Genomic DNA, 72,089 nt, shown 5'->3' with positions numbered 1-72,089 from the left:
GATGCTTGAGGCGTCACAAGCGACCTCAAATACTTTGTTGAACTTGGGTAGGTGCAAGGCAGGGGCCTGCATCATGAGGAGCTTAACCTCCTCAAAACCCTCTTCTGGTGTGGGAGTCCCCTCAAAGGGCTCACGAACGATGAGATCTGTGATAAGACCTCCATTGAACCCCAGCACAAATTGCGAGTGGAATGTAGCTAGGCCCATGAAACTTCGTAAGTCATGTAAGTTAGCCGGTTGCGGCCAAGTAGTGATGAATGTGACCTTCTCGGGGTCGGCTGAGACTCCATGGGCTGACACAATGGAACCTAGGAAGGAAAACTCACTCATGAAGAAGATGCACTTCTTGGGATGGGCGTAGAGCTTCTCTCGATGTAGGGCAACATGTACATCTTGGAGATGCTGCACATGGTACTAACAAGAACCACTGAAGATGAGTGATAGACCAAAAATGTGTCATGTAATCATACATATTTTTAAAGTCATTTGGGGATCATTTCACTTGCATTTTCTCTAATTTTATAAGAATTTTGAATATTATGCACTAGATAGAGCAAGTGATTAAAATTGCATTTTAATGTCATTTTTATGCATGTTCTACAAACTCAAGAATTTAATAGTAAAAATATGTTTAAAACAGTTCCTAATGCTCTATTTAGTATGCATCTATGCTATTGCGGTGAAGAAAATGAAGTTGGAGAAAATAAATAGAAAAAATAAACAGAGAAAATTAATGAAATGAAGAAGAAAGAAATCTATACTACTATAATAGGAATACATAGGCGCTTTTGGCCTCTGATTGGCGTACAAAAGAGTGAGAGAGAAGAGAGAGAGCCCCCTCCCCGCTGCCGCCCCACCCTCCTCCATCGGCCTCCCGTGCCCCCTCCTTGCCACGGCCCTGGCCCTCTCCATGCAGCTCGCTTCCTCCCCACTATCACCCCCTTCCCCGTCGCGCACGCCCCCCCCTCCCCGCTGCCGCTCGAGCCGGGCAGTGGTCTAGCCGCTCGAGCCGGCGGAGCCGCCCCAGGGAAGCGGGGAGGGGGGGCAGTCATCAGCGAGAGCGAATGACAGGGTGGCGGGCAGGGGGGAGGGGGAGTGGACGATGAGGAAGGGGCGCCGACGGCCAGGGGAGGAGGGCGGGGCGGCTAGGAGGGGGTGCGAGCAGCCAGGGGAGGAGGGTGGGGTGGTAGCGAGGAGGGGGCGTGGGCAGCCAGGGGAGGGGCGGGGCGATGGCTGGGAGGGGGCACGGGCAGCCTGGGGAGGGGCCACGGGTGGCGGGGAGGGGGCGCGGGCGACGGGGGGCGGGGCGAGCCATCGGCTGGGAGGGGGGGCGGGCGGGCGGTCGGGGGCAAAGCGGTGACAGGGAGGGGGCGCGGACGATGGGGGCCAGAGCGACGACGGGGAGGGGCCACGGGCGGCTTGTGGAGGGGCAGGTTGCAGCGTGAGCACATAACCGCACTACACAGACCTGTGTGCGGTGTGCGGTGCAGTGTCCAAATATTCTGTGTGCGGTGCGGTGTGCAATGCGTGAAATTGATGTACCCTTCTGGATGCTGATTGGCTGACAAAAGAGTGAGAGATCCCCCTCCTTTCCGCCACCCCGCCTTCCTCCCCCGGCCTCCTGCGCCCCGCACAAAGGCACAAAATTTGCATCGCACCCTGGACAATGGCACAAAAAATTATCTAAAGCGAGCATTGCGAGCAGGCCCCACTATATTTATATATATAATATGTTTTTTTTGGCCGGCTAAGGAGCCAACCAGGCATGTAGAGCCCAAGCCAGCGGAAGGACAGTGAGAGTAGGGTTCAAGCCAGCCCACAGCCGACAAGGGCAGTGCTTGACAAGCACACACCCAGCTGACCGCAAGGACTACAGGCCCGCAGGCAAGAGGAGAATGCACTCAAGAGATATTGGTTTTAATTTAGTAGAGAGTATATTTTGACATTAATATAGCGCTGTCTTTTAAATATCTTCTATATAGGATTCAAAATCCCACTATTGTATTGTCCTAGTGGATCAGGCCACTTAATAGTGTGATTGTGGCCCAACGTGCCATCATCTAAAGAAAAAAAGAAAGAAATCCCGCGCGAAGCTCGTGTCTTTTCGGGCTCATTTAAAAGACGAACGTGGTCTCGTCCGTATGACCTTCTTTAAGAAGATTGAACGGTGAGATCTGGCTGTCTTATTTAACTATTTGTATTTCTTTTTTTTAGACTTCTGATTGGTTTGAGCGCTGACATAGAATGTGGGACCCACGGCGAATGAATTAGAAGCAGACAGAGCGGGCGAGGTGCTGACGTGGGCAACTGACGGGGTAGGAGCGGGCTACACCGTTCAGTTTGGGTCCAGGGTGATTTAATCGCAGCTGTTGGACCCAGATGAACCCCATCGAACGACCAAGGGAAGTTTGGTCCAACTCCACCCCTAGCCATCGACATCGCCGGTCAGAGATAGTTTACGGCCGATGGGGGGGACTGTTGGGCGATCCAATGGCCCAGAAGGAACCCTAGGGCTGTCCCCCCTACATTGGGTATCCCTGGAGGTCTCTCCCAAGCTGTTTAGGGCCCCAAATACCTCCAATTCGAGCATCTTTTCAACGTAACTCTGAATCCAGTTTTTGAAATAAAAATCGAAGGAGGGGCTTCCTTCTCTTATTTATTTTCTTTCGGTTATCTCGGTCGACGGTAGTGATAATGCCGCGACCTGAACGGAGAATGTAGCAAGAGGGAAAGATGGAGTTCAAAGAACTTACCTGAAGGACGACCAGTCAAACCAAGGTCAGAAGCTGTTGGCGACCACAAGAAGCCATCAAAATCTGGTAAGTAATCCACTATCATTTACTTTCATATACATTTCTTGGAAAACCTTGAAACATCTTGAGTTTTAAGAGAATTTTTTCACTACGACTTCTGTTGAGCATTTCATCGAACACATCATGTATTCGATGAATATATTTTGATTTCCACAAGTTTTACTTTATCAAATTTATATAAATTTCAAAATACATCATATATTCGATTTTTATTGGGCATTCTGTTGAACACCTCACAAGACTTCGAGAGAAATACACTCTTATCCCTGATTTCGTTCTATAAAACTACATAAATATAATATATATATAAAAAATCACATCTCTCTTTGGTATTCGACTCCCTTTTGTTCAACTAAATCAACCAATTAACTCCGAAAATCCAGTATAAAATATATAAAAAATTATAAAAACATATTAACCTATTTCTATTAACTATAAAATAAATATTACAACTATATTACCCTTTTATTTAGACCATTTCTTAGGAATTTGGTCGAGCACCTCAAAGGTGTTCGATTAAATTGCCCCTTTAACTTCCTAAGTCTACCCTTAAAAATCAATAAAATACACATAAAATATTAAAACATATAAAACATCTTAAATTATATATAGTACTTATATAATAAATATTTTATCTATATAAGCAGTTTTCTATAAGTATATGTGATCTTTCATTAACATAACTATCCTTTACTCCTTCTCACTTAGTACATTACAATTACTTAATACTCTCTCCTTATATATATATTTATATTCTTAGTCCATAAATATATTCTTAGAAAGTAGAGGACATATATATCCTCTACTTACTAATTTCTTATCTCTTCTTATACTTACTATCTTTAGTATTATTGTTATTATATCTTAATAACTGACAACTTAATTATCGAATCATCCCTAAAGGACAGTCCTTGTGGAGTCTACCTTAATCTACCCTATACATATCTAAGTTTAAAAATTAAAATTTTATTTGATTGAAGCAAAAATAATAATGACGACACATTCACACCCCATTTTTGCTTTGTCAAATTGACGCCGTTGTCGGGGACTGGCGTCCCTAAGGTTTATTTGATTCTTGAGCTGTCTTATCATCTTTATGATTTCTAATATTTTCTATTTTCTTGGGCCTAACATTAAACGAAAATAATTTTCATCTTTATTATATGAAGTAATTAGGAGAAATTTGAGGTGACATATTTTGTCTCTTAATTAAGATTATTTTAATCGAAATAAATACTCATATAGTCGCTGCTAACCAATGGCGGCAACAACCATGCCCAAACTGTCAGCCGTCAACCTGACGTCCATGTCATTGGAAGCCTCGCGGAATTCCCAAGTCTTAGTTGTCGTGACTTAGTGGTCATTGGTGTCCTTTGACGACCTGATTGTACTTGTAGCTTGGCACCCCTTGGTCTGGAAACTTAACATTTGGGTCAAATTGATCCTTAGTTGGTTAATGTATATGTTGATATAATTATTAATAAGGTTGACCGATTATTGTTATTGGGCCACTCACGTTATTAACTAGAATGATACATGGCTTAGCGGGTCACACACATAAGATCATAAGGGCATTGGTGAATATATTTTACTTAGTGGGGTTTTTGTGAAAAACTTAATGGTTCTCTTAAGGGCATTTATTTCAAGAATGGTTCTCTTTTGGTCACCCCGTCATCAAAGAAACCAACCCCACCCCCAAATTGGGCAGGGCTAGTGAAGTGAGATAAAAGAATATAATTCTCTGGATATATGACTCTATAATCAAAAAGTGTCACATTTGTATCTTAGTGGGGTGGGTCCACATCTATCATATGAAGGTTACTCCTTTAGCGACTATGATGCTTGATCTCTTTCACCAACTTTTCTCCTAACGAGGAAGTTACAAAATGACGTGCGTGGCACACCCAGCTTGTTTCGAAAGAACAGGTAAGCATCGGTGATGACGTAGTCCCGATGCTTGTGGGACAGTCCTCACTGGATCTCCGTAATGATGGGCCTGAAATCAGGGCAGCTAGCATATCCCTCCTGACTCTGCTCTTAGCTCATAATATCAAAATGGGAACCCAGCATGGGGCAAAAGATGAAGCAAATGAGGTTGAATAAAAACAAACTAGGATTCTTAAAAAATAATAAAAATCTCATTATTTTGAGCCTTTTTTTGGTCCTTCGATTTTACTTGATGCTGAGGACCTCAATTTGGGCAAAAGATGAAGGACATAAGATTGAGTAGAAACAAACTAGGATTCTTATAAAGTAAAAAACCTCATTATTTTGAGTTGTTTTTTGGTCCTTGAATTTTACTTAATGCTGAGGACCTCAATTTTTTGGAACATTGAATAAAAAATAAACTATGCTCACTCTAAGTTAACTAAGAATATATAGTAATACATAGGGTTTGACATTTTGGACCAAGGACCGGCCAGACCGTACCGAACCAGGACCGCGAGTCCACCATTTTAGGGTGTACTGGGGTCCGATGGTCAAACCAGACTGAGACCGGATTTAAAAAAAAGGTATTGTGTTCCCCTCTCCCCCACCCCTGCCTGGTCGTGTCCCCCCCTCCCTTTGGCTCCCTCACTTTCTCTCTTTCTCTGTCTCTCTCTTTCTCTCTCATGCTCTTTCTCGCAAGCTCTCTCTCCCGCTCTCTCTCTCTCTTGCACGCTCTCTCTCTCTCCGCCGTTCTCTCTCTCTCTCTCTCTCTCGCACACACACACTCTCTCTCCCATTCTCTCTCTTGCACACTCTCTCTATCTGTGTCTCTCTCTCACGCTCTCTCTCATTCTATCTATCTCTCTCTCCTGTTCTCGCTTTCACGTTCTCTCTCCCGTTCTCTCTCTCTCTCCTGCTCTCTCCCATTCTCTCTCTCCCGGCCTGTGTTCTGTTCTCTCTCTCTCTCTCCTGCTCTCTCTCTCTTTGTTAAAGACATGTGGCCTAACGAGGGCACTGAGGTGGTTCCTCCACTACCACCCCTGCCTTAACTGCCAACAACACTGCCATCACCTGTGTCGTTGCTACCCGCCACCAAGAGTCGCCGCCATCACCCACCATAATGATTACCCACATATCACATCAGCAGACTTCATTTGAACTCCTCATTTTCAATCCTATAAGCTACGGGACATCCATCCCTATAAATCTCCACCACCATATACATGTTGGACACATAGAAGAACATGACATCAAGTTCCACAATTGTTTTTCATCTTCTTTCATTTCTCTCTTCAAGTTCTAACATGGTATCAGAGCACACCAATCGAGCCTTGAAGGCGCCTCCTCAGATGAAGGAGTTATTCAGCGTCAAAGGCGAGGAAGAATTCGATCGACAGAGAAAGCCCCAGTGCTCCATGTTTCACAAGTCAGGATCAAGCTCACCCGGAAAAACTATCCGGTGTGGAAGCGCTATGTGCAGGACACCGTCATAGCCCAAGGGCTTGGTAAGCATCTGACCCACGAAAGACCCTCTTCTAAACCCATGATTCCAGAATGCACCGTTCATGAGCACACATTGAAATTTGTCTTGCTTCAAGGATTTGGTCAGAAATATCAGGCATTTAGAATCAGCGTAAACACACATTCTAGCTTTCTTTCGTTTGATGCTATTATTGCCATGCTTCGGGCTGAAGAAAATCTATCAACATTTGGTGATGACGAGGAAGCGGAAGACCAGCCTCCACCTGAAGCAAATAAAACTCACACTGAACAGCCTCCACGCCACAACCAAGGACCAAGGACGAGGCAATCATGGTCATGGTCGACATGGGGGTAATCAGTCCACTAAGACAGGTCCTCGGTGCCAAATCTATGGGAAGATCAGTCACCGTGCTTGAGTGATGAATATCATTAGAAACCATGTGGTGGATTAGAGAAGGTGACATGATGGACATATGAAATTGAGAAAGAGGAAATATTGGGTGGATTCTAAGTGAATCTGGCAAGTTTTTTCTTCATGTTTTGGGTGGATTAAAGGGAGGAAATCATATGCCCTTAGGACTTGGAGAAATTCCTACCTTCTATCTAATATTACACATATTAAGAGGGGGCACCAAGTAGGATCAAATCACTAACATGGTGGTGCAGTGGGGTTCCACCCTTTGTGCTTGTAGTGTTTTGATCCTTTGATTTTATTATTCCCTACACCAGATTATATATCCTAACCACTTGAAAATTGGCTCCCACATTTTCTAAAGTCGTGTTTTGTCTATTGAAACTCAATGCATCCTATAAATGCATTTCAAATCGTGTACAAAAAGTGTTACCAAAAGTGGGGTTATGATTTGTTATATACGTCAGGAAACATATATACCCCTTTCTAATATTCATAAATCTTTTAAGTAATGTAAAATATGAAAATATCCTGCCTACTTAAACATGCAATGTCCTTAAGAGTTCCAAATTGCAAACTGGGGCTAAATGTGGAAAGATCATTTTTAGAATGATTTCAGATGTTCAGATTTCAAATTGGGGTTGATATGTCACTTAATAGGTGGAGCTAATTGATGTACGGCTAGCATTTGGCTTGGAGAAGATCAAGCTAATTCTTGAGTTTCCTTTTAATTATTCCTACAAGATAATAACACACACAAGCAACAGAAACATGAAGGCCAAAGAAGAACATTAGCGCAAGCTATTTTAAACAAAAAATGGAACTATAAACAGTTCCAAAAAGCAGCACAACCTAAAGAAGAAACAATTTTTTTTATTTAATGTAATGTATGAACTTTCTAGACATGGATCATGTAGTCTATTGGGTTTCTCCAAATTATAATCTCCTTTTAATGTATTTAAAACAGTAAAAAGAACAAGAGTATGATGGAAGGTACGGTACACCGTAACTCCTACAACGAAAATACAACAAAAACTACGACAAATAGCTAAAATAAAAAAACATAATGGACGAAATAAAGTTACCACAGGAAGCATGCTAATACAATGTATTCAATGCCCCTTTAGAAAAAAATGTATTCCACTGTTGGTTTGGTACATCTCTTGGTCCATATTACTATCAAATTTATCATTCACAAAATTTTGAAGTTTGCCAACTCAACAAACAGGAAATTATTCTGAAAATGTTACCTTTCCTATCCATGAAATGATCATTCCAACATGTAAAGTATTTCTTCTCTACTGCCAATTTATTTGGCACGTTTCTGATGGAAATTAAACACTTAAAGAAACTTCCCTATCAAGAAACTTCCCTATCAAGAAAACAATCAGGTTAGTTTGTTAAGAAGATTTGTTTAAAACTGGTTCTGTCCTTGATCATTGAGATCCTTAAAAGGCTGCATGAAGATACAAAAACTGAAATCGTTGACCATTTTCATGGGTTAATTTACATCAAATTCTTCAGCTTGATTAAAAAATAAACATTTTCAACATCAACAAACAAAATTTGAATAGCAGAAATAATTTGATTCGTTTTTTCCATATAAATTTTGATTCCCCAAAAGTTTTTCACCATGCTTCCAAAAAATTATCAAGTCCAGAATATTCGTCCATGTCACTCATACAATCCACAAGACTGACTTTAATTCTGAATTGATGAGCATAGGGGAAGATAACATGGGGGCTGGAAATCTTTTTGTGGGTCATCTGTATTAACTGATCCACCAACCTTATGTTTACCTTATCCTGAAATTTATCATTAGATTTTATCAACAAATTCTAGAATATTAGGGTAATGAATTTTGGCACAAGTTTTCGGAACTCTTTCATTATGCAAAGATTTCATAGTGAGCTATATGGGGATTTTGCAAGCTATTTCAAGCCAGCTGACTTGATTGAGTAGGTCAAACAATAGTTTTTCCCTGTGGGCCGTCCATTGGAATTCAATTCATCCTTCTCTACGACTTGTAAAGAGTCAAAAGAATACCCTACTAGCAAGAAAAAAACCGGTAAAAAACTAGACCTCTATGCCCAGATGACTATCTCACATCTCCATAGAATTCCATGATAAGAGATTCTACTCATTCATATTAGTAAAATTCTCAATCTGGAAGTCCTCTTAACCAAAAAAATCCTTCCCGTTACCCCTGGTCTATTCATCTGACTTGAATCCATCCTTCTACATTATTTCTCAAAGATTAAATCCTTTAAATAAGCTTCTTCTTGTTTCGTACACAATCATGCACATAGAGAGCGAGAGAGAGATAGAGAAATAGAGAGAGAGAGATATGGATAAATAGAGAGAGATGGAGGAATAGAGAGAGAAATGTAGAAAGAAAGAGATATATATATATATATATCTATATGGAGGAATAGAGAGAGATAGAGAAAGAAAGAGAAAGAGATGGAGAAAGAAAGAGAAAGAGAAGGAGGAATGGAGAGAGAGATGGAGAAAGAAAGAGAAAGAGATGAAGAAATATAGAAAGAGAGGGGAAATAGAGAGATGGATAAATAGAGAGAGAGATGGAGAAAGAAAGAGAGAGAGATAGAGAAAGAAAGAGAAAGAGATGGAGGAATGGAGAGAGAGATGGAGAAATATAGAAAGAGAGGGGAAATAGAGAGATGGATAAATAGAGAGAGAGATGGAGAAAGAAAGAGAGAGAGATAGAGAAAGAAAGAGAAAGAGATGGAGGAATGGAGAGAGCGATGGAGAAATATAGAAAGAGAGGGGAAATAGAGAGAGATGGATAAATAGAGAGAGAGATGGAGAAAGAAAGTGAGAGAGATAGAGAAAGAAAGAGAAAGAGATGGAGGAATGGAGAGAGAGATGGAGAAAGAGAAAGATATGGAGGAATGGAGAGAGAGATGGAGAAAGAAAGAGAAAGAGATGGAGGAATGGAGAGAGAGATGGAGAAAGAAAGAGAAAGAGATGGAGGAATGGAGAGAGAGATGGATAAATAGAGAGAGAGAAATGGAGAAAGAAAGAGAGAGAGAGATGGAGAAAGAAAGAGAAAGAGTTGGAGGAATAGAGAGAGAGATGGAGAAAGAAAGAGAAAGAGATGGAGGAATGGAGAGAGAGATGGAGAAAGAAAGAGAAAGAGATGGAGGAATGGAGAGAGAGATGGAGAAAGAAAGAGAAAGAGATGGAGGAATGGAGAGAGAGATGGAGAAAGAAAGAGAAAGAGATGGAGTAATGGAGAGAGAGATGGAGAAAGAAAGAGAAAGAGATGGAGGAATGGAGAGAGAGATGGAGAAAGAAAGAGAAAGAGATGGAGGAATGGAGAGAGAGATGGAGAAAGAAAGAGAAAGAGATGGAGGAATGGAGAGAGAGATGGAGAAAGAAAGAGAAAGAGATGGAGGAATAGAGAGAGAGAGATGGAGAAATATAGAAAGAGAGGGGAAATAGAGAGAGATGGATAAATAGAGAGAGAGAGATGGACAAAGAAAGAGAGAGAGATAGAGAAAGAAAGAGAAAGAGATGGAGGAATGGAAAGAGAGAGATGGAGAAAGAAAGAGAAACAGATGGAGGAATAGAGAGAGATAAAGAAATAGAGAGAGATGGAGAAATAGAGAGAGAGAGAAGAGAGAGAGAATGGAGAAGTATATAGAGAGAAAGAGATGGAGAAATAGAGAGAGAGATAATGGAGAAATATATAGAGAGAAAGAGATGGAGAAATAGAAAGAGATATGGAGAAATTGAGGGAGAAAGAATGGAGCAATGGAGAGAGAGAAAGAGATGGAGAAATAGAGATAGAGAGAGATGGAGATATAGAGAGAGAGATGGAGAAATAGAGAGAGACAGATGGAGAAATGTAGAGAGAGATGGAGAAATAGAGATAGAAATGAATAAATAGAGAGAGAGAGTTGGAGAAATAGAGAGAGATGGAGAAATAGAGAGAAAGATGGAGAAAGAAACAGAGAGGGATGGGGAAAGAAAGAGAGACAGATATATGGAAAAATAAAGAGAGAGAGATATATGGAGAAATAAAGAGAGAGAGAAAAAAAGAGAGAGACAGAAAGAGAGAAGAGATGGATAAAGAAAGAGAGAGAGATGGAGAAATAAAGAGAGAGAGAAAAAGAGAAAGAGATGGAGAGAGAGATAGAGAAAGAGAGAGAGAGAGAGAGAGAGAGAGAGAGAGAGAGAGAGAGAGAGAGAGAGAGAGAGAGAAAGAGAAGGAGAAAGAGAGAGATAGAGAAAATAAAGAGAGAGATGGAGAAAGAAAGAGAGGGAGATGGAGAAAGAGAGAGATAGAGAAAATAAAGAGAGAGATGGAGAAAGAAAGAGAGGGAGATGGAGAAAGAGAGAGATAGAGAAAATAAAGAGAGAGATAGAGAAAGAAAGAGAGAGAGATGGAGAAAGAGAGAGATAGAGAAAATAAAGAGAGAGATGGAGAAAGAAAGAGAGGGAGATGGAGAAAGAGAGAGATAGAGAAAATAAAGAGAGAGATAGAGAAAGAAAGAGAGAGAGATGGAGAAAGAGAGAGATAGAGAAAATAAAGAGAGAGATGGAGAAAGAAAGAGAGAGAGATGGAGAAAAAGAGAGAGATGGAGAAAGAAAGAGACAGAGATGGAGAAAGAGAGAGATAGAGAAGTAAAGAGAGAGATGGAGAAATAAAGAGAGAGAGAGAGATGGAGAAAGAAAGAGAGAGAGAGAAAGAGAGATTGAGAAATAAAGAGAGAGATGGAGAAAGAAAGAGACAGAGATGGAGAAAGAGAGAGATAGAGAAGTAAAGAGAGAGATGGAGAAATAAAGAGAGAGAGAGAGAGAGATGGAGAAAGAAAGAGAGAGAGAGAAAGAGAGATTGAGAAATAAAGAGAAAGATGGAGAAAGAAAGAGAGAGAGAGAGAGAAACAGAGAGAGATGAAGTAAAGAGAGAGATGGAGAAATAAAGAGAGAGAAAGAGAGAGATGGAGAAATAAAGAGAGAGAGAGAGATGGAGAAAGAAAGAGAGAGAGAGAAAGAGAGATTGAGAAATAAAGAGAGAGATGGAGAAAGAAAGAGAGAGAGAGAGAGAAACAGAGAGAGATGAAGTAAAGAGAGAGATGGAGAAATAAAGAGAGAAAAAAAGAGAGAGATGGAGAAAGAAAGAGAGCGAGAAATGGAGAAAGTGAGAGATAGAGAGATGGAGAAATAAAGCGAGAGAGATGGAGAGAGAGAGATGGAGAAAGAGAGAGAGAGAGAGATGGAGAGAGAGATGGAGAAAGAGAGAGATGGAGAAAGAAAGAGAGAGAGAGAGATGGAGAAAGAAAGAGAGAGAGATATATATGGAGAAAGAAAGAGATAGAGAGAGATGGAGAAAGAGATACAGAGAGATGGAGAAAGAAAGAGAGAGAGAGAGAGATATGGAGAAAGAAAGAGATAGAGAGAGATGGAGAAAGAAAGAGAGAGAGAGGGATATGGAGAAAGAAAGAGATAGAGAGAGATGGAGAAAGAAAGAGAGAGAGAGATATGGAGAAAGAAAGAGATAGAGAGAGATGGAGAAAGAAAGAGAGAGAGAGATATGGAGAAAGAAAGAGAGAGAGAGAGATATGGAGAAAGAAAGAGATAGAGAGAGATGGAGAAAGAAAGAGCGAGAGAGATATGGAGAAAGAAAGAGATAGAGAGAGATGGAGCAAGAAAGAGAGAGAGAGAGAGAGATGGAGGAATAGAGAGAGAGATAGAGAAATAGAGAAATAGAGAAATAGAGAAATAGAGAGAGAGAGAGAGAGAGAGAGAGAGAGAGAGAGAGAGAGAGAGAAACTGGTAAAAAACAACGTCCCTATGCCCAGATTCTACCTCAAACTTACATATTATTCAACGATACGAGATACTTTCATTCATTTCAATACCGTAATAGATCCAGAATTTCTCTCCACCAGAAAATCCCGGTCATTCTCCGTGGGCTGTTCCTGCAAATTCCTCTCATCCTCCGCCTTATATAACTACGTTTCTCCTCTCGCTCTTCTCCCACAATACAGACACTCATGTACAATAAGAGAGAGAGCGAGAGAGCGAAAGAGAGAGAGAGATGAAGATAGTGCTAACGTTTCTTCTGATACTTGTTCTTCTTTCAGCGGCGATCTTTGAGGGTAAAGCTCAAGACTATGGACCGTTTCCTCCTTCATCAGGCAAATGGACTCCAATTAAGAACATTGACAGCTCCTTCTACGAGAAGATCGCTCGTTTTGTACTCGCATCAATCGAGCCAGACAGGGAATTCGTGAAGATAGTAAAAGGGTACGCTGACGAACCGTATTACAGGATCTTCTTCCAGGTCAGGCAAGGCAAGAAGGTATGGACGTGCGATACAGAGATAATTTGGAAGTATCCCGGAAGTGTAAAAAGGATTGTATATACCATATGCTAGTTGTCAACGATGATGACACCGAATAAAAAATGAATCAACTGTGTAATCAGACCATCACATTGCTATAATGTGTTCGGCTCCTATATGAGATGTGAACGATAAAGAAAATAAAGCATAATAAGTTTTCACTCAACTATTTGGAAAACCAAATGATCTAAAATTCAAGCAGATTGACAAACCAATTAAAAAACCAAAATCAAGAAATGCTTTAAATATTAAATTGTACATATTTAAATAGATATAGCTCAAATCAATAATCACACGTTTAAAAAAACTAACTGTGCCCTACAAATAGAAGCCGATGTGTTGTTCCGATGAATGCATTGTTCCGATGTGTTTGGCTTCTATATGAGATATTTTGGAGAGAAAAAAGATGACATAATATGTTTTAACTCGAAAATACTAAAAAAAGCAAATGATTTCAAATTAACGTAAAGTGATAGTAAAATTTTAGAAACCAAACTCCAGAAGTACTTTAAGGATTTGAATTAAGCTTATTTAAATGGCTATAGTTAAATCATTAATCACACACTTTATAAAAACAACAATGTCCAGAGTGCACTAATATATGTTTACAGGAAAGTCATAAGATTGTTCATTTTATTTTGACAGCTTTTGTTTCGAGGAAAATCATGGGATTGTTCATTCTTTAATTAGTATGGTCTCCTCTCTTGAAACCACAAAAAAGAGAAATACATGGTCATTTACCACAAAAACTGTGTTCCTAAAAGTGGTGTAAAGAGACAAATACATTGTCCTGATGCATGTGGCTGTGTTGCATGAGTCTGTGTTTCTTCTATAAGTGATATTAACAATGAAAGAAATACTAGATAACAGCATTTAACTTGAAAACAAACTAAAAAACTGGTTTCAAATTAAATTAGAGCCAAATGCCCATAGTACAAACCCAAATGAAGAAATATTTTTTTTCACACAATTAAACAACAAAAAAAATTCAACTAATTATGCACTTCAAAATTAAGATGTACACATAGGACAGGTATTCTTGTTTCAGTAAAATGTTTATTTATCTTTATTTTCCCGACTCCTTTATTTCCCCATCTTGAATCTTCTCGCCTTGTGTACTTTTTAGACCTATAGAAGATGTGTTACCAAAGTTAGTGTAAAGAGATCAATGTATTTTTCTCATGCTTGGCTATGGCATACAAGTTTGTGTTCCCTCAATAAGCAATATAACAAAAAATAATATATAACAAGTTTTAAGTTGAGAAATTTTTTTTTAACTGATTTGATATTGAAATAGATTTACATACCAATAATACAAACGGAATGCTAGAAACACTTTAGTCACACTATGAAACACAGTTAGGAACCAATTAAAAACACAGCTTCTCGTGCATTGCAGCAAAGCATTGATGTAGCATTAAACCTTGATCATTCTTTTACATTTAATATTTCACTGCATTGTTTGTACCTCTTCATAATCCTGTCCCCTCTTCCTTATCTTTTGAAACCTTTTCACCTTATCTTCCATTTAAAGAAAATTTAGCGGATGAAAAACCTTTGGTGAATGGTCTTATTTTCTCTTTATAAGCCATTGTTTTCAAAATTATTCAACATACAAAATTATATTTTATTTTTACCGTTCAATGTACTTCTTTCAGTTAATTTATGATTTAGGGCAACTAGAACTGACACAAGATAGATGACTAAATGGTACCTAGGTTGGATAAAACACACCACAAATCAATATAGTTGCTTCAAACATTTAAAATATAGATAAAATAGTGATGGTGCATTCACTTTGCTCATCTGAGTTTGGCAGTATTATCTTAAAACCACCACGATAAATACAAAATTACGAATCCAAAATCCCTAATTATGGGCTCCGAGGAGACCAACCTATTCATCTACATCCAAAAATGTTGGGAAAACACATGAGAAAACACTAACACAATGATAATAATAACCAAGAGAGGGAACAAGAAACCCTCAGTTGCTCGAGGTAGCGGGGAAGATCATGCATGCTTTGATAGGGCAGACACAGATCTAATTTTAAAGGGAGAAGGGTAGATCCATACCAGTTTTGGTCTAGGAGAATTTCATTCAAGGCATTCCCCTGTTCAGACTAAGTGCAATTTTTTCTCAGTATACCTTTTGACGTCAAAAAAATCATTTTTGTGTGAAACTCGAGACCCATTTATCAATTGAATTAATGACTCCAGTATCCCAATAACCCTTTATTGGCCCTCCAATAAACTGATTGTTGATCGATTTAACCCAACCAGTGGGTCAATTTTTTAACTCATGGGCTACCAAGGTAATGGATATTATGTGGCCATCAAGCCAATCACATCTTTATGTTTTATTTATGTTCATTGGAAGAATCATCTATTCATTATTAATCTAGTGTGATGTTTATAATGAAGTTCATGAATACATGCAATGACCTAGTGAATTATGATGCAATTAATAACATAGTAATCACATGTCTCTAAACATTTATTTTAAATATTCTTATTCAATTGAATGTTGAGATGGACATATATCCTAATATAATAACACTATTTGATCCTACATACATGATAAGTATGGCTAATTATGTGACCATTAGTGTGGAGACACTACAGACAAATGGTTGGTGCTCTTCGGAGAAAGAGTTCACTGAATAAATCCATATGGATCCTTGAATGGTATTATACCTAAATGTCAATCAATTTGTGATGGCGCAGCATCACCGGACATCATCGAGGCAGTACGAGAGCAGCCACCGGACGTCATCGAGCCAGCACGCGAGGAGCCTCCGAACGTCATCGAGCCTGCACGTGAGGAACCACCGTCGTCATCGAGCCTGCCACCGCCACATGTCCAGCCGACACGACAAGCCGCCGCAGCGACACACGACCCCGAGTTCAAATACTCGGCATGACGCGCGCGCACGTCACCTTCGGAGCTGCCACTTTTCCCCTTTCGCTTTTGTTTCATTTTGTTTCATTTCGTTTCGTTTCGTATCTTATGCGTCATCGTGTAGTGAAGGGAAGAACCCAGATGAGGACGTCTTCCCCTCACATGGGCCTGACAAGCCCATTATCTTCCTATTTTTCTGTTATTTCTTTGTTGTTAAAAGGGGGCCCACCTTCAACCATTATATAAGGGGAAGAGGTGGGCGCCGAAGACCACTCTTTCCAAAATTGACAGTTATTTTTAAGAAGTGGAAGAGTCACGTTCGTGAGAGGAAGGAAGAAGAAATAAGAAGAAGAAGAAGAAAAGGAAGAAGAAGAAGAAGAGAAGAAAGAGAAGAAGAAGAGAAGGAAAAGAATAAGAGCAGGAGAAGAAGAAAGGAAGAAGAAAGAAGAGAAGACTCCCAGCCGATATGCCGCCGTTCCCCCGCCGTAGACCCGTAGCGCTGCCGTCGGACTCCCCGTGTCCATCACGCCGCTGTCTGATTGCTGGAAACCGCCAAATTCCGCCGCCGTAGCGTCGTCCCGTACCTCTTACCGACGCCTCGACCTTCCCCGCCGCCGATTTCTCTCCCCGCATCTTTCCCGCGCGGCCATTGCTTTCGCTCGGCCGTGCTTTTCTTTCCGCCCCATTCTCTGCTACGTCGCTCCGTCTCTTCCCGTCAGACACAGCATCTGGCAGGTTTCTAACTGTGACCTTTCTACCCCCTGCAGTTCACCCTCGCGCCCCCCCCCTTCCTTTCTTTTCTTTTCTTTTCCCCGCGCTAATTCTTCCTCCCACAAACTTTCGTCGTGCCTCTCTGCCGTTACTTTCTTTTTTTTTTTCTCCTCCTCGCATCCACGCCGTCGTTTCCCCCCTTTCTTTTCTTTTCCGACCGCCATCTTCTCACCCGCACGACGACAGTCCGCCCATTCTTTCCACCTCCCACCGTCCCCGTTTCCCTCTCGCAATTTCGCCTTCGCCATCATCTCATTCCCATTCTCTCTCTCCCACGACCACTTGACTCTTTCACTGATCCCCTTCCATTCCACCTTGACTCTTCCATCACTCCCACATCTCTCCACACCCCTCTCCCACCTATCACCCCTCGACTCTTCTAACGCTTGACTTCTTCCCCATTCTCACTCCTTGCGTCCAACCGATCACTTATCCCCGTTGCGCTAACTCCCCTTACCCCGTTCACCCCCTTACTTCCTCATCCCACCACCTCGACGCTTCCTTCTCCCCATCATCTGCCCATCGGCTCATCCCGTCGCCGAAACGCCACCAACCGATCACCCTACCCTCCCACCGGCGGTGACCGTTCTGACCAGTAACGCTCTGCGAGTGCGGCCCGTGCTCGTTATCGGATCCTACAATCGGCGTTGTCCCGATTGGTCGCCTATCCACTACGCGTGAGCTGTTGCAGGTGACGGTTTCTCCTGCGGCCCATCTTCGACATCTCCTGACTGCGTTCTGAATTTCTGTACCTCTACGGATCTCCGAATACGAGCGTCAGTCGCCAGCGCGACGACGGTATTTCTCTCACTCGCTTTCCTTACGTCCTTTAAGTTCTTTAGTATACTTTCGTATTGCCTCCTCCGCGCTCGGGTTAGATAGGTGAGCGTGATACAGATTGAGATAACGACGATATCATTTGAGGGTCTTTACCCGTCCGGTACGAGTCGGGAACACCCGACGCGTGTGAGCACATCAGCGGGAATTTCCCGTTCGGCGACGTACTCGTCCTCGACTCTCTCGGGTGAGGTTCAGGAGGCCCGTCAGGCGTCACTCAGGCGACCCGTCATTGATCTGGAATGGCAACACCGCTCGTCAGCGCACGCACGTACTATATAGGGCCTCGTTCATTTATCCGTCATTTTCATCTGTCCACTCGCATACATCGGACGACGACCTTCGTCGTAGTCCAATTAGTTAGTGAAACGACACCGAGCCCATACCCTCGGTGACGACCAGACGACATCGAGACGACGTCCGGCATCAATTTGATTCATGCCACAGTTTTATGAGTGAACTGTTGACCTGAGACACCAACGATATCTTGTGGTTGATGGATTTTCTTTTGACTATGGCTAACGAGTCTCAAGCCATGAGATTCAAATAAGTTTAAGCTTGGATATGCAAAGGTGATTGAGTGGTCAATATGGGATCATCCACCTTTTGTATCAGAGGAGATTGACTCAACGAAGATGATACATGTAAATTCTTGTGCATGGTACTAGGGTATTGGATAAGGTGTTATCTAGCGATCCCTATTATGCATCAATATTAACCAAATGATATATAAGGGTTTGATGATGAACCCTATTAAGAGTCTTGTGAAAACAAAATATTATACATGCAGGGTAACCAATGAGACAAGGTTCCATAATAGCATTTGAAGACTACTCTATATCTTATAGAGCATGAGGTGTAGCTCAGAACCCCACCGCCTAGAAACTAAACCTATCGATTTGGTTAAATTGATTCTTGATTATTTAATCAATATGATGATACTTGTCAGTTATTAAGGTTTGTCAATAAATGTTATCAGTCCTTTAAAGTCATTAACTATATTGATACATGGGCCTAGCATGTCACACACATAAGACTAAAGGACGTTGTAAGATATATTTTGTTACTAAGTATTTTTGGAAAAATTCTTAATAAATATAAATAAGGGACACTCATTTTAGGGGCCCATCCCCACCATTTCTTCCCCTTCATTTGCTTCTTTTATCTATTTTCTCTGCTCATTATATAAGCGCTCCTTGATGGTGATGAGGTCTTCAAGAAGAGTTGGTGAAGAAGGCGGGGAAATCCATCAACCTTCTAGAGGCGGGGCAAGTGAACAACTTGAAGAAGCTTTTCCAGGAAGCAAGTCAAGGGCGGAAAATTTCCCCACAGGTACTCTATGTGTAATGTGTGCTAGAGAAAAATATTGAATTGATCTTTAGCTTCCACTAAATTGAATATATTTTCTATGCACAAAACCATAGTCTTGTAAACTAATACTAGCTACTCCTTGTGATATAGAAGATACAAAGGAGTGTGTTGTCTCGCTCATGGTAAATTTTTATTATTAACTATCATATACTTAGTCCCTCATCCCCGTTAAGTTCCTAGCATGACTATGGAAATGGTTGATTGTTTAAAAATCATAAGAGAACTCTTCTATTCCACCTTGGACAAGGACAAGAACTCTTCATGTATAACTAATTTACCTCCTCCCGCAAGACATGAAGGTAAATTACGTATCTAATTTTAATGTTGTTGTAATTAAATTTTCGTAAATCAAATAAATTTGATAAAAATAGAAAACTCACCCAAATGTGTAATAGGAGTGAGGTCGGCTCCACAGGAATTGGCCATTCGATGAAATTCTATTAATTGAATTATATTCAAATAGAATTAAGATTATAAGTTATAACAACTACTAGCAAGTAATGGTAAAAAGTAGTGAAAGAAAGAGATAATTTAATATATTAGTTATATGTTTTTATAGATATCAAAGATAATATAATTAAGAAAGTAGGATATTGAAATGAATTAATGGTAATATAATTAAGGAAGATATCTGTATAGCTAGTTGAAGAAAGTATATAAGATTTTTAAGATAGAGAGAATAATAATAAACTTTTCTTGAAAGGATTTAAGAAGGTCATTTATTTAATAAATAGTAAGTTATACGTAAGGTTGAAGATAGATAAAGTATTAAGATTTAGTTAGATAGTGAATAATAGTTTACTTTTAATATGGTGTATGGAGTTCACTAAGAGAAGGTAAGAAAAAGAGGAAATAATAAGGAAGCAATACTTATGATAGGGGAAAAAATAATTATACGTCAAAATATAACTTAACGGAGGACAGATGTGTATATATGTTAAGATTTTAATATTAATAGAATTAGGTGGGATAATTTTTATAATATAATTTATAAGAGTTCATTTAACTAGATATGGAGGGAAATGATAAGAAATGATAGTTAGGGTTAATTAGACTAGTTTGGAGTGAATATTTCTAATATTATATTCTTTATAGGTAGATTATATTAATAGAGTGTGGCTTATATAGGTGTAATATTTAAAATATATTTCATGTATTTTATATATTTTTATAAGGTAAAATTCAGAAGTAAAGTAGTGAAAATCGTATATAATGCACAAGGCTCATAATGTATGAAATGATTCAAAGATATTGGGCTAGGAAAAAAAAATTCACATCCAGTTTGCAGTGTCGATTCCTAATAGATCTTTGTATGGAGTGATTCACAAAAGATAAGTATCTACCCAAGATTGTACAGAAGATTGCAGGTAGCACCCTGATTTGGGCGGCTGAGGATGGGAGCTTCATTCACCGCCCCCTAACGACGTGTGTCTCAGCCGACCTCCTATGTGCTGGCACGCCTTCAATGTGTCCTGGACCTTCTAGGGAACCCTCCTGAGCCAGACCCATCACTTGAAGCTATCACCAACTCTAACGTGGCTGGACAGGCTGTTGGAGGGGTTTCTCACCATTTTTTTTTGTCTTGATCGAGAGATGCCAGAATTAAGGGTTGTAGTAGTAGATGAATTTTTACCTAGGGGGGTCCTCTAGGGGCTGTAGGATGGCCCATGGTCCCCTAATTATCGGTATCCACCGTCTGGCCGCCAATGTTGACGTCCAAGGATGGAGAGGGATGTATATGCCCTTCGTCATCTGAATTCCGTGATGACTTGTCTGACGGCTACAATTAAATCACAGACGTCGATCCTTATTAATCCGGTGCACCCGTATTGCCAATTCAGCATCCTTGTTGGCCTCCAAATGCAAGATTTTCCTGTAGAGGGGTCCCACCATCTTTGTCAATGAGCTCAACCAATCAGACGTCTGTAAATGGAGAAGAAAGAAAAAGTAAATTGAAAGAGAAGATCTCGCTGTCCAATTTTCCTTAAGAAAATTGGATGGTCAAGATGATATCATTATACTTAAATTGACATGACGCAACATGGGCTTTGGGCCAAGTCGGCTCAAAGCCCGATCATCTCTTCTTCTTATGTTCATTAAGCTCGCTTCATGTTGAGCCACGATCTATCTCATCACTTACCAGCCCAGCCCGATCTAGAGCTGAAAAACACATTGAGATACAATCCCACATTGGAGATATTGGAAATAAATGTTTCCATATAATTGCTATTCTCCTCTATCATTTGAATTCAATATCTACTTCCCTCTTCTACGTACATGCGTGGGCCTTTGTGTGTGTCTTGTGTTGGCCTCAGTGTGGGACTTATGTGAGACTCTATGTTGCCTTATGTGGGCCTCCATGTGGGATTTCTGGGGTTGTGTTGAGCGCTGCTGCTTATCGGCTGCGGGTAGGCTTGAGCGCCCATGCATTCCTCCGCCTATGGCTGGCCTGGGCACTACTGCACCCTATCTCAGCCCTTGCTACCCACTCATAACCATTTTATGTATGTGTGTGCGTGTATATATATATTCTTTCTTCCTCTCTCTCTCTCTCTCTCTCTCTCTCTCTCTCTTTTATTTCTTTCTTCAACTTTGACTTGCTCCCTGAAAAATCATAGATCGACACACTTTTACTAAGAAATACTTGGGCCCATAAAATTTGTTAGAATTACATCAAAATGCATTGTTTTATCGCTTGCTCCATTTAGCACATGAGATGAAAGTTCTTGTAAGGTTGATGATGTAACACGACCTGGCGGGATCGAGCGGCTCGCGCAAACATCACAAGGAGTGGAGGGCAGAGCGGCGGAGCGGCGGCACGAGGCGGACGCTTTGACAGTGGTTGCGGAGTGGGCCCGGCTTCGTTCTGCTATCGAGCGGCAAAGAAAGGCGTCGTCGGTGCAGAGCGGTGGCTGTATATCCTACTGCAATCATCTGCTTGCAGCGGTAAACTAGCGGCGGCGTGTCATCCAACAACCGTCTCCTCTGAAGCTTCTCTAGGAGACCGGAGGGACGGGAAGTAGCTACGGACGGCACAGCGGCATAAGGCGGCTGCCTCTACATTCTATCATCGGACTACGAAGGCTCTAACTAACTACGAAGGCTGTAACTAAGAGGGCTGTAACTAGCTACGAACGTGAGCATCGGCGGCGACGGGTCAGCCGACGACTACTCTTCTCAAAACTACTCTAAGGACTCTAAGGCGCATACGGCGCTGGTAGCTATGGTGGCGCAGGTAGGCGCGGGTAAGGAAATTAAATCGTGCGCGGTATGGATGGCGGAGGCGACGCACGATGAGCTAGGATGACAGAGGCAGGAGATGGAAGAAGGGTCGGCTAAGGGACGGGCGAGGCAGAGGTGGGTAGTAGACGCAACTAAGGTGGCCGAGGAGGTGGAGGGGCGGACGAAGTGGTCGAGGGCCGTGGGATGACGGCTGTCAAGGTGGCCAAGGGCGGCCAGAGGCAGCCTGGTCGCCGAAGGGTGTCGATGCGGCCGAGGTAGCCGAGGGCAGCCGGAGCGGACGAGGGCGGCTGAGGCACGTGTGGTCGGCCGGAGGAGGAGGTCTTGGTCGGGCGGCCCATGACGGCCGGCTCGAGGCCGGAGGGGTTGGGACGGCCGAGGATGGCCAAGGATGTTCCGGTGACCAGCGGCAGTTGAGCGATCGAGATGGCCGGGCGGTCGACCACGGGCGAGGTTGAGGCGGCCATGGGGCTGTGACGGCCGCTGAGGTCGACGTGGGGCCGTGGCGGCGACCATGGGAGCCGAGGCGGCCGCGGTGACCATGGGCCGTAGCGGCCGCTGAGGCCGTCGTGGGGCCGTGGCGGCGGCCATGGGGATCACAATATTAGGTCTCACACAATTCACTAGGTTGATCATGGATTCATGGTCTTCATAAGCATCACACATTCATTCTAATGAATATGGGTCCTGTCAGCCGAACTACTCTCGTTCTCAATTTCTATATATATCATGTTTCAATCATTTCATTTTCTCGTGTTTCTTGTTTGTTTCTTATTTCCTTTTTGCACTAATGGGCCTAACTATTAGCCAAATATGTGTATTTCATGACTTGGTACTTAAAACCAGGCTAGTGTAGTGAAAAGCATGTGTTTTTGTTTAAACCCTAGTTTCTATCACTTCTAGGGTTTCTATCAAAGTTATTACGAGACAACTTATCTCCATGGATGACAAGTCCCTAATCATGGGATTCAAGCATGTATGTGCTCAGACATAATAAGGAATACACGTAGGTGATCAAGTGGTTAAGATGGGATTGTTTGCCTCAATATAAGAGGAGATTGACTCAAGGAAGAAAATGCATCAGTTCTCTACCCAGGGTAGTAGGGATATCGGAGAAGGATTTTTTCAATCATCCCCATCAGGCATCAATGCTTATTGCGTGGCATAGTAGGGTTTCATGGCTAATCATATTCTAAGTCATTTGAGAGTCTCGTGCAGACAAATATTATACATATACAGTAACTGATGATGGTAAAATTTTCATAAGAGAGTTCAAACACAAATCTGTACCTTCTAGAGCACGAGTAGCTTGGAACCCCATGGGCTAGAATCTTTACCTATTGATAAGGTAAAATCGATCCTTGATTGATTAATCTAAATCTTGATATAGTTAATTTAAACATTAGTAAATATTACTAGGTGTTTATTATCTAGATTGACATATGGTCATAGAGGGTCACACTCATAATATAGAAGATACACTTTATTAAGAAGGAAATTGATGAAAAGTTCCTGATAATTATATATAAGAGGGACATGTTTACTTTTAGTTTTTTATTAAAACACATAAAATAAACATTTGATAAAATACTTCTACTTTCGGTTTGGCCAACTGGACTCATCACCCTAAAATGACAAATCATCAATCCCTGTTTGTTCTAGTCCAATCGGTCCCTCACCTAAATATCCATCCTAACATACCGAGCATTGCATACTGGTACATCATTTGAAATTGACTTAGGCCCATTAAGGCTCATGCAACAGAATAAGATAGACAGAATGTAACAGCATTTCGGTCAGTTATCCATCACATAATCTGCAGTTTCATTCTTTTTCCATCCAATGGGCGGGACGAAACAAATGACTAAACATACGAAGGATGGTAATAAACCTAGAGTAAATCATAAATATCTAAATGTCGAGATGATACAGGAAGTTACCAAGCCTTAAAGCCTTAAAGTTTCAGATTTGCTTAATCTAATTTGCTCCTTAATCAACCAACATTAACCTTCTTGATTCCCACCTTCCATACAATGGCAACGGTTTCCACGGAGGTAGGTACGCAGCGCTACGTACGGGTGAATCAGTTTGATCCTTATTTAAGAAGCCCGGTCTCCGAGTAGAAAGTTGAAATTGACTGAGGTCAAAGAGGGGTAGTAAAAGCTGAGATCTACAGGGGCGAGTTGATGGAGAAGCGGAGAAACGGCGGAGGATGTAGGACGTCGCTGGCGGAGCTGCAATTCCAGATCCAGCCGCCGATGATGATCGCCATAGCTCAATTCCTGCGGTCGATCTTCGTCGGATCTTCATCGGTGAATTCTGATCTCATTTTTCTCGTTTGATCCGTCCTCCAGCGGTTGTGACTGAGTGAAATTCGGAGGAGCTGCGCAAATCTGACGGCGGAAGCGGATTTTGAGGTGGAGGCAGCGTGATGAAGGGGAAAAACCTTCCGGCGATCACTTTTGAGCATAAGAGGTATGATCTCTTGTGGATTGATAACGCGCCAGATCTCGCCACGTATCGGGAGGAATACTCGCTCTGAATCATTGTCAAGGATAGCGAATTCCGTATTTCGTGTTCGTCTTCTTCTTTTTCGCCCTCTCCTTTGGTCTACCTTGCCGGCAATGCCGTCCGAGATGTATACACTTCCTCGTTGATCTCTTGTGTGATGTTTAGATTCTTGCTGTTAACATTGATTATTATATTTCTGGTCGTTATGCTTCAGCGCTTTAACGTTTGTTTCGGTACGGTTTCAGATCCAAACTATGAAAATTTCTAATCTATCTCCTGCGTTTTTTACTGATTCTCTACCGATGGATGAGAATTTCATTCGCCATGATATCATTTATGGAATTCAAATTCTGGTGAAAGCGAAATCTCGGTGCAGTTAACATGCGATTTGAGAACGTTGCCCGTACAATTTCGTCGCTCTTTTCAATTCGTTTCGAAATTGAATACGAGATTTCTATCATCTGGAGTCCTAATGCTATTGGGTGCTACTCCTGAACAGGGATGCCTATGGCTTTGCGTTACGGCCTCAGCATATACAGAGATACCGGGAGTATGCTAACATATACAAGGCATGCCATGAAGAACTAGTGCTTTTTCTTTAAGTTTTATGCTAGTACCTCAAAGATGGTCGTTTCAAGTGACTTAATTCATGATCCAGGAAGAGGAAGAAGAGAGATCGGACAGGTGGAATCTGTTCCTTGAGCAGGTGGCAGAATCTTCCGAGACGCCATCGAGCAGCACTCTTCCAGAGGAAGAAAGAACAGGATCTAAGTCCGAGAGAACAATCGACTCTAATGGGGACGCAACTTTCAGCGTTGGGAGATCTGATTCTTTGAAGGAGATACCCTTGGAGAAAGAATCCGCATCGAAAGACAAGAAAGCCCACGGTATACAAATATGGGCTCAGATCAGACCTTCATTAAGACCCATCGAACATATGATGAGCTCTCGAGTGAAACAGAAGAATAAAGGAGTGGAAAAGGAACATGATGGCGTGAGAAAAAACTTGCAATTGGACACAATCGAAGAGTCCAGGCACTCCGAAGATGACTCTGAGGATGAATTCTATGACGTTGAGAAGACAGATCCGGTTCAAGAAGCTGCAAGTGAAAATGGCTCCACTGATATTTTTATGTCATCTTTAGATCCAAACTTCCCCTGGAAAGAAGAATTGGAATGCTTAGTCCGTGGGGGACTACCCATGGCTCTTAGAGGAGAGGTTTAGTTAACTGTCGTTTTGCTTAAAGCTGATTTTAAGTACATCTGTTTTTAAAATGTAATTTTCTTAGGATACTGTCTGTTATTCTCTTCCTTATGCAGATGTGGCAAGCTTTTGTCGGTGTGGGGGTACGCCGAATTGAGGGATATTACCACGAATTATTGTCAGAAAAAGACAATGGCGATCACAATGAGCGGTTGGACAGTTCACATTCAAGTTCACTCTCAAGTGACTCTTCTGAGAAAAGGAAACAATCCCATCAATGCGAGCCTGAGAAATGGAAAGGCCAGATTGAAAAGGTGAGTATATGTACTTCACGGCTTTTTGACAAATTAAAACATGCATTGCATTTTCTCTTTCTCACGATGCAAAACTTGTTCTTTTGTGCACATTCTTTTGGCTTTTTAGGATCTTCCCCGAACATTTCCTGGACATCCCGCTTTAGATGAGGGTGGCAGAAATGCATTGAGACGTTTGCTTACCGCATATGCTAGGCATAATCCATCTGTGGGGTATTGTCAGGTAAAACTCTGGAACACTAGTTAATTGCGTCAGAAAATTATTTATTTATCGAATATCAATTTTACAGTGGACTAGAGAACTTTTTCATTTTTCAGATTTCTTGATGTTCTTTATTTTAGGAGTTGAAAAATAAATTGCGTTGGATTGGTGCAGAAAAAAGTAACGTGATATTCGTTTGCTTGACGACCCTCGCTATAATCCTGTGTTTTTTTCATCTTTCTTTTGATATTTGCTCTATTGTGATGTGGCTTTAATATTGTGCTATTTTTCTTCTTTGTGATTGAGTAACAAGTCATTCTGCCAAATTATCGTTATCTTGTGCATGCATCATAACAACAGTATAATACGGTTGTGGCTATCTTACATCATGAAATTTAATATATCATTGAAGCTGCACTCTTCACATCTTTCGGCTCCAATGAACACAAGTTTATAACGATACCCATTTTATTGATGGACGGGAATGAGGTATACATGCCAGTCATGTGCCTAAACATTTATTTGTTTTCCTGATTTTTAAAATTAAATCACATCAGAACAATTTCTCTTCTTATCATGGCCCCTGTTCAAAGGTTTTCTGGTTCATTTTATCTTCTGGAGAACAAAAAATGTATACGGTTTCTGCTCCTTCATCCGATCATGACCATACACGTCTCTTTCAGCCTTTAGTTTTCTGCCTTTATTTTTTTGATTGGTGAGTTCTGCATCAGCCTTTAGGCTCTAGTCTTCATTTGTAGTATTATTATTCAATAAAAGAACTGCTCGTGTTCTTAATTTTTTTTTGCTTTCCAGGCCATGAATTTTTTTGCAGGTCTGCTGTTGCTGTTGATGCCCGAGGAAAATGCATTTTGGTAAGGATTGCTCATAGAAGAAACGCATGTTTGATCAATAAAATAGGCATAAAAATGTTTTACGAGGAGATTCATTTTGTCCCCTTAAAATTTGCTTCACATAAATTTTCAGGACCCTGTTAAGCATTATCGACTGTTATTTTGATGGATATTATTCCGAAGAGATGATTGAATCTCAGGTGAGTCTTTTCAAAAAAGTATTACCTCACTTGTGAGATTAGTGTAATGGTGGACAAACTCAAGTAATTCATATTCCTTTGTATCTCTAGATTCGTGCTGACTTAGTTTTTACGTTATTCAGGTTGATCAGCTCGTTTTTGAGGAGTTGATCCGCGAGAGATTTCCAAAATTAGGTTTGTTGCTTCACAAAATTAGTAGTTTTTTCTCATCTTTGCAGATTATTTATAGTGAAGCAAGAATTTTTTTTGTCCTCAAATCCTTCCTGTTTCTAATTTGAAACAAAATGATTCTCAGTTAACCATCTAGACTATCTGGGAGTGCAAGTTGCTTGGGTTACAGGACCATGGTTCCTCTCAATCTTCGTTAACATGCTTCCATGGGAAAGTGGTCAGGTTTTATTAATCCTACATTTTTATCATCACATAGTGTTGATTTTTTCCCTTAAAATGGCAATTTTTAATGGTTATTTTTTATATTCAGTTCTCCGTTTATGGGATGTGTTGCTCTTCGAGGGGAATCGTGTGATGTTGTTCAGGACTGCCCTTGCCATTATGGAGTTATATGGTACTTAAATTTTTGGTATATTTATCCAGGAAATATTACCATTTTTCTGGATGAAAATTATAATGGCCATTGGATTTCAAATCTCAGGACCTGCTCTTGCGACGACAAAGGATGCTGGGGATGCAGTCACACTGCTCCAATCGCTCGCCGGATCGACATTTGACAGTAGCCAGCTTGTCTTGACAGCTTGCATGGGTTATCAGTCTGTGACTGAGTCAATATTATGCGAGCTGAGGAACAAGCATCGCCCTGCAGTTATGGCCATAGTAGAGGAGAGGTCAAGAGGGGTTCGCAATTGGAGCGATTCCCGTGGACTTGCCTCGAAACTCTACAGCTTTAAGCATGACCCCGTGTCAATTTTACCTGAGACAGGCTCGAAAGAAGTTTCTAATGGAGTCAATGGGCATGCAACAAATATTGAATTTCTTGATCTTGTTGGAGATGGGGAGATTGATTTGATTCCTGACCTTAAAGATCAGGTATTTTCTCTTCCCCATCTTATGAAGTTTCTTTTTCATCTGCCATTTCAGGGACTCTATTTTCTTTTTCTGAGAAATTAACTATGGTCTCCAGGTAGCATGGCTGAAGGCAGAGTTATGCAGGCTAATGGAAGAAAGGAGATCAGCTATCCTCCGGTACGTAGTTATCTGATACAAACAAAGGTCCCTTTCCTAGGTATCTTATCCAGTTTATCCTGGTAGGGGTATTTTTGCCATTTTCCTTCCAGGCTAGTTTCCTTTTAATTGTTGAAGCTCTCCACTTTAAAGATAAAATCAATCATCTCTCTCTTCTTCTCAGATCATCCGTCTTCTTATAGGCCACCAGGTTCTTACCTGTCTTGATTTGGCATTTAACATTCTTTTGATGGCATGAATGATTTATTACTCATCTCGATTGTGATTTAATCAAATGCAAAAACATTGTGAGCATCAATTTGAAGTAATTTTATAGAACTTGAGTGAGTTTTTTTCTGCAAGGAAGAAACTGCAACTGAGGGTTTTGTAGTTGCAATGATGTTTATCTCTTCTGAGATTGGTCCTCTTACTGGGCAGTTCCGAGGAGCTTGAGACAGCATTGATGGAGATGGTTAAGCAAGACAACAGACGGCTTTTGAGCGCCAAAGTACGCCAACATTTTCGTTTGGATATCCATCTGACCTTTCACTTTAGACCAGTCATCAGCTTTAAGTTGCCTGGATCCATCTGTTCTTCATTCTATCGACTTTATTTTTTCAATGAAAAGATGAAAGCTCGTGAAATTTATTTTTTATTTTCTGGGTCAATCTATAGGTTGAACAGCTAGAACAAGAAGTGGAAGAACTGCGGCAAACTCTCTCCGACAAGCAAGAACAAGAACATGCTATGCTGGAAGTCAGGACCACAAACTTTTTTCTTTAAATTATCTTTCAAGCGCTCTTACCTTTCTTTGATTATATAAAACTAGGTTTTGATGAGGGTGGAGCAAGAACAAAAGGTGACGGAAGACGCCCGGATATACGCCGAGCAAGATGCCGCAGCCCAGAAATTGGCAGCCCATGTTCTTCAAGTTATCTTTCTTCTTTGCTCATTCTTTCTCGATTCTCTATTGCTCTCTCGCTTACATTTTTTGTCTGGATGATATAGGAAAAATACGAAGAGGCGGTCGTAGCACTGGCTCAGATGGAAAAAAGAGCGGTGATGGCAGAGTCGATGTTGGAAGCCACGTTGCAGTACCAGTCCGGCCAGATGAAAGCTCACCAGCCTCCCCCTCCTTCTCCATCGTAAGTAGATATCTTTCATATCCTTTATTTAGAAAGTATCTACAAATTTATATCTTCTCTAAAGTTTTTTGATAGATACCTTGATAATGATTTATACGGAAGAAATATAGAGAGAGTTTCTGTTGCTAAAGATTACCAATCATCTACATCTCCTTGCCTGCCCTGCTTAGGACAGGCCTACAGATATTTTAAGGAAACTAATCGAACGATAGAAGACTGAAGTTCTCCGACGGGGCTGAAATGGAAGAAACACCATAAAAGGGATTGGGAATGACATCAATTTATCCTTTGGAATTTGACAAATTCGACAGAAAGTTTCAAGTTTAGCTTCACCCAAGGATATTGACTAAATGATATATGCCTATATTTACTATTATTGACAGATCTGCGCAAATATTTCTTCAGCATGGGCCGGTTAGCCATGATCATTTACAGGACACCCCAGCAAGAAAGACGGGCTTGCTTTCTAGGCCGTTTGGACTTGGCTGGCGCGACAGAAACAAGGTGCTTCTCTCTCCTCATTTGTGCATGTATGCTTTATCTGTACACATATCTTCAATTGTATCCCTCTCTCGTCCTGCTCTGTTTTTATTCCCAGTCATGTCATCTATTATTCATCGTTTCTATATATTTATACATAAATCTTCAATTTACGTAAGTCCAACTCGCTGTTCTATATTCCCTCCTGTTTGTGCTCTCGACTCGTTAATGTTATTTATCAGTCATCATATGCACGAATATTTGTTTATCTCAGTCAAGTCTACATGTTTATACTTAAATCTTTAATGTGTGCCAACTCTCTGTTCAGTTTTCATCTGCCTAAGTTCATGTACATATAAACTTTATTTAACAGTCCTATGCATACTTTTTTACTGCATATTTTCGATGTTTATCCATCTTTTTCAGGATTTGGACGTGCACCCAACATCTGTCATCATATATATAGATTTATACATGCATCTTCTGCATCTATCCATCTATCTTTCTCTATCAATCCACCAATGTTATGTAGCCGTTGCCATGGATATAAATTTATACACATACTTTATGTCTTCTTTCCCAAGTCTATGTGCTTAATGTTATCTATCAGTCTTTTATACATTTAAGATTTCCAAGCATATGTTTGATGTCTCTCAATCTCTCTCTGCTCTATTTTTTTTTACGTGTGTCTGCATAGTCGTGACCGTTCTTTATTATTCATCAATTTGTTTCTATATACATAGATATATTCTCAGGCACCATATATATCTATCCACCTCTACTTGTATTCATAACTATTTATTAAATTTATAAATTGTTTTACCAATTTATAAACTTGATTATTCCTAGTTACCCATATGAATATGCTGGGGTATAGGGGAAAGCCATCAACAGCAGAGAGGTCACAGAGACAAATATATCAAATGAGAAGGTGGAAGGTCAAACTCCATCGGGGGGAAGTGAAGTTTCCTTGCTGAAGGAGCCGTCCAATTAAGGTATGCCAATACAGTTGATTAATTGAAATTCCAGCGTTAAATTTCCAATCATATTTATTGGTAGAAGTATACATAAAGTGGGGAGGGAGGGGAAGAGAGTTTGGGGTAGCCGGTGATTCTATTTATTATGAACAGAATAGTTCATTATTTTGCAATAATTTATTTTTTCTGGTATGTCGAGAGAGGAACACGGAGCCGTTGGGTTTGCAAAAAATGTCTAATCATGATTTATCATGAAGGTTGAAATATAATAACCAAGGAAAGAGAAATACCTTGGTTTGTTTCTCTTAATGATGTAGATCCAAATTTAAAATCTCTATGAGCAGGTGGAAAGTCTCATATTCCTTCTTTTTCATGTTTTTAGAATGTACTGATGTGTTATTTTATATCATCTAACAACGCCGTGGCCACTTGGTCATTTAGAAAGCAAATATTTCATACATGTCGGTCTTATATAGGATGTTCATCAAGATTGGGATGCTTTTTCATATTTAATTTGCTTCTGTATGCTGAGCGCTTTATTTAGATTTTATGATAATTATGTTGTTCTTCAAAAGAGGTGAGGATTCTTCTAGGCACTTTCCTTTCATGCGAGTTAATTCAAATAGCCCATTTATATGGTTTTATGCCTCTTTAAGATTAAAATTTTGGAAAATATTTAGGTTTAAATCATGCGAAGATGATTTACTTTCATCATCTGATATGATATCACATCAATTTTACTTTCATCATCTGCCCAAAAGATGTATATTTCTTTGCTCTGCCTCGTAAACTTAGGTTTTCTAAAATCATATCATTTTAATTTATTACTCTAAAATGATTATCCAGTATATCATATAAGTGTCATTGACTAAGTTAACCACCTCCAAAAATCATTTCTAGAAGTCTTATTCAAATACTTTATTCAGTCCAATTGAAAAAACTTGAAATGTAGTTTCTTAAATCCTTATTGTCAAAATCTCACTGGATTGTCTCTTTTACTATTTCCAACAATTAAAAGCTGAAAAAGTAGAACTTGTATTCCATGCAGTAACTTCAGTAAGTTTATCTAGGATCAAAATTGAAACAAAAAATGATGTATGAAAATGTAATTTTGTTACCACAAAAAGCAGTGGAGTATCATTATATTGTGATAATGCTTTAAGAGCTACAAAATGTCTATGACTGCTTCTTGAGAACTCATTATCTTATTCCAACAAAAGTGTAAAAGAGTATAGGTATGAATTTATCAGCACAAAATAGGTTACTATATAGGGTATCAATAAATTGAAAAGTAACTATTAGGGAACTCTGTCGCCAATGACCTCCAAGGTCTTCTATTGACTGATGGAGTTATATTGGGATTTGTGGCTTCAATTGATAAGTGAAATCAATTATGTAATGTTAGGTTGAACAAAAATGGATTTTAAACCCAAAAACATCAGCCATCACATAACTTTTGCATGTACGGAATTCACTGTTTGGGTTTTGTGAGATGGTTCAGGGAAACATGATTCCATGATATTGCAACGTGTTCATTGATTTGTAATCAATTTTTAAAACATACATCAAATGTACTTTGTAGGTAACTTCTTCCACCCTTGACTTTGTCGTTTCAAGATTGTTCTAGAACTGTTCACGTGTTCGACATCTAGAAATATCTATGTGATCACTTCGCGCTCAGATCTCTACGTCTTCTTCTTCAAGTATTCTTGAAAATCTAGAAGATCTTTTCAGCATGAAGACATTCTCCTTGGATGAGTGAAGAAGAGAATGGAGAAAGGTGGGCTCTCAAATATGGTTCGCCTGGGTGCTTGAAATGAATGCCCTTTCCCTATTGGATTATTTTACGTTGTTTTTTTCTCAAAACCCCTAAAAAGTAACATATATCCACCAATGCCCTTATGACCTTATGCATGTGACCTTTAAGGCCCAAGTATCATTCTAATTAATACCTTTAGTGGTCCAATAATAGTTATTGGTCAACCTTATGAATTCAACACATAGATAAATTAATTAAGGATCTATTTAATCCAATCGATAGGTTAAGTTTCCGACCCGTGGGGTGCCTAGCTACACCTCATGTTCTAGGAGATACTGAGTAGTGTTGAACTCTATCGTAGAACCTTTACCATCATCAGTTATTGTCTAATCCATCAACCGCGCGAGACTCTCGAATTACTTAGGGTATGGTTTATCCTCAAACCATAATCCTTCATTCGATTGGTATTAATGTGCAACGAGGATCATTGGAGAATTTCGTTTCCAATATCCTTACTACCTTGGCCAGAAATTTTCTACATCATCTTTCTTCATTCAATCCCCTCTTATATCGAGTGCAGATGATGTCGTCTTAACCAATCAATCATCTCTGTGATCTTCTTACTACATCTGAGCTATGACTTGTTTGAATCCCATGATTAGATATTCATAAGTCGCCCATTCATGAGATGTCCTTGGTGCCTTCGGTCAGCAGATCACTTATACAACCATGATATGAATCAACCTAATTGACGTTTAGGTATAATATCATTCAAGGATTCATACATATCACCCACTATTTATCCTTAATGTTGTCACACTAATAGCCACATGATCTGCTATATTTATCGTACAAGTATGATCAATTAGTACTATTCTATCGGGATAATTGATGTCCATCTCGACTATCCATCAAATAGGGATATTTAGAACACATGTTTAAATACTAGTGATCGATGCATTATAATCTCATCATAATTCACTATGTCATTGCACATATTCATGGACTTCATTATAAACATCCATTGGAATAATAATGAACTTAATATTTTATTAAAATGAACATAAATAAATATGATGGTGTGATTGGCTTGACAGTCACATAATATCCATCATTCACTACTTCTTGGTTCTATGGATTTGTTTCTCTGATTCAATCAAATGTCTAGCCTATTGATATATCTATGTGATCTTCAGGGTGTTGGATTTCTTGTCATTTTGCTTGAATAGTGTCACAAAAAGTTAAAAAATTTCTCACCATCTGGTCCCATTGGAACCAAATCATGGGAAGAGCAAGATAACAGAGTGGAGTGCACCAAAGAATAACTTGCATGGGTGTTAAAAGTTGGTGCCCTTGTTATAATCTTAAGAAAAAATTTATAGAACTTCCCTAAATTAGAATATATCCATCAATGTATCAATAACCTATTTTGTAAACCTCTAGCCCATGTATTATTATATTTAATGACTTTAAAGGGCCAACAAATTTTATTCTCCAAGTTTATTTATTAACTATATTAACATATGTAATAAGAAATCAAGGATTGATTTTAAATAATTAATTGTGTTAAAATAAGTAATTAAGTCATTGGCATGAACGGTGCTAAGCTTCCCGTCGTGCCCTAGAAGATACAAATGACCATGAGAACTCTCTCATGTCATATTGTAGTTATCAGTTATCGTACTTGTAAAATCTTCATTCGCTTGATGCTTATATGATAATTTAGGTTAAATCAAGTATCAAAATCTAATTGATCATCCCATTTAATATTCATGCATTTCAAACATCATTGAAGAACTGCTTTGCTAAAATTCCTTTGTCTTGACCAAAGACTTCATCACATCTTCTTCCTTGAGCTTTCTCCTTTTAAATCAAGAGTACATGACCTTACCAACCATGAAATCACCTTCATAGATTTTTCATATTTGAGCTCAAACTATTGAGAATCCCCTAATTAGGAACTCATATATCGTACTTAGAACACAATCGTGCATCCACAATATCTTTTGTGTCTGGGGTTTCAAGACTACTTACACAATGGCGAACAGAATCAAATTGATTGGTAGTTATTTAGAATATCATTCATGTATTCATACAGATCAACTGAGTGACATCTTTCCCCATAGAACACCCATTATTTGTTTTAGAGTGTTCATGTTGATGGCCACAAGATCAACCATAATCATCATATAAGTTGGAATAAATATTGTTATTCTATATGGATATGTTGATGTCCATCTTGGAATAGAAATATTTAGAATAAATAATTAGATAAAATGGATCGGCATATTATAATCTCACCATAATTTAACTATATATTACAATCATTTATGGACTTCATTTATAAGCAGCACATGTGCATTATATAAATATATCGTCTCAGAAAATACTAAAAGAGATGTAGAGTGTGTGTTTGGCTTCCAAGCCACATATTTTCAACAAGGTCACTCCCTCCATGTCAACCCCCTATGTTTTCCAAGATATATCTCAATTTATGCTTAATAGTTAAAACAATACAATAATAAGAATATTGTGTAATGGATAATCTAAATTGATCCCATACTGAACTGACCAAATAAATTCTCAAATAAACAAATGAAGTTCAATACTAAATAAATAAACATACAACATTGACCATCAAATATTTTTCAATTTTTTTTCGAAAAAAAAGTTTTTTAATATCCTGAGATATTTTTAATAAATATTTCATTGAATACTTTCAAAATTATAGCATTAAATATTTTTCTAGACTCTTTCAATGAACATATTTAATTAATAATTTTCTATGTATGAAATAATTATATAAGTAAATCCTAATAAGCACTTTTATATTGAGAAATAACAAACATTACATAGAATCCCATTCTCAAAGAAATTAGAATTCAGGCAAAAAAATACTATACAAACGCATTCACTATTTGAAGTGTACATAATATGTTCTAGTATAGCTTAAAACTTGCATGCAGTTAATTTATCTGAATAAGGTCTGATAATGCTTAGATAATAAGGAACATATGATAATAAATCTAATTCAATTATGGTAAAGAAATATCATTTAAGTGGTAATATAAGAACCATGAGAAGAAAACTATAAGCTTTGTAAAAAAAATTAAAAAGCTTTATTTACTGAAGGCTCGGATAGACTCTTTATATCAACATGTAAACATCAAAAAGTCAGCAAAAAATTTGATTGAATAGAAATTCAGGATAACTATCATCAGATGACTAATTATGATTATATAGAAACCCTAGACTTGATTATTCCTATAGTTGTTAGGACTATATCATCTCCCCTATATAAGTCTTATTATTTACATCACACTTTTTTGTCTTTTTATTATTATATATCTCTCATCGTTTCCAAATTTACACAGCTTTATTTATATTTATATAAATATCTGGTGTTTAAGTTTATATTATGCATAATCTGTCTCATAATGGATTAACTATTTATAATGGACTCCAAGAATATGTGTAATGATAAGTGAATTATGACATGTGATCATACTATGATCTTCACTTATCTTAAAAGATGTATCCTAAACATTCATATTCATTGGATATTGAGGATGAAAATCAAATAATTTTATATAATAATACTATCTAGTGATCTTAATATGATGAGGATGGTTGACTCTATAACCATTTGTGTACAGACACTTATGAAGGAGTGGGTATATATGAATCCCTATATGATTTATACCTTATTGTTATCCAGGTCTATTAATGTCACAGTTGTGAGTTATTGACGATGAAACTTCAAGGACATCTATATTGGGTTCTATGGCTTTGATGGAGTGCATGAAATCAAAATTCACGCAATACAAGATGTAAATCAGCTCTTAATTAACAAAAAGAACTGTAGATGCTTTGTGGAATTAGAATTGATGCATTATATCTCCACTTCCATGGCCTGGGATTTAATGCATCTTCTTCCTTGAGTCGATCTCATCATATAAGAAGGTGGGATGACTGCAACTTGACCACTTAATCAGCTTCGAGTACTGCTTTATTTATTTATGCTAAGATTTATTTGCATGTTGTGATTAGGAAATTTATAAGTTAGTCAAATTTAGGCGTCCATGCACAAGATGTATTTTGTGTCTCATGCCTAAGGACTAGTTATATGGCAGTGAGTGAATCAACCTGGTTGATGTTTTAGGTATAATATCATTCAGGAATTCATATGGATCAACTCAGTGAACGTTTTCCTAAAGAACACCCATCATATGTCCATAGTGTTTAGAAACTAATTCCCACAAGATCAATGATACTTATTCTTTTCAGGTAGTTCAATTTTTCTATCGAGTATCTATCAGATAGGAATAATTATAATACAGGTTTAGGTACTAGTGATAGTTGTGTTAGGACCTCAACCTAATTCACCAAGTCATCGAATGTATTCAGGGACTTGATTATAAACATCACAAGATAATAATAATGATGATGAGGATGATGATAATGATGATGATGATGAATAAATATTCATTTTAATGGACATAAAATTGACACAAATAATGGACATAAAAGCCATGTAACATCCAAAAATATCATGGGTGGAGAAATATATTTTGGCTTTTAGTGGGACTTTTGGGTAACTATCACAATATTGTGGACATTCTTAGCCTGGCTCATAAAGGTGATTGTGAGGTGAAAATGGGAGTCACCACCTTCAATATAAGAGGAGATAGAACACGGAATACAATACAATGAAGTCCTCAACCAAAATAGTACAAGTATCAAAAATGATTTTTTTGATGATTTCTTAATTTATCAGTCTTAAGTAGGAGGATCAATTACAGTTTGACGGTAAACCATTGAGTAGTTTTGGGAGTGTCTTGCGAATGACTTTCCATTTGAAAGAGTCATTTGTAGCTTTTGAAGCATACCACATAGCTTGGCACCTCACACGTTGGTGACTACATATCAAACATATTAAATCATTAATTAGTCTCTATGATTTTTTTCAATTAATAAGGTTACTTTAAAAAGTTATTACACTAATGGATTCATTAACTAGATTAGAAAATTGGCCACAAGGGACATACACCTGTTGTATTGGACGTTGAACGATGTACATAAATGCAAGGTTTTTATAAAAGAACGCCTTTAAGTATTAGAGGACCAAAAGTCCCAATGGATAAATACCACTTAAAGTCTCTTCTTAGGCTCCCACCTTCTTCTCCCTTTCTTTTTTTTTAATCTACCTCCCAGTATGATTGAATGGAGAGAGGATCATCTCAGATCTGTGACCACATTGACGAGGAGATCTCACATGCTGAAAACTGTGCCCATATCTCTAGAGGATAGACATTTATGTAGATTGAACTGACTCAGTTGATGAGCCAAACATTAGCAAATTTGACTCTTACAACTAATTTGATAATAGAGGTGTTTTGGTTTTAGTTATAAAGTTGATATTCAATGTAAATTTTTTTAATAGTTGAATCGCATGTCAGATCAGTTCTCATGGCAGAACACAAAATTTGGAAATTATATTTTACATCACATAAATGTACATAACATAAATTCTTATTCAGTTTCATAATTTCATATCAAAAAAATAAAAATCAAATATGTGTGCTTCAAATGAATGTATTTGCTGATTCAGAATCGCCCCTCACCTAAGGCATGACAACTTGTAGTAGCCTGGAGTTCACTCCCAGCAGTATAGCCATCCCTACCCTATCCTGCCAATCATATGATCCTTGTATTCAATTTTAAAAAAATACAGAGATAATCCAAAACAATGGAATCCCATTTAAAAAAAAATAATCTAAAATATCGGAACAAGAAATTTTATAGGATATTTTATTTACAAGTCACATAGATCATGAAAAAAATTGCTTTCAAAATGTCTACCTTCTTATGACACCCCATTAATGACAATAAAATATGTCAAAGGGTAGTATTGCACAAATTTCTTAGGAGGAAAATATCCTGGACTAATCATCTTATTCCTCCTCATTGTTATCATTCTCCTGGTCTTGAATAAAATGATTTCTGGCATGCAACGAATACTCTATGATCAAGAAAAGCTCAACGATATGTGAACTGAGTTGTTTCCTTTTGAATGTGACAATAGCATGCCCAATGGAGAAAAAATGCTCAGATGGGCAATCATTGTACGAGAACTATGAGACTTGTGCAGTCTTGTTGGCCTCCACATCTCCACCATTCAAGCAATGTGATAACATGCATATTTCATACTTTAATATGATCATATTTACATGTCTATTTGCATTAAATCACTCATATTTGCATGTTATCAAACTTAAAATGACTAAACCTATTTTTACAATAATATTTTGAATTTTCTACATTTTTGTGTATTTTATGGGAATTTTCTAGAACTAGATTATGAAAGAATACAATTTTTGAGACAGATTATGATTTTTTGGAATTTTTTGACATTAAATTTGGAAAGAGATGACTTTGTAAGTCAAAATATATATTTATATATATTTTTGGACTTTATTATAATTAATATGATTTTTTAGTTAGATTTTTAGCCCTTCAATTCATGCCGCCACGTGTCGCTGTTCGATTCATCAAATAGCAATAAATCATAGTGATTGCTGATGGTTGGCGACAATCAACCATTAACTTAATTAATGATTGACATCAGCCAATCATTACCCGCGCAACCATCGCTTTGCTATTCGCAAAGCTATGATTGCATTTATGACTAACGCAATTTTTTTTATTTTTTTGGCACAAGATGACGTAGCCCAATCCAAAAAATGGATGATTTTTTTGGAACCAATGACGCATGGAGCGACATGGCATGCTCGTGTCTATTGACTTAAAAAAAAAAGAGAAGAAAGAGTGACATGGTGCGTGCTGACGCGCCGCCACGTCATCCGCGAGAAAGAGTCATTTTTAGTGTTTTTTCTTTTTTTTTCTTTGTCCTCTTTTTAGGTACACGTGGACTCCCAAAAGCGCATGCGTGGAAGATGAAAAGCACAGAATATCAAGCGATTTGACTTAATGGAAACGAAAAATGATGACGCTGATGAGGTGAGAGAAGGAACTTCAAATGGTCATAACATTTTTTCTACAACTTTGATTGAGCTGAAATTTTCAGCATAACTTCGTCTTCCCCTCCTCTTTCTATCCATACCATTTGATCTATAAATAGAGGCCTGGATCATTGTGAAATTTATCTTGAACTTGCTTCCTACTTGTGTGGGCAGATTGAAAGATAGTGAGATCCATCAAGTGTGTTTTTGGTGTCCTAGGTGTGTGGGGAGAAGCATTAGAAAAGAGGGGAACTTACCGGCACATCGAGATTGCCGTGATCCTGGTGGAATGTAAGGATCTAAGGTAATTGTCTTTGCCTTACGTTGTTTCCTTCCCGACATCATAATTCGCTTAATCAGTGTTCTTCATCATATTTTCACTCAGATTTTACTCATGTATATCCTCTTCTCTTGTTTATCTATCCTCTCCATCACATCATTCTACATTCAACTACTACAATCGTTCACACACTCGACCATCACCGTATCCTTCACGTTCACTTACTCTTTGTTAAATGAACATATAACTTACGTCCTTTTACTCGATATCACTAGCCCATATACTCTACTCTCATCTTTATCTCTCCTCACGTTGATAATCACTATCATAATAAATTAATTCCTTAATCATCGTTCCCTGTGGAGACAATCCGTACTCATCACTGAGCATTCTTAAGTACAGTTAAATATAATTTTTATTGAATAATCTCATTTACCAACGACAAAATTAAAATCCCTGAAATTGAGATTATCACAATGTCATGTTTGAGTTCTTCACCATTTCCTTGAGCTAGCAATCTAATTCTTTGGATGGTGAGAAAACCTGCTATTACTACTCAATAGGATCAACTTCTTCCAGAAACTTACTTAACCACTCTTTAGCTCTGTCTCATGTGTATTGCTCTTAGAGTCTAGGGTCAAATGGTCCAATCACTGATCAGTATAAGTGGAAACCAGCCATGACTGTGTACCCCAGTATAATAAAAAAAAAGACGATCGTGTGAGGTTAAGCTTTTATCATCAAGAACTGATTGATTTCCATGATTGATTCAGTTAGGGGATTCAATTCAAATCAGTCACGGAGAAAGTCAATCAGACTAGTAGCCTGATCACCGATCTGATTGAGGGCTCCAAATATTGAGGGGTAAGGGGGTTAGAGGGTTGATGGAGGGGGGAGGTAGATATCAGTCCGATCAGTGATCAGATAATTTATTAAATGGCTTGAGATCAAACTGGGTTATCAGTGAGAAAGCCCCTTATCATAACTTCCATCCTAGATAACTCAAATGACCTGATCCTTGAGGTGATCAAGTGGACCATGATTAGATCACGATCATGTGAATCATCATCAATCATCATATCTATCATGTCCTCATTGTTAATGAGAGGATCTACTGATATCCCTTTTGAAAATGGGTCAAGAATGGCAGCAGTAGTAACTGTCTGGTTGTATGAGATCATCATATTTGTGTGGGAGTCAACCTTGTTGACAAGGTGAACATAGTGGACACTAACAACCATGCTACTGAACATTGTGGCTCACTGACTTCCAATCATAAACATATGGTGTAAAATAGTGAGATGGCCTCCGTATCTTGATGTTGTCCTTCAACATCTCCATCTCATCGTAGGAGACTTTCACATCCTTCTTGATTTTACTCAGGATGTCTATTGTTATCATATTGATGACCTATCTCTAGTTTATTTCAACCTATGACAAATTGTGTTTTTTTCACATTGTGGGATACTCATAAGATATGTTTTTGGTTGGGCTTCTTATACCTCTACATGTCATTGTGTGGTGCTGATGTCACCAAGTTGATGACTTTAAGGCCACAGCCAAGGTTCTTAATTGAGCAATGTCATCCCCAAGATGAGAGTTGGGGTTTAAGACTGTTGTGTCAAGCTGTGGTTTGTTTATGTCGTACAGATCATTGATGCCTGGGCCATATGCATCGTCAAATGTCATCACAATAAACCTTATCATTATCATAGTGCCATAGTAGTATATTAATTAAATGATATTATCGTTATCCAGTATTATTTCAACATGGATTAGAGTGAAAGAAACAGTTGACAACAAGAGTATAGATGCAAAAAGGAAAAATGTGTCGAAGTATTTAGAATTGCTGCTATCTTTATTTTAAAGGGGTGAATTTCACTGTTTTAACATGAAACGCTGCTGAAAAATAATTTGTGAAATAGATTGAACTACCTTCCTCTCGTTTCTCGCTCACGTCCACTCTGTTTCTCTTCGCATTTTAGTTTTGACTCTTCTTCTCTTAGTTTTCACTCTACGCATTTTTTATCCGCCTATTGAGGAAGAGGAGTCAGAAGCTAGTCCAGTCAGCAGCAATGCTGACCAATTTGATTTAAATGTAAGATTATCAAGTAATAAAGCGACACATAACCTATATACGTTAAGAGGATTAGAAGCTAGGATCAAATATAGTGTCAGTGATAGATATGATCAAACATAGAAGGTCAGGATTATATCACAGATAGGCAACATATAGACAGCCATGGTACAGTAATATGTAGCTGTTATAATGAGTTATAACTGCTATGATTAAAACATTCCATCTTTCTATATTTACATCTAATATAGGGTATTATAAATATTAACCTACTTGTAAACATTGGATGTGCAGAATACAATGATATCAGCCATGGTACACAGAGAGAGAGAGAGAGACAGACAGAGAGAGAGAGAGAGAAAGAGAGAGAGAGAGAGACAGACAGACAGAGAGAGAGAGACACAGAGAGAGAGAGAGTGAGAGAGAGACAGAGAGAGAGAGAGAGAGAGAGACAGACAGACAGACAAAGAGAGACAGAGAGAGAGAGAGAGACAGACAGACAGACAAAGAGAGACAGACAGACAGACAAAGAGAGACAGAGAGAGAGACAGACAGACAGACAAAGAGAGACAGAGAGAGAGAGAGAGACAGACAGACAGACAAAGAGAGACAGAGAGAGAGAGACAGACAGACAGACAAAGAGAGACAGAGAGAGAGAGAGAGACAGACAGACAGACAAAGAGAGACAGAGAGAGAGAGACAGACAAAGAGAGACAGAGAGAGAGAGACAGACAGACAAAGAGAGACAGACAGAGAGAGAGAGAGACAGAGAGAGACAGACAGACAAAGAGAGACAGAGAGAGAGACAGACAGACAAAGAGAGACAGACAGAGAGAGAGAGAGACAGAGAGAGACAGACAGACAAAGAGAGACAGAGAGAGAGACAGACAGACAAAGAGAGAGAGAGAGAGAGACAGACAGACAGACAGACAAAGAGAGACAGAGAGAGAGAGACAGACAGACAAAGAGAGACAGAGAGAGACAGAGAGAGAGAGAGAGAAACAGACAGACAGAGAGAGACAGAGAAAGAGAGAGAGAGAGAGAGAGAGAGAGAGAGAGAGACAGACAGAGAGAGACAGAAAGACAGAGAGAGCACAAGAGAGAGAGAGAGAGCACAAGAGAGTGGACAGTGAAGATTCTCTGTCTGTCTCTCTCTCTCTCTCTCTCTCTCTCTCTCTCTGTCTCTCTCTCTCTCTCTCTCTCTCTCTCTCTCTCTCTGTCTCTCTCTCTCTCTCTCTATCTCTCTCTCTCTCTCTCTCTCTGTTTTTGAGTCTTGTTCTCTGTCTTATGCTCTCCCTTTCAGTCTCCTCTGTCTTTCAGTCTCCTCTCTCTGACTTATCCTCTCCCTGATTAAGTATCGTTCTAAGTTTTTTTCTCTCCCTCTGTCTCCTCGCTCTGTTTTATCTCTTATAGTAGAAGCTAACCAGTCACTATTACTAAACCTAAAATCTAAAAAGAATATTTCATCTTATGTTGAAATCAACTGCTTCAACTGCACAAAATGTAGCACTATTATTACCATTGTTTTTGTCATTCCAGTATGATCTGATGCCTTTGCATACCATGATCTGTACCTTTGACTTGTAAGATAGCATTGTCCATTACCATTATCATCTTCAATTTATAAGATATCATCCATAGATGCAACCACCAAGCCTACTTAAATAGTGTGGCCCTCCCTTTTGGAGGGCAGCCAGAAAGTAATATGCAATTGGAAACTTCTTGTATCTTGTTCCCTCAACGTCCAAGTCTGTCTCTCCCATCCTACGATCCTCGTCGTCATGATCATCTCTACCTCACCGCGTCTTCAGACCACTCGTCCCTGGTCTTCCTACCTCCTCAGACAATTCAAGTTCACCTCCATCCGGTGAACTCTCACTCTCTCACTTGTCTCCCCCTCGACTCCATTCCATCTCAACAGAATTCGAGCAATTCAACACCAAGATTACATCAAAGGCGATAAGTCTGGCGAGGAACGTATCAGTAATCAATTCATTCACATCAAAGAAAAAAAACTGCAGAAACTACTAATAACTGCACTTTAGACAAGAGATGCTTTCAAAATGAGATAAAATAATGGCTCTAACGGATGAAGAGAAAGACGAACAGAATTCATGAAATGGAAATAAGAGAGAGAGAGATCACAAAAGAACTTGCATGTTTCTCACTCTATACCTAGCACGGTAGGGCAATTATGAGATGGTACCATATACATAAGTAGCAGATTAAAGATGATCCAGCTTGCCGTCTCCATCTAAGCTTCCATCACCCGAGTGCCTGGTATCAAATAAAGATCATAATCTACCCATAAGACAAGATCACAGATGATTTTTCTCCAACTTTGTGAAACAAATCGGATGCATGATGAGTGAGAGAAAGAAGCATGGAGATATAATGGATTGAGTTATTCACCAAGAGGGGCTAGTCTTCCCTAAATATATGGAGGGTAAAAAACTAACCCTAGGAGAGAGGGTAAGTGGGCTAAGAGTATGCTCAATATTAGAGATATGGGTAGATTGGTCCCTTGTCCCATTAGGTCTAAAAGGCCCACTCACAAACCTAATGAGTTCAGAAGAGAGAATGAAGTAGGGAGTATAGCACAGATCTCAATAGTTCTCAGCCATTTCGATGACTACTTAACGACCAAAACAAGCACATTTTATAATGACGCATAGAAAATCTTCCGTCATGGAAGAAGGAAAATAGATCTTTGATTGCAGTCTTTAGCTACCATGCAAAACAAAAACAGCCGCCTCAATTCGAACTACGAATGAAAGCTTGATTCCATCAGATTGAAAACTGTCTTCAAGAATCATTGGTCGATTCTGTCAAATCGACTTGGAAGTCAGAAAATAAAAATAAGAATGAAATGATGTATAAAAAACCAGACAAAATGGCCAAAGAGTATTTGAGATGTGGCAAAAAATAGGCAAAAGGCCCGAAATCTAAATCTTTATCAAATTTACCCGACCTGATCATAATCTGATCAAGTCGACTGAATGGAGCAATAAATCAATCAAAATCTTTGATTGGATCGACAGATTTTTTGATTGATTAAATCAATTAGATCAAACAATCTGTCGATCCAATCAAAGATTTTGATTGATCTTTTAATCTGACCAAAGATTGATCTATTGCTTCATTCAGTCGACTTGATCAGATCATGATCAAGTCGACTCGACAGATTGTTTGATTGATTAAATCAATTAGATCAAACTGCCCAACCCTGGCCGTTAATATTATGCTCAATGCTTGCCTTGGACCATTATTAATCAAAATAATAAAAAAAAAACAGGGGGAAAGTATCGTGCCACAGTACCTCCAAGACGACATATTTCTGGTTTTTCTCTCTAAATGGATATTCTCCAGGGCAGCTGAAGCTCGGAGAACATCATCTGAAAGCTCATCTGCATCATACCGCCAATTGTACTCATCTCTGGCTCGATACCCAGAGAGAGAAGAACCCAGTCTACGCTCTGGAGGTCAAAATAAAAGAATTATAAAATTCAACGATAAGTAAATTATCATTTTAATTCAATTGATTGAAGAATATTGATGATAGGTTCTGAATGGTGTCGGTAAAGAATACAAACCAGATGACTGGGAAGGAACGGGCCTGATATGTGACAAATAAACTCTAATGAGAAGGGTATTCGAAGGAATCATATCTGCTTGGAAACGAAAAAAAAATAGGAAACTTTCCACCTCAACAACGGCGGCAAGCCCCCGGCAATGGAAGATGAAGGCCTTCGAAAGTTCCGCGGCGGCTCGGCTGTTGGCAAAGGCTCAAGATCAGAGGGAAGGATTCTTCTCTCCACCATCCGTGCCTGGGAGAGATTCTGCGAAGTAGATGCAGACGGAGATTCAGTTTTCAAGACGAATGAAGAGGCTACAACGTCCAAAAAGAACAAAAAAATATCATTATATTATTAGTTTCTGTTACAAGGAGCAGAATAAAAGACTCATGAAATCATAACAAAACCTCATATTTCAGATATCCCTCAAGAACATCTAGTAAGAGTGGGCCGCTATCCCCACTCCTCAAGTCAGTCCCATTTTTGCTTCTGAACTCTTGTAGTTCTGCCTTCCAAAAATCTTTTTGCTGAAAAGAAAATTAGACGGTATTTATGGCTGTAACTCTGAACCCAACATACACGTGCCAAAATATTTGATCTAACTATATTGGATGGTGGCACGCTTACCAGGTTGCACTCAGGTAAATAAACTTTGAGGGTATGACTTAGCTGTGCCCAGTCTAAATATTCGCAGATCAATGCTGTTAGTAATCTCCCTGCACACCACGGAGATAAAACCATTGTGACGTCAATGGACAAAATAGAACTTAGAAATTAAAGCCAAATCCTTTTTTTAAGAAAAAAAACAAATTAATAGATAAACCAAATACATACTGAACGTCAAAATAATAAATAGGCCAAGAAACATAAGACAATTCAAGCAAGAGTGAACAAACTGATTCATATAGTGCTTCTGAGACACTATGCAGTCTAAAAAAAATGCACAAAGTATTTCTGATATGGATTATTGATGCCCCATAAACAATTTTAGAGATGTTCCAAATCAGAAGCTAGAAAGAGGTTTTTGGAACCTGATGGAGAGGCATGGAGTTGCTTAGCTCGGTCATTACAGCTACCAAGCAAAGCAGGAACAAAGCCATCTTCATTTTCCATGGCCCTGTCTTCATCTTCAATAGCTTCAAACACACTTGCCCTGAGCTCAGCCTAATGAAAATTGATATCGCCCTCTCACTATTTATACAATTGAATCTTATTCTCTAATCACAGAAAAATTATAACCCGAAATGGATCAAACACTGGAGGGGAAGAAAACTGAGAGTAAATGTAAAATGTGACAACTTTAGGGAAAGATGAATATTCTTTTCAAAGCCAAGGAGAAGGTCATTAAGATGTCGAGAAAGTTAGAAAAAAGGAAATTTGAGCGAATCAGTAAGCCGACAATTCATGGATCCGAGAAATCTGAGGAGAGAAAACGGACGCCTGAAGTTACATTTCTATGAAAACAAGAAATCGATCCAGTAGAAACGATGACTCGCTTTGCAGGAGACCATTCAAATCAGACGCAGAGTTTTCATCCAACAGTTCGAATAACAACTACCAAATTTCAAGAAAAACCCATGAAAGAACGCAGGACGAGAAGATCGATCGTCGAAATTCAGAGGCAAAAAAGATTGCGCCGAAACCCTAGCTTTCCAGCACCATTCCTTCTCCCGATCGGTAGAAATGCAAAGGGTAGATGGAAAATCGTACTCTGATCTTCGCGAGAACGCCCTTCTTTTCAAGTGTGCGGGTGACCAGCGTCTTCAGGTCCATCATTTCCCTCGTATAATCGTCCATGGTAGACTCCGCAGCTCGCAGAGATCCTTCTTCTTCTTCTCTTGTTCGTCCAAATACCTAATTCTTCGTTGCGCTGCGCCTCTGCGCACTCTTCTACTCGCCTTCTCTGCTCAATTTCCCCCCTCCTCTCTTCTCCTCCGCTAAGTACAAACTCTCGCTAATCGCTCTCACATTAAAAAAGAGAGCTTTTTGCTGTAGATCACGCCCAACAGAAGCGTAATGAAGAATACTGAAGAGAGAGAGAGATAGAGTTAGAGGAAGCGATAGAAGAGAAGGAGAGAGGGAGATAAAGAGAGAGAGAGAGATAAAGAGAGTGAGATATAACGAGAGAGGGATAGAGAGATAAAGAGAGAGAGAGAGAGATAAAGAGAGAGGGGTAGAGACAGAGAGATAAAGAGAGAGGGATAGAGACAGAGAGATAAAGAGAGAGAGAGAGAGAGAGATAAAGAGAGAGGGGTAGAGACAGAGAGATAAAGAGAGAGGGATAGAGACAGAGAGATAAAGAGAGAGAGAGAGATAAAGAGAGAGGGATAGAGACAGAGAGATAAAGAGAGAGAGAGAGATAAAGAGAGAGGGGTAGAGACAGAGAGATAAAGAGAGAGGGATAGAGACAGAGAGATAAAGAGAGAGGGATAGATAGAGAGAGAGAGATAAAGAGAGAGATGTAAAGAGAGAGAGAGAAAGAAAGACAGAGAGAGATATAAAGAGAAAGAGAGAGAGCAAGATAAAGAGAGACAGAGGTAGATATAAAGAAAATGAGAGAGCGAGAGAAGCGAGATGGAGAGAGAAAGAGAGAGATAGAGAAAAGAGAGAGGGAGAGAGCAATAGAGAGACATAGAGTGAAGAAAGAGGGAGAAAGAGAGAGATAGAGAGAGAAAAAGAGAGAGGGAGAGAGCTATAGAGAGAGAAAGAAAGAGGAGGGAGAAAAAGAAAGTGAAAGAGAAACGGAGAAAGAGAGATAAAGAAAGAGACGGAGAGAGAGAGAGAGAGAGGTACAGAAAAAGACACAGAGAGAGAGAAAGAGAGAGGTACAGAAAAAGACAACGAGAGAGGGAAAGAGGGAGAGATAAGGAAAAAGGAGAAAAAAAGGGTGATAAGGAAAGATAGAGAGAGATAGAGAAAGAGAGACTGTAGGAGAGAGAGAGACAGATAAAAGAGATAAGAGAGACAGAGAGATAGAGAAAAAGAGATAGAGAGAGACAGAGAGAGAGAAAGAGACAGAGAGATAGAGAAAAAGAGATAGCGAGAGATAGAGAAAGAGAGAATGAAGGAGAGAGAGAGATAGAGAAAAAGGGATAGAGATAGACAGACAGATAGAGAAAAAGAGATAGAGAGAGACAGAGAGATAGAGAAAAAGAGATAGAGAGAGACAGAGAGATAGAGAAAAAGAGATAGAGAGGGACAGAGAGATAGAGAGAGACAGAGAGATAGGGAGAGACAGAGAAGTAGAGAAAAAGAGAGGGAGAGAGAGAGAGAGAGACAGACAGATGTAGAGAAAAAAGAGAGATAAGGCGAGGGAGAGAGAGAGCAAGAAAGAGAGATGAGGAGAGAGAGAGTGATGACATATGCCACTATCAGAATGGACGCCAATTTAAGAGACAAAACAGAAACAACATTATCTGCCCCATCAGATTTCCAAATAAGGGGCACAGATATTGGATATTTGTATTGTAGTAACCAATATCTGATATCTCTTCCAGAAATTGGCATCCCACAGTGTCTTCATGCTTGGACACAGATATTGAGATTTCCAATATCAGACATGACTTTTATGACATTTTATTAATATTTCAATAAACATGGTAGAGTTTTGTAAGTGAACTTTTATTTTTAAAATATTATGTCAGGACATAATTATTGTGTTAATAACTTTTAGTTTGTGCTCTGAGAAAATATATGTTAGAAATCTTTACCATTCTAACATGTATTTTAGAAATCTCAAAGTGACGTCATGGCTTGTGATTTTTGTGCATCCGAGTGTTGGCCAGTTATCAAGCAACACAATGGAGTAAGCTCAGCTTTCAACCCTGTGATCCTCTAAACTGGAGTCTAAAACTGGCAATGGTGCCGGCGCGAGTGAGGCTGCATGCGGGCATAGTATGCACATTCCATAACATATCATTGGCACATGATATGGCACATTTGACACAATACCAGTATTTCTTCCAGAATATATATCAAATAACGTCAGCTTAACTATCTTGAGGCCATCCATAAGTTATGAGAGAATTTATGGGCCTGAGAGTGTAATCAAACACTCAAGAATGGGGGAACTTGTCAGTTGTTACAAATATGTTTTAATATTTGCATCCATCATCCATCATGAAAAATTTTATCCAGATTTCGGTGGTCATTTCGATGTGATCAAAATAAGAGTCTCTTAAGACTGTGATTTTGATCACAACTGATTTCTGAGAAGAAATCGCCTGTGATTAGACTCTTCCACTAACATTTAATTTATCACTGATTTCTTCCACGTCTAATTTTCTAATCATTTCACAGGTGTGGATCAAGTTTATATCAAAACGCCTGATGTGGTGTTTATGAGTATTTTTTTACTCCCCTCCCCGTCGAGGAACAAGTAAGTCGCAACTGATATAAAATTTGAATTAAAAATAGATAAACACCGAGTGGCGAGTCAATTTTGAAAACATGTACACATTAAGTTTTTAATTTGTTTAGTTTGAATTTTTTACTCGATTTTTGGAGTTCCATTTTAAATTTGCTATGACTTGTATCTTACTTAGAATGGTTCCTGTAATCCAGTTAATTCTTCATATTTTTATAATTTATTGTCATCCCTGATTAGCATAACCATAAATAAATTTGTTTGCATGGTTATGATACAACATGAATGATATATTTAAATAGCTTAAATTAAATGTCCTGACTATTGGGGCCATATTTTCATGTACCTTGACCTTATCCATTTGCACATTATGTACTCCAGCTATATTTTAATGTGAAAAATGTTTCATTGACTACTAACAATGTCCTGTTAATTTTTATAAGTTGAATTTTGACTCAGAATATTCCTAACACCCTACTATTGGATTAGTATCATATATTTTCCATTTTTATTTGCATTTAAATGACTATATGTGCATGACATGAAGATTTAAAATGGTTAAATTGAGTATTCGAATGATATTTTATTTTTATTAATCTATATAGTTTTATGGAATTTTGTGACATCATATTCATAAAGTAAATATTTTTTCCAAGTAGCTATATATTTTCCAAAGTTTTTGACAGAACATAATATATTTTTATGACTTTCTGACATTAAGTTCGTGAAGAGTATAACTTTCTAAAGTAGAATATATATTTTTAGAATTATTTTAATTATACTCGGTTAAATATTATTTTGTAAAGCAAAATATATATCTATATTTCTATATTTTTAAGAATTGAAATATATTATCCAGAATTCCAGATTATTTAATGATCCAGCAAGTTTCTTAGTGTTCATCATTTAATTGGAGTCAGAATGAAAAAGAGGATTGAATTTCTCTTCCACTTTCATAATCACCTTAAGCTTTGTATAATATAAGGACATATGTTGAGTTTTTGTGCTCTTATTTTTTGATCTTTTTCTTGACAGCATCCACCTATTCATGTCCATCTCATCCATACACGTCTTTCATCTCATTTTTCCCAGTTATTTTCATTCACCAGACTCATTTATTTTATTCATTTATTATTTATCACATATAGCTATCTTTAGTGATCCTCCTCATCATCATATTCTTTATGTACACTTTTCTCTTTTGATCCCCTTATCAATATATTAACAGACATTTAAACCATGATTACCTGATTACCATTCCTTGTGGAGATAACCCTTGCTCATCACTGACTAGTCAAATTAGTTTACAAGTCAATGTTCATAAAATTTTATTGATTAACTTGAATAAGAATGATATTTAGATACCCTAAATGTGATATCATCAATTATATGATATATGCCAAATAATCACTAATAAGGGAAAGAAATTTGGTAAAGAAAAGATAAGGATGAATTTTCATTTAATACTTGATAAAAATAAAATAGAGGGACTTTAATTAATTATGATGTTGAATACATCCAAAACCTTATGAAAGCTGTTGATTAATTTTAGAATTTATGGATTTCTTTTAAAAGTTGATAGATTTTCTCCCTAAGTCAATGTACACATTTACGTTGGAGAAAACACAGAAATGGGGTTAGATCATAGAGGGCCGAGGCTACACTTTTTACATTTGAGTAAAAAATGGACAATTTAGGTCAGCCTAGACCTACACATGTACATGCCATGCTCAAGCACAAGAGTGAAAATGATCCATCTCCATGCCGTCCACATGGATGCCATGAGCCATGCATGTGGGAAAACAAGGAATGAAGGAATCCAGGAACCTAAAAATGTGAGATAAATTGTCTTAATTCTTTTCTACTTGCAGGTCTTAGGATATTGCAATCTGAGATCTGAGTTCCGGTACTAGCATCTGCCACCTTCATGATGGTGATATAAATCACAATATTGATAGATACTATATGGCTGCCAAGTTAATTACACTACCATGTTTTTATATAAGTTGATTGAGTGATATGCTTTTTCATTATTATTCCAGTGTGATTAACTTGGCAGTGACCTAGTAAATTATAATGATTTCATAACACAGTGATAAGTAGTATTTAAATATTTATTCTAAATATTATTATTTGATGGATATTCAAGATGGACATCAAATTATCCAAATATAATAGCACTATCTGATCATATTAATACGATAAGTATGGAAGATCCTACGGGTGTTAGATTTCTCTGGAGAAAGAGTTCACTGAATTGATCCGCATGAATACCTGAATTTTATTTTACCTAAACTTCAATTAGGTTGATTGATGAGTTTTTTTAAGTGATCCGTTGACCTGAGACACCAAGGACATCTTGTGGATGGATGACTATATTTTAACTATCGCTTACGAGTTTCTAACCATGGGATTCAAACAACCCTTAGCTCTTGTATAATAAGAAACACACGGAGATGATTGAATTTTCACGATGGGATCATCTGCCCTCGTTATAAAATCAGATTAACTCACAGATGACGATGGAGTTAAAACCCTTGCCAAGGTAGTGAGGATATTAGAGAAGTTGTTCTCCAATGATCCCATTACACATCAATAATAATAGGAATATCTCATAGGTGAAGGATTATACGCATATAGTAATCTATGAAGGTAAAGGTTCCATGAGAGAGTTGAAACACTACTCGGTCTCTTCTGGAGCGCGAGGTGTAGCTTGGTCCCCCACGAGCTGGAAACTTAACATAGTTAATTAATCTATATGTTGATATAATTATTAATAGTTTTAGAAAATTATTATTATTAGGCCACTAAAGTTGTTAACTAGAATGATATATGGACCTAGAGAGTCACATGCATAAGATAATAAGGGTATCGGTGAATATTTTTATTGATGGGTTTTTTGGTAAAAAATTTAAGTGAAATATAGGGAAAGGGCACCCATTTTAGGCACCTAATCTAGCCAGAGTTGGCCCCCCCTTTTTCTTCCTTCTGAGTTTTCTCCACTCATCCAACAAGATATTCTTCATGGTGAGAAGATCGACAAGAACTTTAAGAAGAATGGGAGAAGAAGTAGAAATCCAAGAGTAACTTGGTCGCATGGATACTTCTAGATGCCTAACACGTGAATGGCTTTAGACAATCTCCAGTGGAGCAAGTCAAGGGTGGAGCCAGTCCCCCATAAGGTAAATATGATATATGATGTTTTAGAGATACATTTGTAATCTATCAAATCTTCTATTGCACAGAAAATAATTTTCTACTCTCCAATCAAGGCACCAAAACTGAAAAAATATCATGTCTAAATATGAAAATATTTCGTTTATGTTAGTGATTGGATGCCAGAGTGTCTGATCAATATGACACTATGGACCCTACACTCGATGACTCAAAATCCTTATCCCCCCAATCTAATGTCATGACATCGTCTATGCCATGTCATCCAAATCGATGGAGTTTAGTGACATGCAAGACCATGATAATGAAGAGTGGTCATTGACCCAATCAATCCTCAATAAATGATGGTGGGGGTAAGCAAATCAATCCATTTCATTTTCAACGTAAGCAGATGATATGTAGAAGAGTAACCAAGTACAATCTATATCAAGTTGTACTTGATCTGATGTATTTCTTCATTTTGTGACACTCTAAGCTATTTTGGGGATTTTCCCATATTTTTCAATGAGCTAAATGTAGTCAATATTATTTTCTCTAGTTTTTAATTATATTGCATAAATATATGCTTTGGACTACATGCATTTATATTATACGACAAAAAAATCATTTCATGAAAAAACAGTCACCATGATTATGTCACTAGATTCAGCATGTATGTAACTTTCCAAACGTGAAACATCTTTTGGACTCTTTGTGTGCCTACCAAAAGACATGACCAAAATGAGTGAACACACGTGCATGGCATCATGCTCTTATAACATGCAAAAATCACAAAGATTCGGTTGTGTAAACATGTTAATGTCATGCAGAAACTATGATGGATATTTTGTGGACGTCAAGCCAATCACACTTTCATGATTAATTTAAGTTCATTGAAACAAATATTCATTCAATATTATTATCATGTGATGGTTTTAAAAAAGTCCTTGAACACATGCAATGACTTAGTGAATTATGATGAAATCATAATACTGTGATCTCTAGGCTTAATAGTGTATTCTAAATATTCCTATTCGGTAGATACTCAATATGAGCATCGAGGAATTTAGATACAATAGTACTATCTGGATAGGCTAGCAGTTATCTGATAAGTATGACTGATATCGTGGCCTTCAGTGGGGAGGCACTAAGAACATACTATGAGTGCTCTTTTTAGAAAGAGTTGACTAAAGTGATCCTTATGAATCTCTTAATCGTCTTATACCTAAGCATTTAATAAGGTTGATTTATGTCACTAATGTGTAAGTGGTATGTTGACCTGAGACACAAGGGAATCTTTTGTATGGATGGGTATGTGTTTTATTGAGATGTAACAGTTCCAAACCATGGATTCAAACATGTCTTAGCTCAGACATAGAAAGAAATACCCAAAGGTGATGGAGTGGGCAAGACGGGATCATCTACCCTAAATATAAGGGGAGATTGACTCAAGGAAGAAGATGCATCAAATTCCTTGATATGGTAGTTGGATATTTGAAATGTTCTCCAATCATCCCCATTTAGCATCATCGCTAATTGAATGACAGATTAGGGTTTGACAACTAACCATACTTTGAGTCATTTGGGAGTCTAACGCAATGAAGGATTATACATATATGATAACCAATGTTTGTAAAGGTACCATGAGAGAGTTCAAACAATACTATATATTCTTTAGAGAACTAAGAGTATCGAGGCACCCTATGGCACACTACTCTATCAAACTTACCCTATTAATTGGGTTAAGTAGATCCTTCAATAATTAATTAATCAAAGAATATTTTGATATAGTTAATTAATAATCTTGGACAATACACATTACTGGGCCTTGAAAGTTATTAATAAGTTTAAAGGGTCACACAGATAAGTTTAAAAGAAATAGAAGATATACTTCATAAATATGAACTTCTATGAAAAGGTCAAAATTTGTACAAATAAGGGAGGCAGCCATTTTAGGGACCCATGCCAACTAGATTTAGGAGGCCCCTTTTCTCTCTCTCATTCTTCACTCATTTGACAAGTAAATCTTGATGGTGAAGAGATCAACAAGGTATTCAAGAAGGAGAGGAGATCCAATAGTCCTCTGATCATGTGGATACTTCTAGAGTCCAAGCACGTGAACAGCTTCAAGACACTCTCCTTGGGAGGAATTCAAGGGTAGAACATGTTGGGTTATGTGCCTTGGGTCAACCATGGAAAATATGATTCCATGATATGGAAGTGTCTTAATTGATTCCTAATCAATTTATGAAATAATGTATATATATACCTTATGGGGAACTAGTTCCACCCTTGACTTTTCCGCTATGAGATTGTTTAGAAGCCATTCACATGCCTTGCATCTACAAATATTCACGAGATTCAATTAGTACTTATGCGTAATGGGATCATTGGAGAAATCCCTCTCCAATATCCTCACTATCATGGCCGGGGTTTTTCGGCATCGTCTTCCTTGAGTCAATCTCCTCTTATACTCGGGGCAGATGATCCTATCTTGACAAGTCAATCATCTTTGTGAGCTTCTTACTGCACTCGAGCAATAACTTGTTTGAATCCCATGATTAGAGACTCATAAATCATAGTAAAAATGTAGTCGTCCATTCACGAGATGTCCTTGGTGTCTCAGGTCAGTGGATCACTTGTACCATTCAGGGATTCATACAGATCAAGTCAGTGAACTCTTTCTCCAAAGAGCACCCACTATATGTCCTTAGTATCACGACGCTAATAGCCACAATATCAGCAATACTTATTCTATAAGCAGGATCAGTTAGTGTTTTTCTATATGGACAATTAGATGTCCATCTTGGCTATCCATTGAATAGGGTTAATTAATATATATGTTTAAAGACTAGGGATCTCTGTATTATGATATCATCATAATTCACTATGTCATCTTGCATGTATTCATAGATTTCATTATAAACATTATATATGAATAAGAATGAATATAATATTTTATTCGATGAACTTAAATAAACATGGCAGTGTGGGTTGGCTTGATTACAACATAATATCCATCAAAACAAGTTCCCCACAAGACAAATAAGTTTACTTTGTTTTAGATATCAATCAAGAATCGATCTCAGCTTTAGGTACGTGGAAAACTATTTTAGCGAGCTACAAATCATATCCCCAAACCCAACAAACCAAATGCGCATGACTTTTGGTGAGTTCTCAGAATAAATAAATCGATGATATATACTTCAAGAAAATAGTTAAAAAGTGAAACAGAAAGAGAAGAGGACTGAGAGTAAAAGAAGATAGACAAAGAACATAATTAGGGAATAGACAATGAAATAACAGAAAGAAGAGAGAAAAGAGACAGAAATAAGGGGGAGAAGAGAGCTAGAAATAACAAAAGATGAGAGAGAACAAAGAGTTGGGAGAGAGAGACGATAGAGACAAAGAGAAAGAATAGAGAGAAGATTGAGACAAAGAAAATAATGAGAAAAAGACCAAAAATTAAAAAGGGACAAGAACATTTACTTCTCCTTCGCCAACATTAATTATGGGGAGCAATTGAATAAAAGTATATACCCATAAGAGATTGAGACATTGAGAGTGATATTGATCGACAGAGATAGAGAGAAAGAGGAGGCAATAGAGAGAAAGGGGGTGAAGAAAAGCCCGAAGATTAGAAGGGACTGGTGGGTGATTCCTTGAAAATATGTCCCTCCAAAACACTCAAGTAGCTCATGTGGCTGACCAGGTATATAATGCATCTTGCATGAGACTACACGACGTGTCAACTCTTTAGGCTTACACAACTTAATGCACTAAAATCACCATCAATATTATGGTTTGACACATCCTAGACACGATGGGAGAAATGCCGAGTGGTGATGGACAGAATGTGATATGTAGTTTTGCGTATCTTTTGTCACCTCACACGTCCCTGATTTTTAGAACAATCTGTCACAGTCCATCGCAAATCACAACACATCATCCTCAAATCCTTCAGATGGCAGCGCCAGCCGTCTTAGAAGGGTATATTAACAAATAAAAACCCTTATGTCTTTTGCTTTAATTTAGCCCTTGTGGAGACATACATTTGTGAGATAAATCTTTTTTTTCTGATTCCCTTTTTTCTCTCTCAAAAGCTCGTAGTCTCTCTCTCTCTCACTCTAAGCCTCTCTCTATCTCTGAGTCTTTCTCTCTTAGTCTCCATCTATCTTTAACCCGCTCTCAATCTCTAGCTCTTTTCTGCCCCCACTCTCAGACTGTTCTATGCTACCACGTCTAGTGTTCGCCCGTCCTGATACCGGTACAGGATGCCGATATCGGGACCGATGCTGTATTGGATATCGGAAAGGCAATTTCCAGTATCCGTTCTTTTTTATATCCAGATATCGGATATCAATATCGGATATTCGATTGCTACAGTGTCGATACCCGATACCGATATCCGTTTCGATGTCGGCAGCCATCTCCATCTCAGGGGGGAGGATGACGGTTTTTGATATCCACATCGAAAGGATACTTAAAAATATTTTTAAGTGATGAATATTCAGTGATCAAAATGGTTTAACGTGGGCAAGAGAGTAATAAGAGAGCTATATGATTGATTATCCATCTCGTTTAATATATACATCAAAATATTATCATTTTTTTCCATATGGGATAACAAGATTCGGGTTTGGTGTTAAAATCCGAATCCCTTTATCCCATATGGAAGAAAATAGAACTTTTCACTTCTATTTATTGGACGCTGGGATATTATACTAAATAATGAACAAATATAAGGACCATTAAATATAGTGAGTATAGATTAAAATATAATTTTACCATTAAATGTATTGTCGGATTCATTTAATATATACAGAGAAAGATTTCTAATTTCTTCCATGTGGGATAATGGGATTCTGAGTTTACATTAAAATTCAGATCTTGTTATCCGATATGGAAGAAAATAAATTTTTTGCACTCTATATACTAACTGAGATTGAAAATAGAATAAAATCATTCGACGCTAATGTAAGTAAGTCATAGATTGATATGTAAATTGTATTTTTTTACTGTCGATACGGGTTCCGATATCCGGATACGGGTTCCGATATCCGGATACCGGTTCCGATATCTGGATACCGGTTCCGATATTCGGATATCGAAAACCGATATCTGGCATCCGATATCTGTTGCGTCCCTCTACCTACGGTATCTGGTACCGATATCCGTCTACCCCTCAGAGACGGATATCGCCCGATATCCGATATCCGACACCGTCCCATTTTTTCCCGGATATCGGATATCAGTTGTACGATACCGGATGACGGACGGATGTCGGTTTGGCGAACCCTAACCACGTCGGGTGAACAAACGAAAGTAGTTACCATCATCATCATCATCTAGACATATCCATGAGGGCAACTCCTCTATGTGATAAATGAGGGGGGAGAGAACATTTAAAAAAAACGGACATTTCTCTTTTTTAAAAATGAAAAATCGTGTTCGTCTCGTCAACACCCAGGGCTGACCGGTACACGTGCGCCATCCAGCTTTGGTTGAAGCCTGCACGTGCAGCGCCTGTTGCCCACACGTGTATACGTGCGGCAAGTGTAATTTTTTGAAATATACCTAAAAATGGTAATGACGTGGCGAATGACGTGGATATCCACGTCAGCTCACGCCTCTATATATAACTGGAATTTGGGCGTTTAGACGGACCAATCACCTTCGTCTGCGGATTTCGTGGATAACTTCCAACCGAATCGCAACGTTCGTTCGTCCGTTCTTCAATCTTCATCGCCGATTCGATCTTCGGCGATTTCGATCTGAAGCGGGAATGGATCTGGTTTGTAGGTTGACGCCGCGCCGCTGTTGTTCATCCTCGATTCTACGGCCGCGCTGTTCTCGGGACGGCAAGGACGACGAAGGTACCGCAGATCCGTGCGAACTCTCGATCCGTTTCATGTTCTTCTGATAATTTCCTTGAGATCGGTGCGTCCGTTCCGCAATTTCGATTCCAATCCGAGGATTTCACGCAAGATTAGGGAATAATGAAACAAAAACCCTAGAAAGAGTGAGATCCAAGCGGTTGTAATCTAGCGGGAGGCGTAGATCATTGAAAGCAGTGATTGATACCAGGAAATTTAATCCGGTGTTATTATTTACTGATAGCGTTCGTATTGTCATTAAAATCCGATTGAATGATTTCACGACGGAGAGAAACAAGTTTAGGTTCTAGTTCTACTCGTTTAGGAAGAATCAAACGGCTGCATTAATAACAGATGATCCAGAACTACTCTTCTTATTGAGCGATAGAAATTATTATATCCAGATCTTCGTGGCTCTTGAATTCCAAAGACTGGCGAAAATCTGTCGTAGATCGGAATTCCTCTCATAAAATAACATAAAATTAAAGAATACCATTCAACGTTATTATTTAATGATGGAAACTGGATTACCTAGCATTACGTAATTCATTTTAACCCAATCTTTGAGGGGAAAATGTCAGTCAATTTGATTTTTTTATTGAATTGAGGAGATCTGACGATGAGATTTGATCGAAGGGAGCAGGCGGGCGACGGACTGGGACAAGGCGTGGGTGAGCTTCAAGAAGAGCACGAGGAAGAGCCTCTTCTCTCAGTTCGACATGAACAAATACGTGACGTGGAATCCGAGAAGATCCGATTACCCACTTGCGGAGGAGGTGGATCCGATAAAGAAGACGGAGAGATTCAATCTCCGGCTGTGGACTAGTCCTCAGTTCACCCTCTTCGGTGCGATTATCATCGTCTCCTTTCTCCTTCTCTACACCGTCCTCTCCCCCCCTCCCAAATAAGCCTTCCTCTCTCTCTCTCTATCTCCCTCTCTCTCTCTCTCTCTACACCTGAGATATTCATCAAAATAAGTAAAGTTACAAAGCAATTGATTCTGGTCCCCTCTCTCTCAAACTCACTCATTTTCTCTCTCAAACTCACTCACTTTCTCTCTCAAACTCACACACTCTCTCTCACTGTCACACGGTCAAATCTCGAGCTAGGTCTCTTGCTCGAATATGACGTATGCCGGCCTCAGCGCTCGGAGCAAAACACTGAGCAGCCTTGATCTCTTGCAGCGGAAGTCCTGGTAATTGCTTAAGATCGCATAGAAGGGGTTAGAGCAGATGGTGGGAACGCAGCCCCGTCAGGGAATAGGGTCACCGCATTCATATCATGAATGGTTACATCGTAGTCGGGGCAATTACATGGGGGAGGACGAGGGGTGATACAAACGAACAAGACGAGGCGCCTTGCGTCAAGGTAGTGTCGCCTCTCTACCTCAAGGCCGCCGCTCGGCAAGCACGCGTCCACTCTGCAGCAACACATGTGCCCTCGGACCAGGCGCCGCGTGCCCGCGGGCGTGGCAGTCACACACGCCACCCCTACCTTGACGATCAAACACGCCACCGACACCTGCGCTAACACCATTGTGTGCAGTCTGCACGGTGCTGCCACATTCGGCGCCTCTAGTTGGGCGTGGTGCGCCCAGCACTACCCGCGGAGCGCTACGCGGCACAGCCTCTGTGCCGACTCAGCGCTCTCAGTGCGCCACATGCCTTGGTCTCCTAGCAGGATGTCTCCCTACCCCGTGCCCCGCACACGCAATGTGCATGCTGCCCGCGCAGCTGCTGCACGGCACCCCGCACAACTCCACGCGCTGCACCTACGGCACGCCGCCTGGCTTGCGCGTCCCACGGCCGCGCGCAGCGCTTTGCACTCCCACGTGGCGCTTGGCGCTCGCGCGTAGTGTTGGCGCCTGTGCATGGCGCTTGGCGATGGCGCACGACGCTTGGCATGCGTGCGCTCACGCCTGTCTGCCCATGCGCCCAGCATGGGCGCACCTCGCCTGATCCGTTCCGCCTTAGGCACGAACGGGCACACGCACCATCCGCAGTGTATCACCACATGGGGGGGCGATGGCCTGAAAGATCAGGTTTGAGCATTGTTACCGATAGATGACTCAGTCGTTAAAAATCGTGAGTCGCAACGCGAACACACACTCCCAATAAGCACGCAGGCCTCTAGGCAAGGAATGTCGCCTAGTTAGGGGCCTAACACACACTCTCTCTCAAATTCACTCATTTTCTCTCTCTCTCAAACTCACTCAGTTTCACTCTCTCAAAGTCACTCACATTCCCTTTCTCTTAAACTCACTCACTCTCTCTCTCTCAAACTCACTCACTTTCTCTCTCGCAAGCTCACTCACTTTCCCTCTCTCCCGATCTCAAACTCACTTCTCTCCCTCTCCCTCTCTTTCTCTCTCAAACTCACTCACTTTCTCTCCCTCTCCCTATCCCTCTCTCTCAAACTCACTCACTTTCTCTCTCTCAAACTCACTCATTTTCTCTCTCTACGGCAAAAAAACAACTTATCCTGGTTCTCTCTCTCTATATGTGAGATATTTATCAAAATCTGAAAGTGACAAAGTAATTGATTTTTCTTCTCTCTCGCGAACTCACTCATTTCCAATCTCTCTCAACACACACAGCCTTTCTCTCTACACTGGAGAAAAGCAACTAATTCTGGTTCTCTACACCCGAGATATTCATCAATATCTGAAAGTCACAAAGCAATTATTGTGATTTTCTCTCTCACTCTCTCACACACACTCTCTCTAAACCTGATATTTTTATCAAAATTTGAATGAGAAAAGCAACTAATTCTAGTTCTCTCTTTCTACACCTGATATCTTCATCAAATAATGCAAGTGAGAAACCAGATGATGCTGGTTCTCTCCCAAACTCACTCAATTGCTCACTCACACACTATCTCTCTCTAAACCTGCCATTTTTATCAAAAGTTGAATGAAAAAAACCACTTTCTAGTTCTCTCTCTATAATTAAGATTTTTATCAAAATATGAAAGGGAAAAAACAAATAGTTATGGTTCTCTCTATATATATCCAAGTTTTTTTATCAAATTATGCAAGAGACAAAGCTATTGATTCTGGTTCTCTCTTTCTAAAGATGAGATTTTTGTGCAAATGTGATGGAGAAAAATGACTAATTCTGGTTTTCCCCGTACTCCTAAGATTTTTATGAAAATGGACTGGAGAAAAACAAAGGATGCTGGTTCTCATAATGTCTATGCCTAACATTTTTATCAAAATGGAGACCACAACTGGTTCTGGGTCTCTCTCTATACCTGAATCTGTCAAAACTGTAAGAGACAAAGAAACTAGTTTTGCTTCTCTTTCTCTCTATCTTAATGTGAGGTTTTTATCAAATCTGCAATATGAAAGCAATTAATTATGGTTATCTCTCTAAACCTAAGATTTTATCAAAATTTACAAGATACTAATCTATTAATTCTGGTTCTCACCCTAAAGATGAGATTTTTGTCCAAATTTGCAGGATAAAAAAAAACAGCGAATTATGGTTCTATCTCTCCCTATGCTTAAGATTTGTATCAAATATGTAAGGGACAAAGAAACTATTCTCATTCTCTCTCTCTCTACAAACATTTTTATGAAAATGTGCATAAAAATAAATAATTTTGGTTTTCCTAATTCATCAGGATTTTATTTAATTTTAAAAAAGTATAAGCAGGTGAAGTGTTCTGAATCAGCAATGATAAGGTGTTACGAACCTAGAATAAATATCTAAGGGAAGTAGTCATCTCCTCTATTGCCATTCTCTTCTTCCTATTTCCTTAATTCATTTTCTCCATACTCATTTCCGGTGCCACCCCTTCACATCAATTAATCTTGATATTGTTCGAGAAGCTTTGTCTATAGACCTTACCCTCTATGAATCTCTCCATCAGGGCTATAGATTCATCGACATGAGTGATTCAAAATATCCTACAACTAGAAATATCAATCGTCTCTTTTTTATTAAAACCAATAAAAAATGGGCAAGTTCATGAGAAGGAATTCCTTTCTGAGGACACTTCCTGGTTTATCTATCCAAGCTTCTCCAAGTAAGTCAACTCCTTGATTGACACATGAGTAGAACTTCTTGAGGAAGCTGGATTACATTGTGCTCCAAGTCTTAAAGCCTTGCCCTGGTCCTTTTTTTGCAAACAGGCAAAGCCTCGGCTTGAAAGTTTCTTGTGAGACATCTACTTTTCGCCTATGAGTATGAGTTTCATCTATATGTTGCCTGCATCATAAAATTATCATAGTCTTGGCAGAACATAAGGACCTATGGTAATATCTCTTACCTCACATTTTTTTTATCTCCGTCTTCATTCAAGCGTAACCACCACACTTCCTCACATCATCTCCATCACTTCTACTCTTTGAACTCCAGGAAGAAAATTCGTCCGAAGAACGGCTGCACGGGACTTTTTTTGTCCCATAGGACGAAAAGCCCGTCCATCTGGACGACTCGGACGGTGGACGGACAAAATGTGGATGAATTATTAATTAAATATTTTGATAAAAATTTCAATAAAATTATGAGTATATTTGAAAAATTGGAAAACTTGAAATTTAATCCCTCATTAATTAGGAATAAAATTATCTTTCATACATGCAGTTATAATCGAATTATAGTAGTTAATTGCGATAAATGAGTACTTTAACAGATAATTAGGGTAAAATTTGATTTTCACACACCCTTTATCCTTTGACTAATTTACCGAAGAATGCAATAAATCTTTTGAGAGATGTAAAAAATTTATTATTTAAACCCCACCATTATGAAATCTTATTTATTATAGTGGTGTCTTTTTACAAGTTAGTTATTGAAATGTTTGTAATACTTATTTGGCAAAAAATCAATTGATTTTTACATAGTAGAAATTTGAATTTAAAATTCATTAGTTAAATTCCAGATGAATGTAGATAATTCATTGTTTGATCACCAACTTTGTCAATCTAATGAAATAGTGTTTGAAGAAGTCATTTAAAATTTAGTAAGATGGGTATTCCATCATGGAATTTTCATGCTTAAATATGTCACATGATGCACATAATTGATCAGATTTTTTAAGTACTCTTATCTCCATCTTCAAATGAGATGAATATGTTGCGATAGAAATTTTCATATATTTCTTACGACCACCCTTCGAAATGGCCATTCGAGTTCAAAGGATAGCACACGAACTAAAATGGAAAAAAATAATTCAGAGTAGTGCTAGACGTGGGCATGTGGCGTTCATCCGTCACATCAAAGGTGAACCAGAAAGTAGGCAGCATTTTTTCAGAATCTGAGACAGAATACTGATGCAGAGTTCATGCAGCCGTCCATCCAACTTGCTCAAAATCACCTTCACTTTTGATGTAGAATGACAGTGTTGAGATGGCCGTCTCACCTCTCGCATTTTTAGGCAGTCTATGCTGAAATCAGGAAACAAACTAAAAATGTTAATGGAAAAAGGAAATCGAATGCAATCAATGGGTACCAAAGATTGATTTATGCAAATTGCAACCATTGGAAATGGTTGACTAGAAAATTTTTTAATGTCTCGAAGAACTTTTCCTATTCTGAGATACATTCACATTTTCCTATATGAATCGGTTATCGACCAAAAGAAGAAAAACAATTATCAAATCTGCTGCAATAACACAACATAGGAATGGCATCAAAGTAAGAGAGTGGAGACTTGAGAAAGAAAGTTGGGGATACAAAAAACAGAGTTGAGAATGGAAATTTCAACCAAATGAGATTGTCTGAATAGCCTCAATCAAGAGAAGAATTAACAAACAGACTGTTAGGTAGTAAGAGGAAACAAAAAGTTGACTCCTAGCGAGCAACGACAGATTTCATTCTAATCAGTCCAATTATTTACACTCAGCAGCAGTTACTCAAGTTGTAAATGTCAACCACGATAAAATACTGCAAGTTAGTGAAAAGTTATAACTACATAGAACCATTTTAGATAGCTGTTTTAGATATCTGAAATTAAAACTACAGCTCAACCAATCTATATCCCATAATATAGTAGCCATCCAACCTAAAGGGACCCGATTAAAAATGTTCAATTGTTTGGTTAAAAAATGAATGAATGGGTCTGTTAACACAGCCACAGCCAAAGAGGAGATATATTTAGAAATTGAAAAATAAATGTTTACCTCTGAAACTGGATGCCTAGAGCATTTGAAATCTTGGACTCAAATTTGAGAATTCTTGAAAGTGAGATTTAAGAAGGAATTTGGCTTTATGTCAAAAAAATTTATTTTCGAAATACATGGCACAGTGTAATTTTGAAACTCTAGTTAAAAACAAGGCGAGTCAACCATTTCCCATCAGAGAGATCTACAATAATTTTCAGATAAGAAAAAAGAGTTCTAGAATTTCATTTGGGCGACAATCATTTGACAAATGATTTCCTCAAAAAAGATCAAAATCTCAAAGCAAAAACAAATTCTAAATTAGGGAAGTGAAGATGAGAGACAAACTCAATATTGCAGATTTTAAATGGAAAATTCTAAATTCACATTAGAAACAGAATTTTGAGAACTGAAGATCAGAGCTAAGAAAAATAAATTCAGAATAACACATCAGAGAGAGATTCTTTGCATTGTTGATGGAAGACAAATATCTGAGTTCACAGATGGGGAAAGGTGGAAAAAATCAGGAAGGATGGGGTACTAGCACGACTTATAGTAAGCATTACAATGTAGCAGCAATGTAAACCCGTCCACCGCCTTCTTATTTTTCCCCTCTTAAGCTGTTACATGGAAAGGAGAGAGTTAAGAAAAAGCAGCATGCTCAAACAAAGGTCAGAAAGTGATATAACATAGCTCACCATCAGAGGGGTTGTCGTCGTCGATAGAGTCATCATTGGAGTCAGACAAGTACTGCTCTATGCGAGGGAACCATGCACGAAGCATCCTCAACATCTCAATGCTCTTTGTATCTAGGCATGATCTTCGATATGTGGCGATGCCTTGGCCAATTGAAAAAAGCCGCTCCACTGTTGCACTGGTCGGGCTTACGGCAAGAAATTGGGATGCAATTTTTGTCAAGTTCGGAAAGTATCGAGTTCCGACGTCCTTCCACAAACTTAGTAGATTATCTTCCTCCTCACTGCACGGGATGTTTAGATACTTGTCGAGCTCATGTCTAGGTTTGAGCGTGGTCGCTGAGTCTTGCACGGACGTGTATATTGTCGCTTGGAGGATACAAAATGTTGCAAACGGCGTCTTTCAAATGGTTTGCCCTGCTCCAAATCACATTCAGTTGCATTTGTATTACATGCGCAGTTTAAAAGACCGCCAAGATAGGAAAGCACGTCTTGGCGATATGGCGGATGCACAATGTCTATTTTGGAGAATGGATCCAGTGTCACTGTTGTCGCCACACTATGATTACCCCAAAGTACCATTACATACTGCATCAACTTGTTATGCATAGCACTACACGCCGAGCGCAACGCATCTCTCCGCTCAGCATCGAAGGTTGCCCAGCACTGTACATAGCCTGCTCAAGTTGAATTTTAAGCTTCGCGATCAATGATGTTACCTCAATGATTGGCAATTTCTTTGCAGAACACACATAGTCGGAACCTTGGCTCAGTGGACCAAGATACACAGATATTCATCAAAAAACTCCCAGCCCTCCTGACATATGGCATAATCTTTAGTCGATGTCGAAAGGAACCTCACGGCCATATGGTCCAGTGCCTCTCTCTTGGCAAGAGCGCGCTCTAACATAATGAAAGTGGAGTTCCAGCGCGTTGGGTAGTCAACCTTTATCTTGATTGAGTTCGTGAGCTCAAACATTTTGCACATATAAACATATTTCTCCATTCATTGCATGGATCCTTGAGTAGCGTTGACAATGGCTCTCACACGTGAAACGGCTATTCCCAAAGGTGCAGTTGTAATTGTACTATATTCGTCGACTTGTGATTCAGTTGGTTCATCCATGTCCAATGCTACATATTTGTGAAACTCTTGGACTCGTAGCGTATTACTTCCTGGTGCCTTAGGATTACGAATGATCTTCAATCCAGCCTGGATTACGAGGTTGAGTACATGGGCAACACATGGTACATGTCGATCCATAGTAAATTGTGGGTTTAGGGTCTTCAATTGATCTACAATAGAGGCCATTATCGTTCTGTTGTTAGACGCGTTGTCCATGGTGATGGCACAAAACTTCGACTCGATACTATATTCATATGCAGCTTCCGCGACGATCCTCACCAAGTTGGTGCCACAATGGGATCCCTTGATCCATCGGATAGCAAGGAGTAGCTCACAGAGCTTCCAGTTAGCGTCAATCTGGTGGGCAGTGACATCTAAAAGGGCAAGGTTATTTTGTGATGTCCAAGCATCTACAGTGAAAGAGACACCGTGAACGTAAGCAAACATCTCTAGTAATTTCCCTTGGACTTCTCTATACATGTTAGAAGCCACTTCTTTGACCGCATCCGGACCAGCGATGTCCCCAACCGCTTGTGTCCCGTAGAACCATAGTCTTTGGAATGACTTCTTCTTCACAAGTTTCCAAGGAAGATCATTGTCACAGATGAACCTGACGAACTCCTCCTTCGTACGCTCAGTGTTGATGCCACATAAGTAAAACTTTTGGGATATTGATTCATAATGGGTTATACTTCTCTGCTTCATCCTGACTCCCTTGAGTTCCTCGTGAAATTTACAATGTACTTTCTCAAGATGTCTCCAAAACACATTTGTGCACTTATCTTTATTCCTCTCCATGATGACCTTATCGGTAGGGTTCTACGCTTGACAAAGCGTACACTGGTACTCGTTCGGTCCAACTTCAACAAATCGATCTAAAACTTTAGACCGACTGCGTCTTACACTTTGAGATGACACGTTATCATCAACCTCTACGGGATAGCACTCTGCGGACAATGACGGCGTAGCCCTAGTCATTGATTTTAGAGTAGTAGCAGATACGAACTCCATATCTTTTTCAAAATTATTCATAATATGCAGTCATTTGTACGAAGTGTGTGACGTGCAATTTGCATGCCGTATTAGGTGATATTCAAATATAAAAAAAATAATGAAACTCTAATAGTTGTTCACAACACTCGAGGTTCATAAAAGACAAAAATGCAGAAAATAATGCTGCTCTATTACAGTAAGTCAGTTGAAGGACAACTATACCAATCAGAACAAACAACTAATCAATCATATTTACTCCGTGAACTGATCGAATCATAGTCCACTTAGTAGAATGGACTGATTGATCCATTACAATAGTCCATATGAGGAGGATGGGTGGAAAGAACCCATTTCTTCTTCTTCATATTGTCAAATCCTTTTGGAGATGACCATCGATATTAACCTCAAATCTTTAACTGATTGACTACTAATATATAGACATGTAGATAAACATTCTGGCAGACTCAAACACGATAATCACATAACACATGCGACAGAATGATATATACGCAACGAAAAATTTGGTATATACGAACATTTGATATATATGTGACAAGTTGGTATATACGTACCTCTTTTGGGTCGACGAGAAATATGCCTGCAATCAAGAAGCTCCAGAAAAGATGTGTAGGAATTATCTGAAAAATAAATAAATAGCAGCAAAATTAAATTATATTGGGGCCGACAAAGTATAAAATTAATGTTCTGTGAAAATAATCCAGGAATGATTAAAGATAAAATTACCCATTTACTTGAGGACCTTGGGCTACATAAGCGGATGGGCTGGATTCAAAAGTGTTGGATTCAACAGTGTTGGGTTCAAAAGTGTTGACATCATTTATTGGCTGGAGGACGGAAATTTGCTGGACTCAACAGGTTACTGAATAGATGTCATTATATTACCAATAACATCACTCTCCTTACGTGCCATATGAATTCTAACAAGATATTACTAACAAACATGATACAGGTACAGAATTGTTTTGGTAAACACTGAGTGGGGGGGGAGAAGATGAGAACTCATTCAAATAAGCAACAGAGATAAATAGTTATATAGAGAGATAGAGAGGTAGATAGATAGACAGTGAGATAGATAGATAGATAGATAGATAGATAGATAGATAGATAGATAGATAGATAGATAGACAGATAGATAGATAGATAGATAGATAGATAGATAGATAGATAGATAGATAGATAGATAGATAGATAGATAGATAGATAGATAGATAGATAGATAGACAGATAGATAGACAGATAGATAGATAGATAGATAGATAGATAGATAGATGGATAGATAGATAGATAGATAGATGGATAGATAGATAGATAGATAGATAGATAGATTGATAGATAGATAGATAGATAGATGGATAGATAGATAGATAGATAGATAGATAGATAAATAGATGGATAGATAGATGATAGATGGATAGATAGATAGATAGATAGATGGATAGATAGATGGATAGATAGATGGATAGATAGATGGATAGATAGATAGATAGATAGATGGATAGATAGATGGATAGATAGATGGATAGATAGATGAATAAACACAATTTTTTGGAATTGTAGAGGTTTGAGAAATTCAAGCAAATATACAAGACTAAAAAAATTAGTTATTGGTCCAAGTCAAGTCAGATTTGTAGGGATAATTGAACCGAAGATGGATAAAGAAAAAATCAATGTTTATCAAAAGAAAATAGGACTCTCAACATGTTGGGCGCAACAAACTGGGCACATCTGGTTATTTTGGGATTCAACACTAGACATCTCTGTTATAGATGACCATCCTCAAAGCACAACAGTAAGGTACAAAAAAGACACGGACATTGTATATATCACAGTTGTCTACGCATCCTTCATCCCAGAGATAAGACAAGATCTATGGACACATCTTTTTGATAAATTTAGAAATATTACCAATACTTGGATAGTAGGAGGAGACTTCAACATGGTAAGGAGAGAAAGTGAAAAAATAGGGACACATACACCAAGTCTTCATCTTATGGATACTTTCAACAATCAAATTAACTCTCTACATTTGATTGAACCAACACATTTTGGAAATTCGTATTCATGGTGTAATGGTAGGAAAGGAAGGGCCAGAACATATGAGAGGTTGGACAGAGTCCTTATCAATTACAAAGGGACAGATATAGAGGGACTTGAAATACGCTATCTACCACGGGAAACCTCAGATCATAGTTTGATCTTATGTACAAAAAATGACCAACCGTTGACAATAAGGAAACCCCCATTTAGATTCCAATCTATGTCGGAAACACATAAGGATTTTTATCCATTCATACAAGAGAAATGGTCACTATACTCAGGACTTTTTAAACATCTTCCCCCCATGGTTAAAATAGGAAAGGTTTTGAAACAAATGAAACAGGAACTAAAGACATGGAATAAAGAAGTGTTTGGTCATATAACCAATCATATTCAAGAGCTACAAGTAAAGATTGCAAAGACAGAGGAGGAACTTCAGATGGAATGGAATCAGGAAAAGGAACACCTTCTAACAAGGCTGCAAAACCAACTCGAAGAAAGACTCCATCAAGAAGAATTATTCTTAAAGCAAAAGGCCAGAATTCAGTGGTCCGCAGAAGGAGACAGAAACACAAAATATTTCCATACACTTTTAAAATGTCGACATTCACATGATCCTTATTCATTGATAAAGAGAAAGTGTTTAGCAGAGGGAAAAAGTATAATAGATGAAGCTGTTCAGTACTACAAAAATATGTTTACAACCATTCAGACCCATATTAATGATGATTTCTTAAGCATTCTACCACCACTAATCTCAGAAAAAGAGAATGATACTCTCACTGAATGTCCCAATGCATCTGAGATAGAAAGCACAGTGAAAAACATGAAGCCAGACAGTGCACCAGGGCCTGATGGATTCACAGCAAGATTCTTCCAAAGTTGCTGGCATATTATAAAAAAGGACGTCATTGAAGCTATCCAATCCTTCTTTCACACTTCTTCAATACCAATATCTTGGAAAAGCACTTTTATTTCTCTAATTCCTAAAGTACAAGTACCAGAAAACTTTTCACAGATGAGACCAATCAGCCTTTGTAACACCATATATAAGATCATCACTAAGATACTGGCAAAAAGACTCTCTATTGTTCTTCCCAAAGTCATATCCAAAGAACAGAATGGGTTTGTACCTAATCGATCAATACATGACAGTATAGCACTTGTTCAAGAAGCTTCTCAATCAATAAATAACAAATGCCGAGGGCATAATCTCATCCTCAAATTAGATATGGAAAAAGCTTATGATAGAGTTGATTGGGTATATTTGGAAAAAGTTTTATCACAATATGGATTTAGTAGAAAATGGATATGGATGATTCAGGCATGCATTAGCGATATCCCATTTTCAGTCATTGTAGATGGGAATTCCTCACCATTCTTCCAAAGTTCGAGGGGTCTAAGACAAGGGGATCCACTCTCAGCAAGCCTATTCATACTAGCGCAAGATGTATTAAGCAGACACATATCGAGCATCATCTCAACAGGGCAAGTGAAACATTATCATATCAAAAGGGGATGTCCTTTAATTACTCATAGCTTATTTGCAGATGATACAATTATTTCTTAAACAGTGGCATCAACTCTATTCGCAAAATGATGAAGCTTATTCAAACATTTGAGGAGGTGTCAGGACAGAAAATCAATAAGGATAAGAGTTCCTTCTATACAAAAGCAAACACGGGACGAGCTAAAATCTCTAAGTTGGAAGAATTGACTGGTTACAAAAATGGAAGCTTTCCTTTCAAGTACTTAGGATGCTCAATTTTCACAGGTAGATCCAAAGCATCTTACTTTGAGCATTTGACTAC

General features: G+C 38.6%; 3 protein-coding genes across 3 annotated transcripts; 2 read left to right on the top strand and 1 right to left on the bottom strand.

Annotated features, from left to right (window-relative positions):
• The first annotated feature begins 24,261 nt into the window (after positions 1 to 24,261).
• LOC144715562 (uncharacterized) lies at positions 24,262 to 31,384 on the top strand. Its single transcript, XM_078590497.1, has 18 exons — positions 24,262 to 24,604; positions 25,140 to 25,209; positions 25,299 to 25,859; positions 25,961 to 26,158; positions 26,268 to 26,381; positions 27,174 to 27,232; positions 27,345 to 27,411; positions 27,534 to 27,585; positions 27,707 to 27,799; positions 27,893 to 27,976; positions 28,064 to 28,455; positions 28,550 to 28,611; positions 29,029 to 29,098; positions 29,266 to 29,346; positions 29,420 to 29,521; positions 29,599 to 29,735; positions 30,119 to 30,239; positions 31,093 to 31,384. Exons 1-18 carry the CDS (start codon positions 24,561 to 24,563, stop codon positions 31,207 to 31,209), a joined length of 2,424 nt encoding a protein of 807 aa, XP_078446623.1. The 5' UTR covers positions 24,262 to 24,560; the 3' UTR covers positions 31,210 to 31,384.
• A 12,999-nt stretch (positions 31,385 to 44,383) lies between these two features.
• LOC144715780 (protein TONNEAU 1a-like) lies at positions 44,384 to 47,924 on the bottom strand. Its single transcript, XM_078590764.1, has 8 exons — positions 47,616 to 47,924; positions 46,937 to 47,069; positions 46,533 to 46,621; positions 46,313 to 46,432; positions 46,036 to 46,169; positions 45,924 to 45,946; positions 45,650 to 45,806; positions 44,384 to 44,607 (listed from the first exon to the last, which is right to left on the bottom strand). The coding sequence occupies exons 1-8, from the start codon at positions 47,700 to 47,702 to the stop codon at positions 44,556 to 44,558; spliced, it is 795 nt and encodes a 264-aa protein (XP_078446890.1). The 5' UTR covers positions 47,703 to 47,924; the 3' UTR covers positions 44,384 to 44,555.
• Positions 47,925 to 59,099: 11,175 nt separating this feature from the next.
• Positions 59,100 to 60,294, top strand: LOC144715839 (2,3-bisphosphoglycerate-independent phosphoglycerate mutase). Its single transcript, XM_078590846.1, has 2 exons — positions 59,100 to 59,300; positions 59,937 to 60,294. Exons 1-2 carry the CDS (start codon positions 59,210 to 59,212, stop codon positions 60,206 to 60,208), a joined length of 363 nt encoding a protein of 120 aa, XP_078446972.1. The 5' UTR covers positions 59,100 to 59,209; the 3' UTR covers positions 60,209 to 60,294.
• The last annotated feature ends 11,795 nt before the right edge of the window (positions 60,295 to 72,089 follow it).

This window comes from Wolffia australiana, chromosome 19, assembly GCF_029677425.1.
Source record: "Wolffia australiana isolate 7733 chromosome 19, ASM2967742v1".
Lineage (NCBI taxonomy): Eukaryota > Viridiplantae > Streptophyta > Magnoliopsida > Alismatales > Araceae > Wolffia > Wolffia australiana.
Note: the sequence above shows the minus strand (reverse complement) of the source record. Positions and strands in the feature narration are given on the sequence as shown.

Coding starts and splice junctions, on each gene's coding strand:
- LOC144715562 (XM_078590497.1), top strand. CDS start 24,561: ATGAAGGGGAAAAACCTTCCGGCGATCACTTTTGAGCATAAGAG. Junction 24,605..25,139: donor ATCACTTTTGAGCATAAGAG/GTATGATCTCTT, acceptor ACTCCTGAACAG/GGATGCCTATGGCTTTGCGT. Junction 28,456..28,549: donor TTCCTGACCTTAAAGATCAG/GTATTTTCTCTT, acceptor TATGGTCTCCAG/GTAGCATGGCTGAAGGCAGA.
- LOC144715780 (XM_078590764.1), bottom strand. CDS start 47,702: ATGGACGATTATACGAGGGAAATGATGGACCTGAAGACGCTGGTCACC. Junction 46,170..46,312: donor AGGGATATCTGAAATATGAG/GTTTTGTTATGA, acceptor TCTACTTCGCAG/AATCTCTCCCAGGCACGGAT. Junction 44,608..45,649: donor AGAAATATGTCGTCTTGGAG/GTACTGTGGCAC, acceptor ATTTGATACCAG/GCACTCGGGTGATGGAAGCT.
- LOC144715839 (XM_078590846.1), top strand. CDS start 59,210: ATGGATCTGGTTTGTAGGTTGACGCCGCGCCGCTGTTGTTCATCCTCG. Junction 59,301..59,936: donor GGACGGCAAGGACGACGAAG/GTACCGCAGATC, acceptor ATTTGATCGAAG/GGAGCAGGCGGGCGACGGAC.